The 72,089-nt window shown below is 37.7% G+C and overlaps 1 protein-coding gene across 1 annotated transcript; it reads right to left on the reverse strand.

Moving 5' to 3' along the window:
* Positions 1-19,982: 19,982 nt before the first annotated feature.
* On the reverse strand, positions 19,983-57,580 carry LOC105921193 (calcium-binding protein 7). The gene is made up of 5 exons (XM_036144116.1): positions 56,658-57,580; positions 28,623-28,766; positions 25,861-25,973; positions 23,798-23,948; positions 19,983-20,170 (listed from the first exon to the last, which is right to left on the reverse strand). Exons 1-5 carry the CDS (start codon positions 56,764-56,766, stop codon positions 20,040-20,042), a joined length of 648 nt encoding a protein of 215 aa, XP_036000009.1. The 5' UTR covers positions 56,767-57,580; the 3' UTR covers positions 19,983-20,039.
* Positions 57,581-72,089: the final 14,509 nt, after the last annotated feature.

Below are 72,089 nucleotides of genomic sequence, written 5' to 3' on the forward strand. Positions count from 1 at the left end.
CCAACCTACAGTCATGGATTTCCTGACTGGAATCACCAAAGGTCCCATTTGCTTCAGTTATCTACCCAGTTAAAGTCTAACAAACACAGCTCTGTAGTTGCAATCATGCTTGGTCTTCTTAGTGAAATATTCTTTCGTAAATGTAATTTCATTGTGCTGACTTTCTTCATTTGACTGATTTAAAATATTGTTGAGCTCCTGGTTAAATGTTTAGATTGAGGATATTGATTCTTAAGAAATTATCTCTTAACAAAGAAAACTGGATTTCTTAGAAATGTGTTTTCTAATAAAGACAATCAATATATAGTGGGTTACCTTGAAATTACTTGCACATTTAAGTGAATAAAGATCACAAAACAATTAAATTAAACCTCCTGCTTTTGCTGCTTTATGTCTGCAACACATTATATTACAGCTAAGAATTTAAATGAGGAAGCTCCATCGAAAATGTCAAGAGATATTGTATTAAATTTAATGTTACAGGGTCAAAGAGATAAAAATGTATCAAGGCATATTACATGTTCCTTCCCAGAATCTAGTCTATTCATTACAAAACGTTGGAGACACTCTGAAGATAATATTGTTAATATAACTGTGAACAAAATGATAACTTACAGAAATCAAGCCATTTTTCTGGCTCTTAAATATTTTGACGTTGGAGAGTTACACCTGCAGATCTTTGCTGCTAACACATAATTTATGGGTACTGTAAAAAACACAACCGAATCAAGCACACAGGACACAATACATTAAACACTTTATGTGAGAAAGAACCTATTTCTAGGGCTGGGCAAGTTAACGCGTTAATTTCGCGTTAATTCATTAGACTATTAACGGCGATATTTATTTTATCGCGCATTAACGCATGTTGCTCACATCATGCTTTCAGTCAGTGTCAGTCAGCACACGCGCTGACTGCAGCACGCTGTCACGGCAGCACTCTCCCCCTCCCCTCTCGTACATGGCTCAGCGGCGCCAGCCAATCAGCACGCAGGCTCAGCCTGGCCCGCGCACTCAGCTCTCACACAAACTTAATACACAAACAGCTGAGAGAGAACGCAGCAGCGAAAAAACATGAACAGAGGAAGTAGCACCGTTCGGCTTTATTTTAATACCGTAAATGAAATCAAGCTGTATGTTTTGTAAAAAGCCGGTTCATTTAAGTGGAAACACAACAAATTTATCTAAGCACGTGAAAAAACATGAAAACGTCGAGCCCCAGAAACGGAGAGAGGAGACGAAACTTCTCTCACTGCCCCGACAGACCCACAGACGTCTCTGACTGAGGCGTTTCAGTCCTCCAGGGAACATCCAGGTAGATCAGTGGATGGATGGATGGATGGATGGATGTTACTGGAGCCCACACATAACATGTAATTAAGACCTTGAAAGAACCCAGTACATATATTAAAAAGTGTTATTTAAGATAAGATAACATTAGCTAATCCTTTTTTTATCCCACGACGGGGAAATTTATAGGATTAAAGCAACAGGCAGGTGCACACAACACAGACAAAATTACATAAGGATTGAAATATATAAGAGGTGGATTAGCGAAAAAACACTGAACATAACATTATTATTATTATTATTATTATTATTATTATTATTATTAAATTGTAATAATAAAATAAAAACCACAAAACCCAAAAGGTCAACAGTTTCATGATACATCAAGCTTAGGGACTGGCTAATATACAGCAGGTCAAAAAAGGCCATATTTTGGCTGCAGTGCTTGTTCTCTTATGAAGAAAAGATCAACTAGTGCACTAAATTCAATAGATGGGTTGAAAATATCCAGTATAAAATAAGTGCTACAAATGTTACAACACTTTTGTTCATATGGCAGCAGAACATTAAAATAAAAGTGCTCTTTACACTACTTTTGAATTCATTCTTGGAGTTTGTAAATACAATGCGATTAATCGCGATTAATCGCGATTAATCAGGGCGATTAATCGCGATTAAATATTTTAATCGTTGCCCAGCCCTACCTATTTCTTTAGGTTTTTCACACAGAGATGCAGAAGGGTATATCCTTATGTCTCTGATGCGATAGGGGAGGGGGTTTTAAACAAGGAGCATACCTATGAGTATTAAATAATGTATTCTAAATGGTAGAACAAAATAAAAATGCTAATTTAAAGGCAATATTCTCTTAGTTTTGCTTCTGTTCCATTTCTTTTTAAAGACTTCAGTAACACATTGTGCCCCATGGATACAGTGTCTTGGAAAAATAATCATATCTCTTAAACTTCACATTTTTGTTACACGACAACCACAAACTTCAATGTCCTGATGCATGTCAATAATCCAGGTTGGAAAAAATAAACTTCAGTTTAGTCCTCTGGGCGGATTCTTCTCTGTTGAAATGTTTGGCCTCTTCTCCCGGAGACATCAGACCGTAGAAGGCTCTGCGAGAAGAGATAAAACATTTCAACAAAGAACCCATCTAGCAGAGCCACTCAACTTTTTTTATGACACAAACTTCAATCTACTTCATTTAATAGTACACAACAAACCAACGCAGGTTACTCCATAAGTGCAAAGTGGAATCTTCCATTCAGTTATCAGTTGTGAGTATATTGACATTTCTGGATTTGATTTGTAGACGCATCATTAATTCAAGAATCTGTTAGAATATGAGCTATTCTACACAGTGTAAAACACACACTCAAAAAAAAAAAAAACACATGAAGAGTAATTTATGTTATTAAAAGGCCTAGAATTAAGTGAGCAGGTGTGAAGTAGTTTATATTCACTGACACTCCAGTTTGACCCTGAAGTAACATTGGTGGTTTCACTCTGTTATCATCGCAGTCACGTCTCTGCTTCGCCTACCAAAGACAGAAACCTTCTTTAAACTGCTCCTCCGCATTTTTTGAAATCTGCTGTCGTCAGCTGTTTTTTTTTTTTTTTTAAAGTTCTTAACTGATGATTTTGCAACTAGTAACAAAAAATATAGACCATACAGTTTTTAAAGAAAGTACTTAGCAAATATACCCTAAAGGGTAAATAATTATTCTGTACCTTTTTGGCCAAAATTGCTTGTGTAACACCAATGCTTTGTGCTTCAGCATCTTTAAGTTGGAAGGTTAGAAAGTTTTAAACCTGTGGAAAAAATGTAACTCCCATAGGTGAAATTCTAGACCGCAGGAGCTTGCATTACACAGCAATTCTGTTCAAAGCACCATGGCTCTAAATGCGCTATAAGGGGTTACGTATGCCTATCAGAGCAGGGAAGTTTTTTTTTGGTGGTATGCCAAATGTAATACCTGCAGCCACATTTAACATACAAATACAGTGGAAAAATCAAACATAGTTTTTTTTTATTATTATGAAACACATGTTCCTGAACCATTTCTATTCCATAGAAATTTTGACTCTTCTCCTAAAAATCCTGCTGTTTTAGTCGTATTTGATTAACTCTTTCTTTGTTGCAAAGAGATATTTTGATAGTGAATGTGAACATGAATATAAATACATTTCTTTTTCACAACAAAGTAACAGAGATCCGTTTCTAAGCCGGGACGAAGCTGTTGCGGTGCAGCCGGTATTTGATGTCGGCTCGGCTGATATTCCTTTGAGGAGTGTTCTGACAAAAAGAATTAAAGTCTTTGGTCTCTGAGACACCAGAAGGATAAGCAGTTAAGCTAATTGACTGTTGGGATGCTGGTCTGTTTTGGAAATGAGTTTGTGTGTTGTAAGTGTCTTCACCTTTTTTTATGCACTAGCTAAACATGTCGGAATTTCAAAGGGACAAAGGACTACAATGTCCTGATAATATTTTACAGCATTTAATAAACAAAATTTTTTTAAATATAGCATTAGAGCTTAATGTAAGGGAAGTGATCAATAGACGGTGCTCAGGGCAGTATTGAAATGTCGGGAACGTGTTCTGATCTCGATCTACGTCTGTTTAAATGTTGAATGTTATTTTTTTTTCTCCACCTTCCATTTTGTAAAGAGCAAAAACTGAATTATGCTCAATACATGTTGATGTTCATTTACATTTTAATGACATTTTTTCTTTCTGATTTGCAACATCAGCCACCTGTCACCCAGCAGCCCTGTCTGCTTGCCACCAGCTTTACCTGCTAGGCCCCTAGCTCTGGTCACCGTAACCTGAGACGAACTTTACAAACACAACTCTTTGTGATGGAGTATGTTTTGGCCCTTTGCATTTTTACAGCGTGGAGTCTCGGTGGCTGTGCTCTTGGTAATGTGGACTCTCTGCATCTAAGGTTTGTAACTACATATACCATAACATTGACACCACACAGATAACTTTTTTGGGGGACTTTTCTCCGAATGTTGTAGATTATGACAGCTTTGACTATTTGTAGTGTTTGTGGGGTTTGAATATTTGTCAGGGTTGTGGTGGATGAACCAAGACGCAGACCAATGCTCAGGAGTGTTGAAGATAATTTATTGAAGACAACAGACTTACAGTATACCAAGGAACACAGCAGAGAATGACCTGAACAAGGTGGCATGGATGGATGAAAACGGAGAACCTGACAATGAGTGTGGTCAAGCTGGCTGAATTTATACGGAAGGAACAATAGGTGGAGCAATGAGACAGAGGTGAACCGGGTGACAACTTGGCTACAGAACAATGGGGGCAATGAACGAGCAGGTACAGGGGAAATTATAGAATATAACAGCAAGCATAAAATCAGGATCTAAGAGCATTACTAAAATAATAGGAACATAAGCTAACTAAACAGGAACTGGATCTGACAGTTAGCAGATTATAAACCTAAATCCTGAAAAGACAACAATATAGGTGACACAAATGAGGATCTGGGGGTTAAACAGAAATAAAGTGTAGCATAAACAGACTGCAGGATCCCCAAGGAGCAAACATAATAAATCACATCCCTGGGAATCCTGATAATATTCTGTATTTTTCCAGAAAGTCTTCACAGGCCTCATTCTCATATGTATATAGATATTTATGTTGAATATATCTTCTCCCATTGCAATATATCTGCACAACAAAATCCCACAATAAAGCATATGTAAATATCTGCCACAACGTTATTCCTCAGCAGATAGTTGTTATTCTTATCTACTGTTTTATTATTCTCACACAACTTGCAACTGTTTTGTTTACTCCATATTATATAATTTTAAAATGTACATATGTCAACTGTATGTTTGTATAGCAACCCATCGCCAAAGCAAATTCCTCATATGTGTAAAATACTCCTTGGCAATAAAGCTCATTCTGATTCTGATGTACTGTACACCCGTTCATGCAAAGCTTATTTTCCCAGGACTGCCCTCTTTCAGCATAATGGATGATGTGCTCTGCCACAAAAGTCATTTGGAAGCAGTTTGAGGTACAAAACAACTTTCAGAGGTTGACTTGGCCTCCTCATTCCCCAGATCTCAATCCCATTGCGTCAGTGTAGAACGTGATGGATAAACAAGTCCAATCCATTCAGGATTTAAAGTATTTACCGCTGTCGTCTTCAGAGGTCTGCTCAGGTCCATGCCTTGTTGAGTTATTTCGGTTTAAGCAGCAGCAAATTTTTAAACAACATAGCGTTAGGCTTGTGGTCATAAATGTTATGCCTGATTTCTAGAACCAGAACACAATTCTTCCAAATAATTTAGGTTTCTAATTAACTGTAAATCTTGACCCAGTCCCACACCAGTAATATTCAAATGAATAACATTTAAAAAAAACAGCGTTTTTATGTTTTGTATGTAAGAGCAGCCCTGTTGTACAAAGAACGTGGCTTTACACATTTCTAGCTTTGAGTCTGTAATATCCACCCAATGAATGATTTCTCTTCATGTCGCCAGTCAGGCTCTGTTCTGTTGCTTTAATCTCGTCTGAAACGCGTGTGCATGCCTGCGCATGTGGAAAATCAATTAATTTTTGACTACTAATCATTTATTCAGAAAACATGATTCATTATCCCAGCTCCCCTAAAAAGCACTTGTTTGTGAACTCGGTGTTCTGCCGTTTGTGGCCGTGTGTTTTCAGTGGCGGGGCAGCAACAGCTGAAGCGGGAGACCACCGGGCTTCTGAGAACTCTCCACAGGAGCTTCGGGGGAAAACGTGCTTTAGCTGTGACGCTTAGCCCCACGACCATGCTGCCTCCGAGCTGACAAACAGTTGAGAGAAACAACAGCAAAGGGTGATGAATAAACTAATAACTCCCCTCCGACCTGGGAGTTTTTCCAAGAGAAACGGAGCAAATCAAAGAGATGAGAAGCCATCCAGCGTTTGCGAGAGCACGGACATGAAAATGTATGAGGAACAGGGCCTGGCTTATGTCTCATATGACCCCATTTTTCATCACCCAGTTCATAAACTTTTTAAGCAGGCACACCGCGCAGTGTGAAATGTTTATGTTCTTGCGGTTTCTGATTTCAAACCACATGCATTCCGATCACAGTGTCAAAGGGAGAGAAAAAAATTACATTTTGATATTCACAAGCTATTAACCTCCTTAAAACCTCCAGTTAATGCGTCTTTACCCATCTCATGCATATTCTTAATGCTCCGCTTAGTATTTTCTACCCACGGGCCGCTAGTAGACTCCTGGGGAGACAGCGGATTCAATTCAATTAAAACTCCTGGTTGTGTGACTCCTGATCCAATCAAGGTCTTGGCTCAAGTCCATAACCATGACAAGAATGATAATGCCACAAACGACAACTGCAGAGACGGGCAGAAACACAACACCATGAAATCTGTCAGGTGACACGGCAAAGGAAATTTATGGCAGAAGGAAATAAAATGATTAAAAGAAGATTGAGGGATGAATAGACATTCTATGGGATAGCAAGACATCTACTTGAGGTTTTGTTTTAGTTTAAATGCTACAGGGAATATTTGTGTCATAATTTGGAGGTTAGGTTGAGGACCAACGGCGCAGAAGAAGCGTGAGGAAGCATCGGTAAGCAGGGAAGAGATTTAATCTAGAAACTCAACAGGTAGTTAACAAAACAGATCACAAACTGGGACTGAAAACCAACAAGAGAGCTCTGGCAGACTTGGGTGATTCAATTCAATTCAATTTTATTTATATAGCGCCAAATCATGAAACATGTCATCTCAAGGCACTTTACAAAGTCAAGTTCAATCATATTATACAGATTGGGTCAGATTATACAGATTGGTCAAAAATGTCCTATATAAGGAAACCAGTTGATTGCATCAAAGTCCCGACAAGCAGCATTCACTCCTGGGGAACCGTAGAGCCACAGGAAGAGTCATCTGCATTGTACATGGCTTTGCTGCAATCCCTCATACTGAGCAAGCATGAAGCGACAGTGGGAAGAAAAAACACCCATTAACGGGAAAAAAAACCTCCGGCAGAACCGGGCTCAGTATGAACGGTCATCTGCCTCGACCGACTGGGGTTACAGAAGACAGAACAGAGACACAACAAGAGAAACAAAAAAGCACAGAAGCACACATTGATCTAGTAATCTGTTCTACATTAGATGGTAGTAGCGGGTGAGCCGTCTTCTCTGGATGATGTCACAGTTAACAGAACGCCAGACCAGGTGTACCTACTATGAAGAGAAAAGAGAGAGAACAGAAAGTTAAAGCAGAAATGACAACACATAATAACTACTAAGGATTCAGCAAAGGCTGAACAGAAACCCGGAACTTAAATACACAAGAGATAATTTAACTAAACAGGACACAGGTGTGGGGCAATCAAAAGGTAACAGAAATGTCTTAAAAGATGTGTGAACAACAGTGAATGAAAACAAACACAATAACAGAAACATATGCATGATCCCAAGGATTAAACTCATAGCTGCCTTGGCATCGTGACAATTTGAGCAGGAAGGGGTTTCACCCATTCTGCACTACAAGGTGGGACTAATACCTTATCAAGGTGTTTAATGACATCCATATAATTGCAGACTGTGGAAGAACCACAGTGCTGGTACTATTGGATCTCAGTGCAGCATTTGATACTGTCGGTCACTCCATCCTGTTAGAACTTCTGGAAAACTGGGCCGGCCTTTCTGGTACAGCTCTCAACTGGTTTAAATCCTACTTAAAGGTCAAGGACTTTTTTGTGTCAATAAGTAACTTTACATCAGAGATGACAAAAATTACATGTGGGGTTCCCCAAGGGTTCATCCTGGGTCCCCTCCTATTGAATATCTACATGCTCCCTCTAGCACAGATCATAAAAAACAACAACATCAGCTACCATAACAACGCAGATGACAATCAGCTCTACATCACAGCGTCACCTGGTGACTATGGACCAGTTCAGGCACTGAGTAAATGCCTAGAAGAAACCAATGCATGGATGTGCCAAAAAAATTTTCAATTGAATAAAAACAAAACCGAAGTAATAATATTTGGACCAATAGAGGAGAGATCAAAAGTTAGCACACAGCTTCAGCTGCTTCAGCTAGAAACCACTGATCAGGCCGGAAATCTGGGAGTATTGATGGACTCAGACCTGAACCTCCAAAAGCATCTAAAGACAATTACAAGGTCTTTCTATCACCTGAAGAACATTTCCAGGCTTGAACGACTAATGTTTCAGCAGGATCTGGAAAAAGTAATCCATGCGTTCATTTTTAGTCAAATTGATTACTGCAACAGTGTTTTCACAGGTCTGCCTAAAAAGTGGATCAGACAGCTGCAGCTGATCCAGAACGCTGCTGCCCGCGTCCTCACTAAGACTAAGAAAGTAGAGAACATCACACCAGTTCTAAAGTCCTTACACTGGCTCCATGTTTCTCACAGAATAGACTTTAAAATACTTCTGTTAGTCTATAAATCCCTGAATGGCTCAGCACCTAAATCCATCACAGACTTGTTATCAATGCATCAATCCTCCAGACCACTCAGGTCTTCTGGCTCCAGCCTACTCTGCAGAACCAGAACCAGACGCGGAGAAGCAGGATTTAGTTCCTATGCTCCACTTATCTGGAACAGACCTCCAGACAACTGTAAAAGTGCTGAAAGCCTGAGTTCCTTTAAATCAAGATTAAAACACGTTTCTGTAGGATTGCCTTCGACTCTTCTAGTTAAACTGTTTCACTGAAACATCATTAGTTTAACTTTGTAGTCCAACTGTTTTTAATGTTTGCTTTTAGTTTCTATTCTCCCATGTTGTATTTTGTTTCTACATTTTATTCCTACTTGCTTTTATTCTGTTTTATTTTTCCTATATTCTAATCATGTAAAACACTTTGCATTGTCTCTGTACTGAAATGAGCTATACAAATAAATTTGCCTTGCCTTGCCTAATAGGAAGTAAGGCTTTGTGATGGATGCTCCAAAATATTTATATGTATAGTGGACATGGATCTTTTTTTGGTTCTGGGAGGATCATCTTATCTTATCTCATCTGTTGGTTGCTCCACATGCCAATGATCCCATTAATCATAACAACAACTTCACTCTTGGTTTTGTCTGGCCACACTAATGGCCCAAAACAAAACAAAAAAATCAGCCAATGAGGTTAAACTGATCAGCACAGGTCTCCTCTTCCTTCAAATACTTGATATTTATGGGTGGATTTGACTTAAATATTTTAAGTTATCAAGCATTTTATTTTTTATCTACCAGTTTACAGCACTTATTTAAAATGAGGATAAACAAGTTGATGATAATTGAGTTCTGCTCACTTGAAGTTTTTATTTAAACTGAATGTTGCGTTCTGCAGTGTAGTGTATATATGTATCCAGTGAGCTTCGGTTTCAGCCGTTCATTATAGCTCCGCTGCTCTCACAGTATGAAAAGAAGAACAAGGCCTCAGAAGAAAAAAACAAGGCCACAGTGTATTGGGGAGAATTTTTTTTTCACGCGATCCCCCCAAAGAGCAGGTTAGATGGTTTTGCGCATGTGCAGTTAATCAAAAAGTGACGAGTGTCTCTTACTTACATTTCCAGAAAAATTGTCCACTCTACTTTTTAAATACTTTGCGTCAGCTGTGTTCATTTTCTTATTGGCTTCTGCCCATGTCTTGATGTTAGTGCATTTCCCCTGTATTTACTTTCCTCAGGACGCCATTTATTTTGCAAAGTGCACCTACACATGCTCCAACAAAACAGCTCCAGATCACAAAGCTGTCACACCTGTACTTCACAGTTAGAAATGTGTTCTCTGGGTTCCGAGATTCCCCTTTTTCCTATAGATGTAACAATGATCCGTATGGCTGTAGGTGACGTCTGACTACAAAGTGGTGCTTTGCTTGTAGTTCATGCATGATAAAATGATGGAATGGATATTATTCATCTTCCACAATCCGTATTTTATTTAAAAGGTACATGCATGTATTTCATAGGTTTGTTTTTAAATTCAAAAAAGTTGACCCCACATCTTCTACCCCTGTGCTGATGGCATAATTTCCAACCTGCTGCAATGCTCCGTCATGGGTCAATACATGTAGATGTAATGTTTACAGCTTGAATGAAGGAAACAAAGAGGGAGAAATGCCACAAAAAATATTATCAAATACAAACTGATTTTTTTGGTTTTAAATCAGTTTGTTTATTGCAGAAAAGAATGAATAAAAATGTAAAATAATATTTACAGAACTATTTTCTTCCCTTGCTGCAACATTAAACTGTTGGATTTCCTGTTGTAGAGGCCATAATTTCAGAACTACACATACACTTCATTCAAATGTAATGTTGGTGCTTTGAGTGGTGACACTGAGGGTATAATAGTTAGTGTCGGCAGTTTAATACCCAACCAGATGGGAAATTTGATTACAGCCTTCACCTCTGTTTCTGAATTATGGCGTCAATTAAAGACCAGATGAATTTGGTCTGTGAGACATTCTGTCATGATGAAGTAAAGCTGGCCATTAGCCTTCAGTCTCAGCTTTGAGGGCTCAAAATCCGCACCTAAGATGACATTCAATGTACTCAATGAAGATTAATTTCATTAAGAGAGAACAGTGTCAGCTATAGACATTTAGATGCAGAGTTGCAGACTTTGGAAGAAGCAGAAGTTATAGGCCTTTTTAATCTGAGCTGGAAAGTGGAGCAGCTTTGAAAAGGACCCAAGCAGTTTGCACATATCATATATCATGCTTATGGCTAACATATTGTATACTTTTAAAGTACTAGTTATCCAACACTGCTGAGGAAAAACACACAAAGCGGGGATTTATTCAGTATACTTTTAAAGGAGGCTGAAAGGATAAAAGGTACATTTCTTACAGCTCCTCTGCAGCACAAATCTTTTGAACTGTTGGCACTACATGGTTATTATCCATCCTTTATTCCCTGCAGGGCCATCTGACCAAAGTGGAATGCCATAGGCCAACAAAGGGCTGTGTACTTAAATGTTAACATCCTGCTTTTCAACACTTTGAGGCATTAAACGCTCATGAAAAAGACTTGAAGTGGTCTTATGCTGGCCGTGACCTTAAACTCCCAGTTACCAGCTTTGTGAAGGTTAATTATCAGATGTATTCTAATTCGGCAGAAGAAAACCTTTGAGCCTTTTGTGAGAATATAATCTCACTGTTTAACACTCAAGTAGGTTTGTCAAATTACAGAATGAATCTAGCATGAAATGTTCCTATTTGAACTAAGATTCTAAAGATCTGAGGAAACACTCGCCGGTCATGGAAGGAATCGGCTTGAAATAGAAACATTAAAAAAAAAAAATTCAGTTAATTGTTGGCAGGGTAAATATTAAAAAAAAATACATGGATGAAGCTCAGAATGCAAAATATTAGCTAGTTTCAGTGACTAACTAATCCCCCATGACTAAATTGTTGCTTGCAAGAGTGTCAAGTGTCCTGGTGTGTAACTTGTGCAGATCTTGTAACTGTATTGTTGTAATTGTAACATGGTTACTGGGTAATGTCATGTTTTTTATTGTATAGTCTTATTGTTGGATATAGACATTTTAAAAAAAGTTTTCTTGATTTGCTTTTTGTTTTGTCTTCATGCTTCTTAATCTCAGACATTCAACACATATTGGAGTTTGAGTTTGACTATCACCATACCTTTTTCTGTTGGTCATCAGTTTAATGATTTTTAAACATTTTCCTTTTATTATGGGTTATTCGGGGTTCTGACTGGTGACTGAAGTCCTTGAACAACCTCATATTTTTGTGGGATTTTCAAAGTCTTACCAGCACATGGACTTTTGGATAAAGTCTTTAAAAAAGCCTTTATTTGTAAGTGGTTTTGAATAAAACCATCTGCTAAATTCATAAAAATAAAAATGTTATGAAAATGTCACTGAGTTCATGGCAATAACATATAGAGTGATTAAAATAATAAAATGTATGTATACATTTATAAAGTACAGTATCTTGCTAGTTTACCAGGGTTGGGTACTACAAATGAAAATGAACCTGTATTAATAAATATGGCACTCATGTTGTATCAATGTTAATTGTGTGCAAGGTCCTGTTTACAGAAAAATTAAAAAATTAAACCAATTTTCTAGGAATTTGTTCATATATGTAACTCATCTTACACATTGTCTTGCAACTGCTATTTTGTTGCAAACCTTCATTGCAAAGAGAAAGACTGAAAAAGACAAACAATGTCCTCCGTGCAAAACAAACTAAATTCACAGACAATTTAACAAATTGAAAAGTGAAACCTCTGGTAATCTTACCTGGAAAACCACAATAAAACGAGCTTCATCTGCTCCCATCAAATTAAGCACCGACTGTATTAAACAGGTCTCATAATCCTCACACACAAAATCAAAGTGGTCTTGACCTCAAAAGTGACTTGAAATGAGAACCCATCCTGACAAAAGTAAAGTACATATCCATCTACTAAGGATAGATTAATCATGTCTAAAATGTGGCATTAATCAAATGGAATACTCAAAGGGAAATTATAGGATTTAGACCCAAAAGACAAGAAATTAAAAAAAATAAATTGGCATGATGGTAAATAAATTTGAGTGGTGGGGATTTTGTGCCTTTGTTTGTGAAGCTAGAATTAATAAATTAATAAAGGATCTGTTTAATCAGAGTGCAGAGTAATTTGTGACCAAAATGTACTCAACTCAGTGCAATTTATCATCCTAAGTAGGCCATAATAAGTTTGGCCTTTTAGACTTTTCTCCACAATAGTTTGCCATTGATTACACAAAGACTTGAGAAATTGATCCAACTCACCAAACCTTGAGAAGGAAAAGGAAAAATCATTTAAAAGCTCAGGTTCCTGCTTTTATCAACGGCTACAGCGGCATAAATAAATGAGAAGCATTTCATTTTCTTCTGCTGCTGCTTCTGTGAGACGCATCTCTTTTAATCACTTGCCCACTGTGGGGAAGTATTGCATCTTGATTTGACTGCTAATGTGCCCGCTGAAAACAATGTCATCAGATGCAGCAAAATGTGCCGATAAAAATTACCGTGCTGCGATTTGCAGAGGGCTTGCTGTCTGAATCACAGATTCAGGATCTGTATGGAGCTTGTGCAGTCCAAATGTATGATGATTGGCAAACACCAGAGATGGTCTCCTGACAATTACTTAGTTGAGCTGTGTAAATGGGTTTAGTTTCTATTTTTGAGGAGATAACGATCTGATGTTACCCATAACAAGAGTAATAGTACATTTTTAACTGACTGGATGAAACTTAAATCTGATGCCTTTATTTCTCAACTCGGGCCTAATATTTCACATTTACTGTTGAGATAATTTGCATTTGCTGTCGCCATAAACATACAAATCCAAGTTAAGGCTCACAGTGTAACATTTGGTGTTTTCTTTGAGTAAATATAATCCTTTCCTAAGAACTACAATAGAGGATTATTTGTAATTACCTCCCAAATAAATTTTATCACTGTTGTTCCTGCACCACGTCAGCTTAATTGTCTATTTTGTTTGGTAATATGATGTCATCTCAACAAACTGCTATTGGACTGTTACTAACAGCAGTGGGTTAAGTTCAACCCCTCCCCTTTTAACAAAACACATAGAGACGAAGTCCCGCACTGAAGTGTTTTCTAAAAGCATCAACTAAAGAGAACATTGTGTTGGTGAAGATTCTCAGTCATCCAGGTCATAATCAATCCAAAAAAAGGTTTGAAAATAAGACAACTGGACTTCTACTCTGAAGCTGAAGACATTTTGCTTCCTGGATGGGAAGCAAAACGTCTTCAGCTTCAGAATAGCAGTCCAGTTGTTTTATTTTTTTAACCTTTTTTGGATTAAGGAGAACATTCTTGATGCTAGTTTGAGTTCTGAATGACTAAACTGACACACAAACTTGAGTTTAGAGGCTAGACCCAGAGGCATGGGTGCTGTTACAACAGCTCCAAAACCAAATGACATTCCTCTGCACTAGCCCAGATTGTGCTCGTTTAAAAAAAATGAAAGATTCTAACTTTATTTATCTATCGTTTTGGTAGATCTTTGCATCTGTTGTATTTGTGGCTGATGCAAAACCAGGTGCAAAATTTTCTCCGCTTCCGGACTCCACAGTGTGTGCTATTACTGGATGTATTTAATGCACTCTGCATTAAAAATCTAGTGCAGAAGTACAGCAAGAAAATGCTAAATATGCAGTAAACTGAATTGTTTTGTGAATCCTGCCCAATGTCCTTTTTTTCATGCTGTTTTGCATTCATATCAAGCAGTACTTTTGCCCGCTGGTGTCACTGTGCAGTCAACCACTCTGGTTGACTGTAAATCATAGCTGCTGAGAATACTGTCACCAGTGACTTCACGCATCACTCGTGCTTACCCAGAGGCATTCAGCAACGGAGACAAAAGTAAAGATTTTAGTGTCTCTGGAAGACAGATGTATGAACTGGGTCTTTCTTTCTTGGTTGTGATGACTTTTTATTTAATTCATGTATATATGTTTTCATTGTTATATATTTCCAAAGACACCATACGTTATTATGTCAGTGGATTTGTAATTTCACTTGCAGAGTGTTAATAATTTCTCAATTTCAAGTGGGGAAACATTAATCATCACACACATTTCTGTACTTTGGCAAATATTACAGCTTTGTTCTTTTAATGTTATTTTCAATCTGCTAAGCTCCACGAGCCATTTGGAGGTCAAATGAGCGTACAGTAACAGTAGATATTGTTTTTGGAAGTACTTTATACTGTTCTATCAATACTGTATATACATTAACTGTTGTATATATTGCTTTCAAGTTTAATGTTGAAAAAAAATACTTAGAAAAGTGTTTCATATGCTTCAATTTGTTATTTTGTAATTGTGTTATTCTTTGTATATATTTTTTTTCCATTTTTGTCTTTAATATACCAGGATTTGCACATAATATTTTTGTCTGTCCGATTACATATTTTTTAAATATTAAATCATCAATTGTTATGATTATTTACTCAGTACTTGAGTAGCCTTCTTACTGAATACTATTTTACTCTTACTTGAGTAATCACTTGGCTGACTACGATTTAATTTGACTTGAGTGAAAATATGTTGAAATAGTGTTGCTCTTACGGGAGTACAACTTCGACCCACCTCTGGGGTTTTCAATGGTGTCCACTAAAAAAAGTGTTTGTTTCTAAGGTAATATTTACTAGTTTTACAGTCTTCAGTGTTAGTATATAGTCACTGTATATATGCTATGCTTACAGTGTGTGTTTGTGTGTGTGTGTGTGTGTGTGTGTGTGTGTGTGTGTGTGTGTAACCTTCCTTTTTTGCATGCAAAAACTAACACCCATGCTTTTATTGAAATAAACATCACAAAGTTATACATTTCTATATATGGAGAACTGACTCATTTGACTTACAGCTTTGTTGTGGCACCTTTACACTTGTTTGTCATCATTTCATAGGAAATCGTGTTAGGTTCCAGAGTTCTTAATGTACTCTTTTATATATAAATTGCCAAACTATGCTACATCGTATTATTATAATGTTATTGCAATGATCACATACTAGGGTAAAACTATCAATATTTGAAAAACAGGTAGCCAAACATTGGATTCACCCCAAGTTAAGGACATTCTTACAAAATAATATAAAGGAAATGTACAGTGAAAAATACAGTCATTATGTCTATAAAAAATTATATTTAAAATACTGAGCTTTTTTAACATGAAGGTGGGACTAGATAGAATTTGAAACACCAGTGCTGTTTTCAAGAGGATACAGGCATGAATAAGAAACTAGTAAAGTTAACATTTAGTCCCTAAAACTAGGCTGAAGCTCAGAGGTGACAGTCATTTGCTGTTGCTGCTCCTAAATTATGGAATAACTTACCATTGAGTATCTGACAGTCCTCTCCTTTTAGAATTTTTAAATCTCTTAAAAACACACTTTTATTTCCTGGCCTTTAATACACTGTCATCTTGTCGTGTATGGTATTTTGAAAAACTCTAGTCGTGAACCTGGTTTTTAGCTTGTTTTAATGTACAGTACTTTGGTCACCCATGTGGGTTTTAAATGTGCTCTAGAAATAAAGCTGACTGATTGATTGATTGATTGATTGATTGATTGATTGATTGATTGATGTAGGGAGTAAAATAAACACAGAATTTGTTGTAACAAGTCAGTTTCTATGAGAACCAATCCATTAAATATCACCAAGAGCAGAACAGGATTTATAAACACCATATTATAAACACAATTTGGACATTTTACTCTCCATAGATCTCCACAGAGTTTAGTCTCAACCTTATATATATATATATATATATATATATATATATATATATATATATATATATATATATATATATATATATATATATATAAAACTGAAGTCTTTATAAAAAGACCTAGATGATGCTTATACTATATTGTTTTAAGTGCACAAAAATCATTATCACCAAAAAATTAATTCTTTGGATTTTTGTTCAACGATAATTTTCTGTTGTTTTCTGCTTAAAGTTACTAAAGCTATGCGGGCTGACTGTTGGTACTGGACACAGAAGATGTACGAGGCAATTTAAGTGGGAAAAATGTCACAGATGAGCCCAAAAGCACTGCTAAGATTTCTCAAAAAATGGGGAAGAAGGCAATCCATAAAGTCAGTGAACCCTAAAAAAAAATCCATTACCTTTTATAGATTTCAATCTGATATGTCAGAGTGTCAATCAATACCGTGAAACTGGTGTAGGGCATAGAGTCACCTCGAGTTCTGCAGCTGAACATTTGACAAATTGAAATTTATTTCACAGATGCCTTACATAGACACAGTTGTTATATGGGTTTATTCATATGAAATACCACCCAACAGACAAAAATAACATCTGAGGTCAATGAACAGACATTAGTGGTTCAATAAACATTTTTGCAACATCCAAGGACATGTATCAAAAGTACAGTACAGTGGAGAGAAGGTTCAGCAGGCTATCAACAAGTTTGGATATGTTTTTTTTTAACTATTATTCTGTGTTAATGGAAAATAAATAGTTGAGTATACTTAGCTCTTTTGTGTAAACGAAACATAAAACAGATTTCTATGTGAGTGTACAATGCCAGAATCCAAAAGAATGAGGCAACAAATTAAATCATTAAAACCTCAATCTCCTTGAAAATGACCTCTTTCTAAAAAAAGATACTGACAGGATTATTTGCTCTCAGTTAATAAGTGTTCTGTCACAATCTTATCAAAAATAAATACATCCATGATAAAGAATTATAAATTCACTCTTTCGGAAAATGGATGAACAATCATGACTGAGTCGCTGTGTCTTGCAGTACACTTTAAAGTGCTAAATAGAGACCAAGATATGTGTTTTAAATTATCCAGGTTTTTCTGAGTATGTTCTCAACAAAGTGGTTGTTGTTTCTTGTTAGAAACCACAAGAAGAAAGAGTTCTGATGTATCAGCTAATGCTTTAACAGTACAGGCAGGATAATAGTCTAATTTTGTCAGTGGAAATGGAGTGGCCCCTAATATAGAACAATTACAAGTATGAAAATAATTTAGATCGTTGTATTGTGGAAACAAAAATGGAGAAAGTTGTGAAAGTCTTTCATTGCATTGTTTGGCCTTTCAAGCCTTTTTGCCATCTATAATTTAAATTATTAAAAAGATCTTTCCTAGCAAAAGGACCATTCAAGAACATTTTTTTGATTAAAACATGACTCTTTTAGAGACTTCATGAAGATGTGGCTTCTGATCAATTTAAAATTCAACATGTCCTTTAGCTTTTGTACTTGCACAATACGGACTAAAAGACATCACCAAAAGGCATGCACATGAATCCAAATCTACGCTAAATCAAATGCATGTGGTGCCATATTTTTATGTTATTGCAATATTTTACACCCAGTTTTGCTGAATTCAAAGTCCTTTCACCTATTCAAAGGTAGATAATTTATCCATTTCTCCTATTGCCAAAACCCTGTTCTTCCAACAGTTTTCAACTACAGGTAGATCCGCTAACAGCTGAAGAGTTGCCTGTTCATAGCAGTACACAACATTTATTTTACGTAGTTATTGCTCTGTAGCAATGCATACAGACAGAAAAAAAATTAACAAATACATTCCTTCATCTTTGAATCTTAGCGACACACCAGATCAGTTAAAATGCATATTTTTAAAACAACTGGCGTATCTTTAAGACATTTGCTGCCCTGTGGTGGAGAACGATGACTGAGCGCCAAGCAAGGCGAAACATCAGTGGCTAAGACGTTTCCAAAGGTTTTTTTCTTTTTTTTTTTTTAAACCAGCCTGTCCAAAAAGCAACCCTTTCTTTTCCGTTCAATTCTTTACTTTCATTGCAGCTGCCCTCGTCTTTTTTCCACACATCTTGCTCACAGTTTTAGCTTACTTATTGAAAATTGCACAGTGATGATGATTCATACATTAAGTAGAACATTTACAAATGCGTCAAGACAACTGTTTAAATCCATGCATTTCATGCATAGATGATAGTACTCATTTGAGGCCTCCAAAGAGGAGTGTGTCAAGAGTTTGCTGCATGTCCGACTCCTTTTTTTTTTTTTTTTGGCCAGTCACCTGTCCGTACAGTCCTGTTGAGATCTGTTCACCCGCTAAACTCTGCTCTGTTGAGTTTAAACCGAAGCCCAGCGGACGGGAAATGAATGAAACCATACACACAATTACTTACCTACCTTTGACTCTTTCCAGGTGGTTCTAACTCTGTACTACTTTATCAACAATGTCGCTCCACCCGGCACCTTGCACTTCAGACCTTGCACGTCTTCACCATTTCCAAACTCTGCAATACATTTTCTCTATCATTGCAACAATTTCTCAAAGATTCTTTTTCTTTTAAGCTAAATGCCACATGGTGCTCTATACCAACATAAAACTGGACAGCTGAGACAATTGTCTCGATGGTGCACACAACTCTGAATGAAACTCTGCTCAATGCAGACCGCTCATGAATAGTCATCGTTTTGTGAAGATTGATATGTATCGTCAGCAGTTGAGTACACACTTCTACCTTTAATGTTTCCTTGGGGAAAGGGTATCTTATTGGTTTGAGCATTGCGCTTGTGTCCTATACTGCAAAAAGGGAACTCAAAGTAAGTAAAATATTCTTGAAATTAGTGTATTTTACATTGGTTTGAGCAGGTAAATAAGACTATTTGCCAATGGAATAAGATTTTGCACTTAAAATAAGAACACTTCATCTTCATCATCTTATTTCAGTTGCAGTTTATCTAATTATCTTATTTTAGGGGTAAAAATACTAATTAATTAGCTGCTCAAATCAAGGAAATATACGCAAATTTCAAGAAAATTGTACTTACTTTTAGTTCCCTTTTTGCAGTGTAAGTGTTCGGGGTTCAACTCCCACAGACTGCCACTCTGGGTTCCTAGCGCTCCCCAGGCACTGCACAGGTGCAGCCCACTGCTCCCCAAGGAGATAGGTTATATGCAGAGAATAAATTTCATTGAAATGTATGTTGCAATGACAATAAAGATGATTTTTGTTGTGTCAAGGATCATTTTCTCTGTTACTGAGACAAATCCAAGCATCGACTGTCCTTGGTGGATGTTGTTGCTCTGCACTCATCTGTTGCCATGTTTTGAAGATCTGTGATTGTCCACATTATTTTTCAAACAGTCTCTTTAGTCTTTTTTTTGTATGGTAGCCGTTAGGTGGAGATCAAGGCCCCTAGAGTTCCACTGGTTTTACTTCATGCCACTTCGCAGCACTTGATTGGCTGCAATGAGCATGACGCTGATGATGAAAGCAATGGCAAAGGCGCATATCAGGCTCTTGCGCACACAGGTTTGCTTGACTTGCTGCGTCGGGCTGGAGGCTACAGAAAAAAAAAAAAAAAACAGAAGAAAAGGCAAGGCAAGACAAGGCAAATTTATTTGTATAGCACGTTTCAGAACAAAGACAATACAAAGTGATTTACATGATTAAATAAAATAAAACTGAATAAAAGCAAGTTGGAATAAATGTAGAAACAAAATAAAAAATGAGAAAATTGAAACTAAAAGCAAATACTAAAAACAGTTGGACTACAAAGTTGAACTAATGATGTTTCAGTGAAACAGTTTAACTAGAACAGTCGAGAACAGTCCTAAACAAATGGGTTTTTAACCTCGGTTTAATAGAAAAGAAGGGAAGAGGACAGACAGAAGAAAAACTTGGAGATCCAGTGAATCCTGTGTTATTTAATGCTTGAATGACATCTGATAGTTATGTCAATATGAACAAGCTAATTGAAAACTTACAATTATCTGAACACTGTATGAGAGGATAGACACTGCCAAGAAGATTTGTTTTCACACCTGCAGCATCATTTCGTTTAGACTGAAATGCTGACCAAAGTTTTGGGCCAATGAGCAAATGTAATATGAACTATTTGGCACTTTGGGGGACTCTTCAAGAATATCGTTGGATATCCCTGAAGATCAGCTGTCTGTAGGGATCTGAAGGCTTAAAATCACTCTTTTTTCGCCACTTTATCTGGCAAATAAAGTATTTTTTTCAATAAAGATCTGCACACAGATAGATTAAGCAGGGCTTCCTGCAATAAATTCCCCATTAAGAGGAAAATTACTCCTCTGAGATTCTGCACACTCATTGGATTGTACTTAATTTGTAGGGAAGGGAAGTGATTCACTTTGTTTTGTTTTGCTCCAGCTGTTTCCTATGCACCTGCCTCTACTTCTGTTTCCGTCAGGGTTTTCAGATGTTTCTACTGAGCCCCACAGGACGGGGCTCACCGTGCAGTCGGAATATGCAAGCGAAGCTGTAGCACTCACTAGGTAGTTGTTAAAGAGGAGGACTACTAAATGTGACATAAGAAACTACGCTAAGGGATTCTCAAATTGAGATTGTGAGACATATAGACCAGTGATATTCTGAAGCTCTTTGCGACATACTCAGGTGGAAACAGTTCAGAGGGATTTTTACAAATAGAAAAAGCTCTTCTCAAGGATTTTTTTTTTAAAACAAAAAAGTACAAAAAGTATTTCAACAACAAATTTCTTCTGTGGAGACCTGCAACAGCCAATCCCCAGCTTGGAATTTCTTTCTTTTATAGCATATGAAAATTCTGTTGATGCCCACTGGATATGTGATGCATATTAAATGTCTCTGGGTATAATTTTTTTTTTTAAATTCTCAATATTTTTACTTTAATTGTTGAACAATTTTGATTTTTTTTATCGACATTTTGACATTATTCTTATAATCTAATTTTGACTTATTTCTCAGTATTTTAACTTATGTAATTGAAAAGAATAAAACACCCACCACGGTTTCTTTCCTCCAAGTGAACCTAATACTCCTTCATAATATTCAGCTCAATATATCAACTCCTCTCATCGAAGCTGAGGTTTTGGACTAATTGGGTGGTGGGGAAGGAATATTCCGGTTACATTGGGCTCACTGCATGGAGGGCGCCTCAAAAACATTTTTGTTTCTTTTTTAAATTTGTGATTACTTAATCTGACAATGAAATTCACCCCAGGTTTATATATTTCTTGAGAGAGTAAAATTTGCATCAACATTAATGATGGATGTTCTCCGAGGCACACACACCCCTCCGTTTAAAAAGCTGAAAAATCTGATTGCCAGTATCCTGGTGTGTGAGTTTGAGATCTTTCCTGAAGCAGAGATTCGCTGCTGGAGGGCCATGGCTGCCTGCTGCATTCTGAGCAGCTGTCTACAACCTTCTCATCTGATGCTGAGGATTCAGGGAGCTGTTGAACTACCAGACTTCACCTGATAAAAAGCCTTTCTTGACTAAAGGCTGGCCCCCACGCCAATCCCACATCTCTGCAGCAATAAACCTTCTCTAGGATGTGGAGAATCCATCCATGGTCGTGCCCTGCTGCCACCACCTCCCCCCGTTCTCCAATACGGTGTTCGATCTCCCTCAGGATCCACAGTCCTAATCTACTCTGTTTTATGAAAATAAATCCTTGCAGCAACGCCTCCCTCCACAATCCACCAGGATCTCCTTCCCCACAACTCCCTCTGCCTACTCCAAAACTGTAAGCCATACAAATACCTTCTTGGTGCTTTGACTCCTTCCTTTTCCAATCTACCACTCAGTCTAACGTCTCCTCACGCCCTGCAGACTCCCTTGAACCACGAACACAGAAGCCTACCTAATTGTAGAAATGTCTCGCTTCACGTTATAACCTTTTGTTTGGATACATTCTGCGTCCTGAGTTGATTGTATATGTGGGTCAGGAAACTCTCCAGACACATGACACCAGTCACTTTACATGCTTTACCTTCTCAGTAACCTGACATCCACAGGTGACGGAGGCAGGAAAAGGTCATGCTTTCCCCAATAAATGGAAATTAGCTTACCAAAAAAACGAAAAGCAAGGGAAGGCAAATCGTTTTTAACTCATCGTTTTTTGAAATGGGAGGTGAGCAGCACAATTGAACACACTGTCAGGGCTGAAATCAGCAGCACCTATGATAGATTAGAGTCAGGATGTTAGCTCTCTGCTATAACGGCATCTATTGATTACTATTAGGAATTTATTTACATGAAAGCTATTACCTTCAGTCGTTTCACAATAAAATTTCATAGAGCTCAGGGTAAAAACAGTTCAGCTTCATTTTAATATTTTAGAGCTTTTTGTCTGGAAAAACAGAAAGATTTTTAAAACTGATGTGTTGATACTAAATGATCTACGAAGCTTGTACAGAGGAATGGTATTGGTTAATTTAAAAGAGGAGGTGAATAGTCTAAGACCAGAACAAATGATAAATAAGGCTAATTCTAATTTCTATGTGACCCATCAATCAGTGGGCATTCACTAGAATTTAAAGAGGAATAAAGCCTGGATTTTTTTTGCATTTATTATGCTGTCTGCTAGGTATTTTCCTCATATAGAGGTTCAGCTAAGATCAGATTTATTCTTTGTCTAATACTGCTGGAAAAACAAGCCTGAGAGATATTGATCGAGTATGTATAATAGTCCTCCAAAAAGTTTAGACCTAGGGCCAAAAATGTCATGGTTAACTGCTGCTTATCAGTAGCTAGAAACGGTGACTCAAGCTTTTCTTTCAACACCCCAAGACAAGTGAGGAAAAATAAATGATGCTGGCACCTAACCTGTTCAAAATTACAGTTCTGAATTCATAAATGATTTTTGTAAAATATTTCCATGTTTTCTAAGCCATGAATTGGATGTAGCACAACCAACTCTTCTTGCAGCACTAAAAGTGATTATTACGGATAGATGCATGCAGCATAGATGTGTTTGACTTTTTTTTTTACCTTCGAAAATGTTACTTTGCACATCAAAGTATATGTAAAAAATATTTATGGATGGAAATTTAAAATATGTTTTTATAAATCTTAATATTGATATTGTTACCACACCAAACTGCAAAACAAAAGAGGAGTAAAATACAAAACAGAGAAAAGAGGATTTTCTTTTTTACATAGAGGTTTACTACTTACTGTCTATATCCAACTGGCAGTCCTCTGGATTCTCTATGTGGTTCTCCTCGGTCATAATGATATTCTCAATGTCTTTCATGGAAAGGTGATCACAGAAGGTATCATACAAAAGCCTCTTCAGCTCTTCAACTGTCAATTTCTGCATGTCACACTGGAGATACACACACAAAAACATATTGTGTACACTGGATATCAAACTTAGTTAGCATGCACAAAGGCATATACTAATAAATGCATGCATAAAATAAAACCCCACACAGAGGATGTCAAAAGTGCAGTTGTGTTTTTAATACAAAATAATTTGGTAACTTAGTTTTACCATATTATATTTCTAATGTCATATTTTGTTTATTTCAATTTAAAAAATCCCTGCTAGGAATAATAAATATTGTGGTTGAGATGAAGCTTATAAGTATGTATTACTGCTCTTTTTTAAGTCATACTTTTAAGTTCTTTTCACATTTAAATCATTCAGTTGTCTATATAAAGTGGAACTACAATGCTTTGGTCTTAATTCATTGTTATTGTTGCCCAATAAACTTCCCCTTTTACCCCTGTTCCAAGGTGCGTATAAGATCATCTTGTTTTGGTGTGGTCTCTTTGAATGGATCAACACAGTTGCTCAAAAGAGGAGTCAATCAAAGGAGGAGGGCCTAGACAACCATTTGAAACAAGCTTTTAAAATAGATGTCTGCAGTAGAGAACTGTCTGGCTGAGTGCTTATCTGTAGTAACTCTACAGTACAGCATAGTTGCCAAATGACCTGAAATCCATATAAGCTATATATACAGGGAAAACATGCAAACTCTAGGTGGAACAAAAAACAGTTGGAATGTGAGCTAAAACCCCTTTTTAGTTTGCCACACATGACTAAATATATTCATCCAATGTCTCAAGAAACCAAGCATTCTTATCCGGAGATTACATAGTCAGACAATTCAATGCCATTACAAAACAAGCTGTGTAATCCCCACATAACTCAGTAAACAACATGTCATAGAAATATATATATTTTTTTACGCTAGTCCTTAATTGACAGTCACATGAATGGCATTTCACAGAAAGTTTCTTTATAAAAATTCGGAAAAAGGCTGCACTACAATTGGATAAAACATGTTTACACCACTTAGTGCTTTAAGCACACGTCATAGAACAAAGATTTTCAACAACCTCTGAAAGAAAACAAGTCCTGTTTCATCATTGATGACATGCTCTTACAAAAGAAGGATTCCTGGACGTTCATATTTACAGCTTACAGTATCTAAGAAGACCTCACCTCCCTCTAAGAGGATTTGGTGTCAAACAGAGTATCTCTGTTAAAAAAAATGTTTTATAAAATTGTTTTATTGATACTGAATAAGGAAAATAAGTACCTAATTATTGAAATGTAACAAATAATGTCTAACAATTAACTACTAGTGTATATTAACATACAAAAAAATTGCATCGAAATTACAACCGAGCATCTGCAGCAGTTTGGACAGTGCTTGTATGATATTTATTTTCAGCTCAGCCTGAGGCAAGTTCAACGGTGTGACCAGAGGCTCCAGGTGAAAACTATACAACATTTGATGGAAAATACTAAATCTGTTACATAACGTTACGTTAGGCTGTTTGGTCCTTTCGGTTCTCCCTTCTCTTCTCTCAAAGCAGAAGTTTATTTTCATGCATGGGCTGCACCAGAAATTCACAAAACCCCCTGTTATTCACTCTAAGTTTAAAGCTCAATGTGTGACTGATCCTTCTGTGTTCTCACCACACACCTACAAGAGGAGCAGCTTTTATCACCAGGCTCATTTCCATTCCACTGCCAACCTGAGGAGATGATTACCTAACAAGGTGTCTTTAAATAATGTAACATTACTTTGCTATAATGATTCAAGTAATAACACTGTCTTGACAATATAGTCATCTCCTTAATGACCCAGAAGAACATGACAATTAGAGCGAGTCTAACATTTCTGTGTCTAAATGATTCTTTGCTGGGAACTGTCCAACACCTGAGACTCTTCAGTCTACCTCTCAGACTGTTAAGATGAAAATAATGTCTGAATAATAAGCACCTTCCAAAAAACGGAGTCAAAGTCAGTGCCGTTGAACTTGTCGGGCATGCCGGCCGCTGTCAGCTTTGGACCCAAAAGCGTAACAAACTCCTCAAAGTCCACCTGGCCATCGCCTGCAAAAAAAAGAAGAAAGGTAGCTGTGAATAATTGCCCATCGGTTTATGCTCTACTGCTGGGGTAATTGTGGGTGATAAGAGAACGACGTTTCGGTGCTTTTTTTTTCAATGAAAGATACATTCAATTATAACTAGTATTCCTTAACCAGTCAGTCTCGAGATCTTTCAAAAAGCAAGCTGAATGATGTTTTTTTTTTTCCTCTCCATTAAGCAATCTTTAATAATAAATTAAATAAGCCTGCCAATTATAGGTATATATGTATATTTATCTGGATTATTATTTTTTTAAATCAATACTAAAATAAACACTTTAAATAAATTATTATAAGAAAATTAACAGTGGATAAAAGCTTCAATTCTAGTTTATCCAATATTAATTCCTTAATGGTGTAATGAATCTTTCTAAACACAAACAAAGATAATTGAAATATTTAATGTTCAAACTCTAATTATATGCTATAAACCAACACTAAAAGGGAGAAGTGTAATGACTAGGAAGTCAGATGCTCATAATATCCTTAAACCTATTAAAGATCAAACATTTATCAAAGATCTTTTGGCCTCTCTGAAGTCTAGACAAATGGCTTTTATGGACTACTTCTCAGTTCTGACACTTTTTTTGACAGGGAAAAGAAAGTGGGAAATGACCAGCGTTTGAAACTAGTTTTTATCGCTTTCTCGCACCAGAACACTGGGCCAGAGGTTGTTGTTTACTTATCTTGTCTTTTTGTTCAGGCTGTCCCCCACATCTGTTTCTCTCATCTGCAGGGGATAGCCTGTGTTTCTGGTCCAAAGGAGTGACCATTCTGTCACGGGCAGGTGGTACTGGTCTTTTCTGCCACTAGATTTTGGATGTCTTTGTGGTTCCTCACTCAGAATTCAGACCCAAGTGATGCATTAAGTGAAAGTGACGCTAGCTATGCTTATATGCTTACATGCACAAAAATATATATCCAGATTAAAAAACACAAAAATAATCGGTATGTACGGTTTATATGGGCACACAATCAATTAACCCAAACATGATGTGTGTTTATGTCCACTTGGCTTTTTTCAGAATAGAACCACTATGACATGTTCAGTCATCAAATTTCCCTAAAGAAAACAAAGACGTATAAGTACTGTACTTATTCAGTCTACCCCTCTGTCTATTTTTTTGCAGAGCAACAAAAAATAGTAAACAAAGCAGTACGACTTCATTCATCTTCTGAGTGCCCAGGCTCAGACTTGCACCAGGTTGTAATTACGGTTGAATTGTTGCTAATTAAATAACTGTTTTTAGCTCTTTTAATGCCTCCATCCGACTACATCTAATTATAGTTCCTGCTTCTAACACCTGTAGCTTCAACTTTCATGGGGTCAACAGTAAGAACTCTACAGCGAGCAGGAAACGAGCTTTGGACTACTGTGTCAATTTCATGTTTTAATCATTACGTTATTGAAACGCACATGGATGATTCTGGTCTAATCCAGGCATACAACCTTATGAAAATGAACTACAAAGTGCACGCTCTCTTATTTCCCTGAGGTGGGCTGTGCTTGTACGTCATGTCACGCAAAGGATTGTGGGACTCCTTATAGCTCCTTAGCACTGGCAAGGGACATTGCGAGGTTCCTATGAGAGGAAACACACAGGCTCCTTTTCCTACCTCCTTCCTTACTGACTGCACTATTCAGACAGCACTTATCATGGTGACTGCTGACGCACTTTCGCTTTGGCTAAAGAGTCCTTACCCTATAGGGGTTTTTGGATGGAGTCGATGTTTCGAATAAAAAAGGTTGTATTGGGAGCGCAGCCAGTTTTGCTCCCCGACATATTTCTGCCACTCAATGCAGAAATATGTCACATTGTCGTGGGGCGCACATGTGCACTCAGCTCAGCTTGCTGCATTCAGAATAACTTGATCCTGACAAGTGTTTACATGCATGCTGATTGGCATAAACCACCCGTCTCATTCAGTTTACAATTTCATTCCGATTGAGTTCAATCTGATCACAATTACTTTTGTCATTGTAAAAGTAGCTACTGAGAATCGGTCTCAGGTGTGTAAGAAAAAAATACATATTGCAGGAACTTTATACAAAATTAGATAATACGTGGTAAAATGTACAGTGCAAACAAAACATTAATTGCAACCAAATCTGGAAGCTTGATCAGGCCTGTCTTCAACCTGGTTGGGCATGACTTTTTGATGGATCTGCCGGTTGTTTTTGAGTCAGAATCAGAACTCAGACGTGTGGGAGCAAAGTTCCTCTTGTAGACGAGATATCAGGGGGCTGGTCGGCCAGTCAGAGGCTTGGGTTAGTGAAGGATGTGTCAGAAGGTCCATAAATAAAAAAATAAAAAAATCTAATCTGAATTCTTCAAGTTAATTTCATAAAAGAGTGATACCTGAGCCAATCATAACACAAAACCAATGGTAGTTTAATGTGTTTTGAATTTCCAAAATAGCATTCAGCCTAATATTTATTTTGAGCAGAGCCTCTGCTGTTGTCACAAATGCTGAATTAAATTGACACTTTGGCTAGGGCCACAGTCCAGCAAGGAGAGTTTTAATGGTCCTAGAAAAAAAGCAGTTAAAAAAAGCTAAGAAGTCAAATAGGAAATGTATGTAAGAGACAGAAAATAGAAAGCAAGAATCTTACCATCCATGTCAAGTCTCTGGATGATGACTTCCAGTTCTACCTCATTTGGCATGTAACCCAGGGAGCGCATGGCCATTCCCAGCTCTTGCTTTGAGATAAACCCATTTCCATCGCGATCAAACACCTTGAAGGCCTCGCGGATCTCTGCAGAGGACACATACATACACAGAAACTCAGGTTTTGGCGCAAATCTAGGTATTGAAGCGGAAAAGGTTCCACAGACCAAAGACCCATTTGTTATGCTGCATCCATGCCTGAGTCATCGGGATATGGGGGTTGGCAGCTGAGGAGAACAGAATCCAATAGTTAACTAGCTGAAAAGAGCCAAAATAAAATTAATACCCTTGAAACAAACTGCTGAAATTTAACAACATATTGGGGCTGATCTCTCTGCCTTGGGTTGTGAATTTTACAGGGATGAATCAAACCTTTCACATATCTTCTTGGTTGCCAAAATCCAAAATAGCCCAGAAATAACATGCTTTGCTTCTATAAATGAATGAAAAAGTGCAGCCCCCTGGCACATACATTTCCTAGACTCCCAGCAATGCATTTGTAAATATGACTCGAAATATTTTACAAATCAGGCATTTATAGAACAAGCTCTACATATATATATATATATATATATATATATAGATATAAATATAGATATAGATAGATAGATAGATAGATAGATAGATAGATAGATAGATAGATAGATAGATAGATAGATAGATAGATAGATAGATAGATAGATAGATAGATAGATAGATAGATAGATAGATAGATAGATAGATAGATAGATAGATAGATAGATAGATAGATAGATAGATAGATAGATAATGGACCTGTCCAGGGTTTCCCCAACTCTTACACAACAATGACCTGCATTCCTGCATGGATAAGCAGGTATACATAATGAATGTATGGCTGGATTTAAGAAATAATTATTTTCCCATTGGTGAATCACTTTTACCTGAGGAAATCCATTTGTGCCTGAGGAAGCTCATTTGTTCATGTTATGACAGCTAAAGTTCAATAAAACCGTTTTCTCATAAGGCTGGACAATATAAAAAAAAAGCACATTGATATAATGGAAATCATATCGATCGATATCGACAACTATCAACAAATTCAAAATATATATTCTAAGTGCAGCCCTGGTCATTTTATGCTGTTGCTTAGCAACCTATTTTTAGACACAGAACACAAAGACACTGAATTCAAATTAAACCTTTTAGTCAACCAATATTTTACCAAAACTGCAAGTTTTTAAAGAAGAAAAAATAATGCATGCTCTCTGAAGTCTTTCAAGGGGCAGAGCTTGGTGACGGAGCATTCCTGGGTCTGATTGGTTGGGAGGAAGTAATGACTTTAATATTAATCTACATGATAGGCTGGAATGCATAAGGAAGGAAAACTTTTATTCTATTGAACCTTTTTATTACCCTTTTTTCTATCACTGATGTACGTCTATCCATCGATATATATTGTTATTGAATTGTCATCCAGCCCTATTTTCTGAAATCTAATTTGTCCGAAGGGAAAAATATTTCAGCCAATACTTAATGGAGCCAAATAAAGTTTAGCATCAAGCTAAAACTTTCATCAAGTAGCCCTTCTGTTTTGTTAAATGAAGAGCAAACACCTTTGGACCATTCTTTACTCTAAAAAGGCTAGCACTCAAACTCTAAGTTTCTTAGGGTCATAAATTACCATGTGAACCACTAGATGCTATCTTCAAGCCAACCAGTTGTTTGGGAGGCATGCTTGGAAATAGCCTTTTCTCTTATTTAGACCGGTGGAATTGTGTGCTATGGTCAGATGAGACTAAAGCTGCTATCACGCTCTATCCTGCCTATGTATGCCTTGCCAAGTATTATAAAAAAAATATTTCTTGGGGATAGCCTGTGAGCAAATGATGGTATTTTGTGAAACATCAATTTCTACCACGCCTTTAAAAATATTTATCTTACTTTTGATGCTATTGACGTGCTCTCAATCTGTGTGCATCCTGAGCCAGGGTCTGTCTCATCAAAAGTTGCATTATGGTAACACATAATGACAATAAATATTCTTGATTCTCCTGTCCTGATGTGAGGTCAGTTCTTTGGAGTTCATGGTATTCAACTGCATAAAGACATAGTAAAATCGGCGTCTCTTTTTTTATATCAGAAGATCAACCTACCGCCTGGAAACTGAATTGGAATGCTCGTTGAATGCCCCCAACTAGTCAGATAAATGACCGGCTAAATTAGTCCCTGAAAGCAATCATGCCATAAATTTCCCTTTCAGTTTCAAAAAGAATCCCAGGATGAGTGAGGATATGGAATGACATACTGTGACATTATTTAGGACTATGAATGGGTCATTACTGCCATATTTGAATCGCGGTTGCATTGATTCTGTGGCAGTGGTGCATATGTACAGCATACGAGAGCTGCATTGCTCATGTGGAAAACTGTCCGTCGTATACAAAAACTCCATGGCATTTGTGTTCATGTGGTGATGAAACGGTGTCTGCTGCAGCACTGAGTATGTAGGAAAGAGATTATGGCGTTGGCGTTATGGCGTTGTGTCTTCTAATCACACTGAAATGACAGGCTAATAGGCACCAGGGTGAGGTAGGTATTAAATTGAGCCTTTCAGCAGCTAACACTCATGGTGGTTTTGGTACAAAACAAAGCATTGACACATGGAGCCCCTATCTTCTTCCATGCCCACTGTAAAGATGGAAAATGATGATGTTGTTGCCTCTACCAGGAAACGGACAGAGTTTATTGGGATTTTAAACATGTTAATGAGGCCACTTATAGGTAAATCCACACAGCAGTGGTTTGTCACACATAAAATCGTCCATTTTCTCTGATCATTTCAGTCTACAGACTTATTTCAACAGAAAATATGTGAGGTGAGCTTTAGAGAGAAGAACCCTTAAAGAAAGAACCCTCACTCTGGATGATGTGAAAAGACTGTGCAAAAAGGAATGATAAAAGATTCCTCTCTCTCCGACCTTGTGAAATGTTAGTGAAGACCTACCAAATAAGTGTATTATTTTGTAAAATATCCCGTGTGAGATTATGCAAATGGAACAAGGATGTATTTTTAAGAATCGCAAATATCTCTGGGAGGGTTGCCAACGAACGTTTTACACTTCAAGACATTTTCTGTCTTTTTTTTTTGACATTTTATACCATCAGGTATGGTTCTAGATTTAGGGCTGTTTCAGATAGAGTTTCATGCAAAAATAATAAAAATGATTTAAGTTTGTTGATGATAAGAATGAGCGGGAATTCAGTGAATATGAAAAGCCAAACATCAAGTGAATACCCCGTGAAAGGTACCCAGCTGACCAGAGTGGTTGTCTAGGACAGCTGAATTCAAATTTCAATTGAATTGACATTCTCCTCTGAGTTTGCTAAGAAAAAAAAAATATTCGGTAGGTGAAGTGTTAGTTTAAAGAAACTTAATCAAGCCACCACCAAACTGAAAATCTTGTAAATGTAAACTGCTGCTCCAGTGAATTTACCGGCTGTCAGAACTGCAACAAATGGATAAGCCTCAAGCCAGAAAACACAGCGTGACAGTTTGACAAAATTTCTACTGGGAAAACAAAACATAAACTACCAACGATGGCAGAAAATGTGTCTCATCCAATGCATGGCGTTGCAGAAGCTCTCCGGCAAATGGTTTTTCATAATCAAGTATACTCGTCCGTGGAAAAGACATGATGCCATTGGGACAAGTATTTGTGGCAGACATGTATTACAATGGATTGCATCTGGGAATGCAATTTATTAAACAAATCGAAGTGACAGTCAGAGCAGCTGTTTTTCACCATTGCTTTTTGTTACAAAATGTATCCCTGCAGGTACTATTTAAATCATCGAATCCCTCCAGCAATGTTTTTTTTTCTTTTCTTCTCTGGGTAGATCTTATTGTTTATAGAATAACAATACATCTGTATCCACCTGAGGTCCTTGATGCATCTGTTTACTTTAGAATGAGGAGCTTTCATACACCTTGAGAAGAATATATCATACTCTTACTCTCTAATTAGGTTTTTTTTTCTAACAAGGTCAGTACACTTAATATGGAGTAGTACTGAGTAAATTCCAGGTATATAAAAAGAAAAGAAGACTATGCATAGGGTCATGAAAGACTGACTCAAACATCTTAGGGAGGTGTTTCACTGTCACAATCTTTACAGAAAATGAATAATGTATGGCCAGAAATACAAACAAACAAAACGACCTATCACTTCCAGAGGCATAAACAAAATAGAAATTACCTAAATCTTTTTTGTCTTCTTAAAACATTGATAACTACTGATAGAAAGTAAATAATTTTTGCTGGTGAAGATTCTAAGTCATCCAGGTCGTGGTCATTCCAAAAAAAGTAAAAAAAACAAAGCAACTAGACTTGTTTTTCACAGTTAAAGATGTTTCGCTTCCTCTCCAGGAAATTTTCTCAACTCAAAAAGTCTGGAGTAATGCGGAGTAACAAGCTTTATACCACTCCCCAAACAAAGGCCTTGTAATGGCTTATATACATAACATGCCAATTCAACCAAAACAGGTCCACCCGTTAGTAATGGGCGGTCGTTAAAGCCATTACGCCAGCAGATTGAACCGAAACTGGTCCACTCCTCTGTATCGAGGAGTCGTTAGAGTTATTGGCCTGGCTTAAAGGAGCGATGTTTTGATCACTCGTATGAGGGTGAGAACTGAGGTGATGATTGGCCAGAATTAATCCTATAGCTGTATTGTACGTTTTTGAGAGTTGGAACCTAAGGCCTCCTCCTCTGTTTAAGGTTGTTTTTTCTCTCTTAACGTGGATGGCTTCCTTCATACCCCTGTGAAATGTCTGTTAGTACGATTAAATTTGATGAAATATTGAGCGTTGTTTCATCATGCTTTACAACTTCCAAGTTTAAAAGCACATCTTTAATTTAGTCTCAATGAAGTATTGAAAATAATCAAAAGTAGGGATCCCAGGACAGAGCCCTGAGGAACACCAGTGGTGACAGGGGATAGATGGGAACTAAAGGACTTAAGTTGAACAAACTTGATACTTTGTTATAGGGCATGACTTCCCAAACTATCCGAAATTCCATATATATTTATATTATTTATTTTTATTTTTTTCTTCCACTTGCTTCTTCCAGAAAACTCAAAATAGGTAATTGATTGGTCTTTCAGCGGAATTATAATTTAACACATTTTTAAAATAACTAAGAAGTGGTCCACCAAGCACAACATCAGAAATCTATGTCCCCAGATCTATATCCTAAAAAAAACTTGTGGGGTGAGCTGAATAGAAAAGCAAACTCAGGGTGCAAAATATATAAAGCTTATCTTTTCCAAAATGGTTAGCAGGATTTTTTTTATCATTTAATCTCAAATGTTTATGATTTGCATTATCTTCTAGCTCTTTGCACTGCTAGTATGGAAGACAACACATGCAAGACTGTTCCCTGAGTTGTATATTCAAAGCCATTCACAATGTGAGTGGGTGGGAGCAACTAGGACAGAAATATAGTATGTGCTGTTATAAATGTTGCACAGTAGTGCTGGTAATCGTTTGTGTCATCTAAGCATTTAATGCAGAATATATCAAAACTAAATCAATTTCTTTTCAAGCTTGTTTTTGAAATAACCCAACAATGTACATTTCTTTAAACATTACTTTTGTCAATGATTGTGCTTTTTACCATTGCTGTATGCTTATTCTCAGTCTTAACATCATATGTTTCATTGTATAGTATTAGTTTATTTTATACATGTTTTTTATGGAATTATCAACGGCTGCTGAACGGTTGTATCTTCAGAGACCACAGCACCTCCCGGAAGGTGTGAATATGGTTGAAAGTCTGTGGTATTTTCTTTGATGTGGAGTCCCCTGCGGTGTGATCCAATGAAGGATGAAAAGCCCAAGTTGAGATTGAGATCCGAGAGCAAAGCATCTAAAGCTGAACTCCCATGGAGAATAGTGCAAGTACACTCCATATACATGGCAACATTTAAGGGAGAAGCACAGAAAGGATGATCCATTTCCAAAAAACACAGACATGACAAGAATTCATTCTGACAGTAGTTATGCAACTGTATAAATGATCTCTAGAGGTGTGTCTGAATAGTAAAATAGACCATCAAAATAAAAATTAAATAAAATTAAAAATGGAAAGTCCTATATTACATGGATTCACTACACATAGGGCAGTTTTGATATAACAGGGGTCACCAACCTTTTTGAAACTGAGAGCTACTTCATTGGTGTTGTGTCATACAAAGGGCTACCAGTACTGACATTTGCACTAGAAGAGTAAGAGTTCACTTTAACTTTATGTAAAATAAACAAATTTTGTCATGCTTTGTTTTGTATATATTGTCATTTTTAAATCGATATAAATGCAAGTGTAAATAAACAGGAAGAGTAACAGAATAAAACAAAGTTTTAGATGCAGCTCACTGGTGGATTGTAGCCTCTTTTTTAGAACAGGTTTGTGTGGTCCTTGGGGGCTATTTAGTGTCCATGGGCAACATGTTGGTTAATACGTGACCCCTATAATATATATTACAGGGGTCACTTATTAACTTATAGTGATCCCCAACCCCCCAGGCCACTTTCAAATATCATTTACATATTTTCAAAAAAGTGTATGGTACATTATGTTTACATACAAGTAACAGTACTACCACCAACAAAAGCAGCAAGAACAATAATAATTAAAGTTTTAAGTATGATATCCTTTTAGAATCCTGTATTTTAAATGATTTCAAATTATCAGGTTTGGACACTGCCTTTGCTCCACATTCTGTTCCAAAGCTTCATCCCACACACAGAAATGCAGAGAGTTTCCCTTGTTCTTCTGATGATGGGTGTTTGATATTTATTAAAAACCTATTAACTCATACGCTCCTTCTGTTTTGTTAAACATTTTTTGAAGGTTTCCTGGTAACTGGTTTGGCTTTTAACATAGTTATAATGCTGTCTGTAGATAAACAATATCCATAAATTTTAGTAAATTTGATTGTATAAATATTGGGTTAGTGCATTGCAGTTACACATCTCTGCACATTAGTTAAAATAGGCCAAAACTAAAAAACAGAACAAAATGAGAGGCACTTTATAATCTAATACTTATTTGTGTCATTGTTTAGTTTTGGTCTGGCTTTTTTCCCTGTTATTTTTCAGTTTCTCCTCCTCTCACTCAGCTCACCCTCCACTCCTCAGCAATCAGTTACACCTGTTAGGCACTAATTAGTCAGAATTCACTCCACCTGCCAGCCTCCCTACATAAGCCTCCCTCAGTCTTCTCTTCCCTGCCGGTTCATTTTCAGTCTCTATCAACACCACGCCTGTCTAGTCCTGTTCTCATCATTCTCCACTCACTCCACGTCTGTCAGCTTAGCTTGCTCCTTGTTCAGCTGCTGGATTTTCTGCTACCTCTGAGCTTCCGGTAAGGCCTCTGCCAGCTGCTGGATTTTCTGCTACCCCTGTGCTCCAGATTTGCTCTCTGCTCTATCGCTGGATTGCCTGCTGCCCTGTGCTCCAGCAGTCCTACACCCCAAGAACTGTCTCGCTCTGCACCTCTGCTCTGACAGCAGCCCTGCATCTCCAAGAACTCTCTCCAGTGTCTTCCAGTCAGCCTGCTCCTGCACCCATCATCTCCACTCTGGTTACTAACTCTGGTCATCATCATCCTACTCATTACTTTCAATAAACTGCAATAGAACAAACTCTGTGTGTGCGTGCTCTGTCCGGGTTCACGTAGACAAATCATGACAATTTGGCTTTGTGCAATCAAGAGATGCTTTTCGGTAGTTTGTTTTGAACATGTTTACTGCAAGCTTTCCAATTTAGTTTGTCATTGAGAAGATTGACAAGAAATATGTTTTCCTGTGCTATTTTAATATTCACCCGATTTATTTGTATTTTGATCACCATGTTCGGTCTACTATTTCCAACATTCTTATTGTTTTGTTTAGATGTAAGTATAATTTATTACTATCAAAACAAAATTGTATTTTTTTATTTCTGCAATTGCATTATTTAACAGGTGCTCTGAGTTATTTTCTAGACAAATGTTTTGTGTCATCGGCAAATAATGTCATAATTTCAGATATAGTATTTGCATTTGTCAGTTGCATTCATTATGAAGAAGTGTTTAGGAGGGACTTAACACAAGCCATGTGGCAGTTGTGGCCCTTGTCTTGGATATGTCTGTGTGTGGTGGCTCTTTGAAGCCCTGACTCCAGTCAAAGCCTTGTCAATCTTCCTGAAACTCCTGAATGGGCATAAATATCGCCTCAAGGCTCCGGCTATCTGTATTGATTGTGTCTCGTTTTCAACAGTAGCTATTTGTTCCACTCAATTTTCCATTATGTGCTTGGACACAGCATATAAAATTATTGCTAAACATACCAGCTTTTTCAGCAACTACTTTTTGTGGCCTTCCTTCTTTTGAGCAAGTGTCAGTTTTTGTCTGCTGGACAACTGTCAAGATAAAATGAGTAACCTCCATGTTGTATTTAATGTCCTTTTATCATTGTTCTCATGTAATATTCTCAATTTCTTGGAAGCATATTTTGGGTTTTCATTTTCTGTAAGCTGTAGTCATCAGAATGAACAGAACTAAATACTTAAAATCACTTAGTGTCGTGAATTCATATAATGTAATGATTCGACACAGGGGACCCAGGATTCAGCCAGACAAGCAGAGGTTTCAGAAAAAGGCTATTTATTTACAGAAGACCAAAAATGGACGGCAACAAAGAAAATGTCCAGGGCCAAAGAACGGCAAGCTACAAACTATACGGGTCAGGCAAACTAAGAGTCAAAAAGCAGATCAGGTCAGGCAACAAACAGGCAGTCCAAAAAAGGCAGGAACAAAAAACAGGTTTTACACAGGTCAGGCTGGCTCAAATCTCCGGGGACAAACAGGGTAAAAAAAAAATCAACAGACAAACAGGAACAAGAATTTGCTGGACAAAGACTCACCCGAATGCACAGAAAGGTGACCTGGCACTGATGACTGGTCTGAACACAGTTTATATGGAGGTGGAAACAGGTGAAAACGATAAGAGGTGATTGCAGGTGTGCAGAGTGAGTAATTAGACCAGGCAATCGGTGCTGAGATACTAGCAGAACTCAAAAACAAACCAGAGACAGAACATAAACAATAACAAATCAAACAGGAAAGAAACCAAAACAGAAAACTAAACAGTGGCAGAGACTCAAACTATTACATATAAATGTTATTTTTTTTTAATTGAATCACTGAAAAAAGGACTTGTTTCATGTATTGAGATGCACCTATGAAAATATATTTTAGCAAACAGGAAATATTTACTTTTTTCAGGCATGCCTTGAGCAGAGGTTCAGTATTTTCCTTTATTACTTTCCTGATGCTAAAAACAGCATCAGTAAAAAAAAAAAAAAGCCAATTACATGCTGTGCACTTCGAGCATACGAAACTAAAGCCAGGGTTTTTGTAAAAGTGAAGTGTCCGTGAGCATAATCCTGAACTTCTTTTTTCCAGAGCCATAGATCCTCTTTGCTTCAGTCAGACCTACATCTGCTCAGGGCTGCTTTGGATCAGTAATTGCAGCACACCCACTCTTTATGTAAGACCTTATCAGGATGAGAAAAAACACTGCTGTGCTGTTTGTGTGAACCTAGGGCGCCTATTTTTAAACACCCATAGGAACCTCAGTTTTATTTTTTTAGCTAGATACAAGCCTGCTCAAACACCCGGAAGACTTTCTATTATCATAATAGGCCTCTAACAAGTCCCTGGAGAATACAAAAGGAGTATACGGCGAGTTTTAAAGTTGACTGAACATTGAGGGAAAATCCCATCTTAGTGTTTGGGTTGGTACCACTGCAGGAACTTTTAGGCATATTAACGTTGCTAGTGTAGCACTGATATAAACAGAGGGGGTAGGGGGTGTGAATGTGGATAAGATGTTTTATCAGTGCAAAATTAAATTCTCTGAGTTAACTTTCTAAACACAACTTCGTCTTGGCAGAAAAGAAAAAAGCAGTGGAATTTAAGCAGATTTTTCTTTCTTTCTCTTTTTTTCCCAGAAGGAAAGGAACATCATTGATCTGTCTTTTTCTTACTCTTTTTAAAGTTGCAAGTTTTCATCATCACAGCACAAAACTAAGCTGAGCCAGGCCAATACCCACAAGGCAAAAACCCGTGAGAAGCACCTCAAACAAAGGTCGAATGTGAGCTATCAAAAGAATTTGCTATCCTTTGCGGCTTATTGATCACTGCCCTATCAGGTTCGCCAATTCAATGGTATCGGCTAACTTATGGAAGCTTTTTCTACCGCTGGCTTTTTCTAGTCTAGTGTAGATTGGGCTGTATTGTTTGTTAAAGGGAGGAAATATTAGCTGGTAAAAAAAAAAAAAGCACTTCACCTTCCAGAACTCATCATAGTTGATTTCACAGGTAATAAAGTCTGCTGGATCCACTCCTTCAAGGCAATCAATCAAAATGGGAATAAATGACTTTGGTTCAACCTACCCGACAGCCGCAATCATCACATTTCATGATATTCCACACTAATGTGCACCCCGTGTTTTCAGTCAGAACCCATTTTGCTGAGGTTAGAAGTCATTAAAGACAGAAGAAATTATTAACTAAGCATTTATGAGGACACTGTGCTCACCGATGTGATTAAATGTCAACTGCTTAAAGGAGCTATAAGTAAGATATTTATTTTAAAATCAACCTAAATCATTCTCATTTGTCACCTGGGATGGAGGTAACATTACCTATAAACAATCGGTCCTCTCCATCAACAATGTCTTAGTCACATCTTTCTCATTTCAAACCTAGAGGGGCAGTCTTCTGTTCAGAGTGTAGCCCATATTTACTTCCTGATTCCTGAAACAATCATTTAAGAGTTCCCAAAACAGAGCGCAGCATTTGGTCTTTTATTTTGGCAAATAAGCAGCAGCCTGCAAACATGGAAGCCAGTAAGAGAAGCACACCAGAAATAGAACAGAATACAAATTCATACATCCATCCTATGTTAGTAAAAAAATCACAACAGCAACACACCGTTTAAAAACGGCATATTAGATTGTTGTGATTGGCAAACTGTTGAGAGGCAGGGTACACCCCAGACAGGTCGCCAGTCTATCGCAGGGCAACACAGAGACAAACAGGACAAACAACAATCCACGCACACACTCACACCTAAGGAGAATTTAGAGAGGCCAATTAACCTAACAGTCATGTTTTTGGACTGTGGGAGGAAGCTGGAGTACCTGGAGAGAACCCACGCATGCACAGGGAGAACATGCAAACCCATGCAGAAAGACCCAGGGCTGACTTGAACCCAGGACCTTCTAGCTGCATGGCAACAGCGCTACCCACTGTTCCACTGTGCAGAAGAAAGCAACTATCTATCTGCAAATCCAATCAACTGGATTAAACTGTGACTGCTCTGGGGGCCCTTTCGTACAGCTGGGGCTCTGGTCTCCCCGGTGTCCACCTCAGCACCCTTTGGGTGCTCCAACCAAAATTGAGCATTTTTCTTATGGATAAACCTTACATACACAAGAACACTCTCACAGATATTCACAGATCCTTGGATCCAGGTGTTTACAGATACACTTCTATACAGATAAACCATAAAGTTAGCTTTGACTGCCACTAAATACATCTTGTATCAAACAATACTGCATATTTTTCCGTAATTTTATCATAGGTGTTGATTATTTGTACCTGTGATACTTTTTCTGTTGGTTTTGTTGTGTCTTTTTTTGTTAATCTCTTTTTGCAGGGGTAGAAGCAAACTCGGAGGATGTAATCTTGCACTCTTTTTTCCTCTATTATGTTTTAGTCAACTTGTCCCCCATTTTAACGTTTTACCTCGTCTTTCTCTCTTCCTTTCTTTCTCTTTTACTTTTCCATTTCTGTGTCCATTGAATTTGAAATAATCCCTAAATAATATCCAATAACGTTTTTTGCATATGTATCAAACGGTGCACCATAACAAAAGTAGTAATTCTCCACTTGTGATAAATCTGTTGGGGTCTCTATGGCACTAAGAAAGCAATTCTTAGTGCAACATTGCCAGAAAGGGCAAAAAGAGAAAAAGAGAAGGACCGCCGGCACAGAGCATCAATGTTAGCTAAGCATATTGACATGACAAATCTTTAATATATCTCCAATTAAGCCATTTCTTGGGTCAAAACTTACATGGTGCTACTTTAAACATTGACACATCTGGTCACTGACCTTAATCTAAAGAAAATGTATTTGTGGGTGCTGGTTGGAGCGGCTGATTTCAGTCTGTTGATTGCACCCATGAAAACTTGGCAATTCTTCTCTAACAATTCCAAACAGCTTATTTTGCTAATAACTCTTGTTTGATGTCATGTGATGGAGTGGATACTTGAAGTCAGAAAAACCACATTATTAGTAAATTATCAATTTATTTATTTCAACAAACATGGGCCTCCATCACGCACAACAGCTGTATACATCCTTAACAATCCTGCATATTGTTCTTTTCATGGTCACCCACTGCTGTGGGATGGCAACCTATTCTTTGATCAGTTTTTATTACAAGTCAGTCAATGTGGTTGTGTTGGTCATTCTGATATGAACAGCATTCCCAAGCTTATCCTACAAGTCTTCAATAGAGTTGACGTCAGGATGGCACATGGACCATTCCATTTTCTCCACTCCCAAATTCAGCAAATACAATCTAACTTCCTAAACACTCCCTAAGTGTGCAGATATGAGATTCCCAACATTTGCAAAACCTCATCTCTTTGCATTGAGATTTCCTTGAGTGATGACAAGCCTTGTTTTTCCATTGCAGAGGATGCCGCCACACACCGAAACTCTGCCTCCACCAAAAGCCGTTTGGTGTTGGCAGAGCATGTTTGCATAATTTAAAGCGAAAGAAAATGGTTTCTTATGGTATAAGATTATTTTCCAAGAAGCTTTGTAACACGGAAATAACCAACATAATACAAATGTCCTTTGTTTTTGTTTTTTTTGTGAGGTACTGTATATCAAATATCAGCCACCAGAACTTTTCATCCACAATCCTCTTGGTGCATTCAACTTGGAAGAGAAACAAGTTATCACTGCAGTTGACAGTTTACATCTCATTTAATCAGCTGTCTATCACAGTAATCACTGAACTGACCACTTTCCTTCACTCTGCTACATTCTTCTATTCTATTACTCTCCAGTTTTGCGTTGTTTACTGTTATTTCAAATTTTAACTTTACTCTCTCTTTCTGTTTTTCTCTTTATAGTTCTGCTTATTTGTTTCTCCATTTCTTCCTGTTAAAGGAGAGTTTTCCTCTCCACCGTCGCTACATGCATGCTCAGTGTGAGGGATTGCTGCAAAGTCAACAACACAGTGCAAATAACTTGTCCTGAATTTTGCAAGCAGCTCAATGCAAGACTCATAGGTGCAATCATGATAGCCATTTTTAGATTCTATGTTAAAATCTGTGCTCCACACCTGTTCTCTATACCTCGTGATGAAGGCTACCAACACCACCTCTCAACCAGTGTTACAAAGTGATATAACACAAATCAAACGCAGCAGATCATGAGTTGCAGGTTGCAAGCAGAGCAGTGCAATTCCATGATCTTCCAGTATTCGTCCATTCTTCTAGAGAAATATATTCTCTAGATGAATCTGATGCAAATAACAATAATAATGCAGAATAACATGCTAAGAATGGCATAAAGGAGCTTGAATTAATATAAAACTTTGAATGCATGTGTTCAATGACAGAGTTAACCTAGATCATTTTAGGTGTAGTAGAAATACCACCATGTCTCTTTGGTTCCACAATCCCAGCTGCATACAAACCCACACAGCCCTGTAATCTGGTTAGGTTGATATAGGTAATGTGAATAATTTAAGGGATCTGTAAAGGATGAGGGACTGATATAAATTTATCGCTGGATGCAATCAACTATAGTGTTGCCACAGACTAGCGCTGAAGGAAGTACTGGTGCAAAACAATGACGAAAGCAATTTCCTTGTGCTTTCCTGGAAGAGCAACTTTTTCAGTTTCCATTAGAAAGAAAATTTGTTATTTCTTTTACATAGTTTGTGAAAACACTTTTCACCTTCCACAACAAAATTATCTAACAAAGAAATCTGTCAGATTTTCATCAAGGAGCAGCCAGGCCCTTTTCAAACCTCCCCTTTATCAGTAAACTTTTTGAGAGACCTGTGTTTTAACAGTTATATACCTAAATTCCTTTGATATTTCCCTGCCAGGTTTCCGTGGTCACCACAGTACAGAGACGGCCCTTGTCAATATGTTCAATTACATCCATATAAATGCACAGTGTGGAAGAACCACAGTGCTGGTATTATTGGACCTCAGTGCAGCATTCGATGCTGTCAATCACTCCATTCTATTAGAGCGCCAGGAAAACTAGTTCGGCCTTTTTGGTACAGCACTCGACTGGTTTAAATCCTACTGGACAGGGACTTTTTTTGTATCAGTAGGTAACTTTACATCAGAGACCACCAAAACCCCATGTGGGGTTCCCCAAGGGTCGATCCTGGGTCCTCTCCCATTCAATATCTACATGTTCCCTGTAGCTCAGATCAGAAATAAACTCATCAGTTACCATATTATGTAGACGACACACAGCTCTACATCACCATGTCACCAGGTGACTATGAACCCATTCAGGCATTGAGTAAATGCTTAGAATAAATCAATGGATGGTGTACCAAAATGTTCTACAATTGTATAAAAACAAAACTGAAGTAACCATTTTTGAACCAATGGAAGAGCAATCAAGAGTTAGCACAAAACTCCATCTGCGTCAGATAAAAAAAAAACACTAGGACCGAAATCTGGGTGTAGTGATGGACTCAGACCTAAACCTTCAAAGGCATCTAAACACAATAACAAATTCAGCCTTCTATTATCTGAATAACATTTATAGAATTAAGGGACTAATGTCCCAGTAGGATCTCAGAAAACTAATCCATGCATTTTTCTTTAGTCGAATTGATTCAGGGGCTGCATCCTTCAAAGGCCATATTTGTAGGTCGATTATGTCACAACTCCGCAATTCACAAATCCTTCTAAGAACTTTTCAAATACGGCAGACGAATGTGTCCTTCTCTTCCCCTATTTGAAGGATTGGGCCGTTGTAGCCTTCATGGTCCACTCTATCCCATGATTCATTGCGGATTGAAGAATATTATTCAAATAGTAACAGCAGTGGCAGAGAAATAAAGTCGGATATATTAAGCTTTCTGAGACATAAAAGTAACTTTGATAAGGTTTTTAGGCGAGAAGTTAGCTATTTTAACCGAAATATCTGCTCGTTGTGTGTTGATTCATCACTTTAGCTTAAAAATGCTCGGACTTGTGTGCTGCTGCTACACCGCAACCGGCTTGCCTCACCTGCTTCCAGTTGACCGGATGGTTGAGGCTCACTATGCTGAGAAAGAACACCTCTCTCCCGGCACATTGCTTTCAGACTCGTGTTTGCTTTCCACAATGAGTTAAAAGCAGAAGTAATTCAGATGTCTAATGTCAATGTTTGATTATGTACTTACTATTATTCTCTACAAACAAATATATTCAAACTATGCTTAGAAGGTTGTAGGGGTAGTGTTGTAAAAGTTTTACTAATCAATTCTACAAATGGTTTTTGTCATCAGTTAATTTCATTTACTGGTATATTTCTATAGGAACATCAAATTAAACATTTGGCTGATTAACGATTGAGAGTAAAATGAAAGATGATAAAGAAACTTTTTAAACAAAATATTGTGAGCCATCATGAATATGTAAAGGTGATAATAAAAACCATGTGTAATTTACAGAGGAGACAGCAGGATTAACCTTCAGGTTCCATTTTTTTGGCTTCACAGCTGCTTCACGCTGTCTCTGTTGCTAGGCAACAGTAGTGTCGCTAATGTAAGGGCTAATGTAAGGGCAGGGACAGTCGGTGGAGGCTAGGCCGTCCCAATTCACAAGCCGATCTCTTCCGGTCTACTTTTATTTTTATTTTATTTTTTGTGGCTGACGAAAGACCCGGCCCACATAAACTGGGTCCTTCGAATGATGCAGCCCATGAATTGGGACACCCTAAGACTAAGAAAGTAAAACACATCACAGCAGTTCCAAAGTCTTTAAAATACTTTTGTTAATCTATGAATCACTGAATGATTTAGCACCATTCAGTGACTCAAGTTTACTCTGCCCACCCACAACCAGAACCAAACATGAGGAAGCAGCATTTAGTTATTTTATTCCACTTATCTGGAACAAACTCCAGATAAGTGCTTCTTTTGGGAGTTTAAAAGTGCTGAAGCTCTGAGTTCCTTTAAATTAAGGTTAAAACCCCATTGGTTTGGGGAAAGAGCATCAATGAGTGTGGGAATGAACACTGGAAGACTGGCTCATTTTTAGAGTTGATAGGGAAAAGATAATTTCCTTCTGCTGTTAGATGTGCGCTGTTCTGTTGTAATTTAGAAACGGCTTGAATCATAGCACACACATGTGAATGAACTGAACATGAAGCTATAGGAGGAAAGCTATTTTTATACACAAAATATATTGAAATATTTTCACATGGCCCTTCAAACAAATTACCGATAGATTGTTGGTGCATTTTTAGAATTTACCATCATTTAACAAAGCACAAAACTGTTTATATGCTGGAAATGTAGGCTCTAACATTGACTGTGAGTAGTAAAATGATTGAAATGTCATGTCTCTGTTTCTCCTGAAGTGCTCCTGAAGCAGTACAAAATTAATAATGGAAGACAAATGATAACTAATCTTAAATAGTGTTACACCTCATAAACATTTTTCCCATCTTACACATAGCAATGATAATTTTGGTATTTGACTATGTTTTAACACACATTCACTTGCGCTTAACAAATAAAACGAACAAATCGGCTATGGATGCTTAAAAGTTGCCCTGCAGAAGGTAGCTGTTTAAAATATAGGAATCCACAAAATTGAATCTTCAGGATCCAAAATTAACAATAAACTTAGATGTAAAATTAAATATTTGTTTTACTTTTTTTAATTTTTGAAGCTCTGATTCAGGAGGAGCAGTGTGGCTTTTATTCAAAACAGCGTACCAGATCTTTCTGCTGCTCCCTCTCCACATCAAAAAGAGTTAGTTGAAGAGGTTCTAACATCTGATCAGGATGTCTACTCAATGCCTTCCTCTAGAGGATTTCCAGTAATGTTCCATTAGGAGGAGACCCCGGGACAGGCTCAGAATTCGCTTGAGGGACATTGAATCGGTTCTGACCTGCGAACACCTCGGCATCCACCAGAATGAGCTGAGGAGAAATGGTTGATTTATTTTTCTGTACCTGTTAGCTCCACGACCCAGTCGCTCATAATCAGACTGCAATGGACAATTATCTATTGATGGATAAACCTATTTAAACAAAAACATATTTTAATTTAGATATTAGCTTAATTTGTATGTTATATTGCTTAGTTAAGGACTTATGTAAAACTATTGGTCAAGGCTAGATAAATAAGAAATATAACTAAAGAAACTCTGCTAACTTAAGTGATCGATTCAAGTTGTCAATTTGTACCTTTTTATTGTTATTTAAAAGTCAAAGTATGTGTTGGAAATAAAAAAATATTTTTTACAATTATCACATTTTCTGTTTATTTTAAATATATCAGAAGAGTACTAGTACAAGCACTGCAAAATCTATTTTCAATATGTATCACAAGAGGTTTTCACAACCTGTGGCTCACCAGCTGAGGTGCTGGGTCACATCAACCTCTAAGAGATGGCTTTTACTCACATCTTTATCACCATCTATGTCAAGTGGAGCTTTTTCATATACCACATCAGGGCAGGTGACACATTCAAGAAATCCATTTCAAAATGTATTCCTGCCTGCCTTTCTCTTCTTCTGTCTGGCAGGTTGTGTAAGGTAGCCATGCGTCATGGAGAGTGGGAATGGTTTTGGACGTAGACGCGGAAGGAAGAAACAAACACAGTAACATTTATTTTCATCAGAACATGTGCTAGCAGTTGATTTTTGTATTCATATATATATATATATAGGTATCCTCTTCCATTATGATTGGACATGTTATCATGTTATCATGAGTTTGTGTCTGACTCTTAAATAGCATAAGCTACACTGACCCCTCAGGTGTACACCCACACACACCGCCCACTGATTTTATACACTGTACGTCCTGTGCATAATTTCTGTCTCTGCTTGTTAATGTCGTCACCTTTAAACATCTTCATTTGTATTCGTGTAAGTATTTCACAGGGAATGGAAGTCAACCCTGCAGCTCGGGGCAAATAAATGAGCCAATGTTGCTGCTGCAGATACTGTGGGACTCCAGCAGAAACATCGACAATGCCTCACAAACATGTTTTTTTTTTTCTAATAGCTGTCAGTCAACGCTATTTGCAACTGTAAAACTGATGACAAGGAAACAACTGAAGCGCTATTTAATGTTTTAGATGTTTACTACTAAAGACAAAACTGTTTCCTGGAACAAAAAGAGACTCTAGACACCTGAGTATCTTGAGGAAATATAAATATATATATATATATATATATATATATATATATATATATATATATATATATATATATATATATATATATATATATATATATATATATGCTAATTTGATTGTTACTTTTACACAAGTTTGAATGTGGTGAAAAAGGCTCTTAATATATACTATTCAGTCCAATTACTAATGGTGCTCATCATTTCATGAGTTATTTTTCTGAAATAAATATGCCTTGCAGAAGCAGTCATATTCAACTTTTATCATATTGCAAACACAAACTTTGTTTTTTTCCCATATTTTATCTGGATTTTATATGATAGGACAACAGAAAGTAGTGCATCGGAAAGGGAAAATGTTACTTTTTCCCCTTTTTGAAATACAATATAAGAGATTTACATGCATTTCTGTTTCCCTGAGCCAATATTTGTCAGACACACCTGTCGTAATTATCGTGGTAAGTCTGTGTGGGGGGGGGAGGGGGGGGTATACACCACATTTGCACATTTAGAGAGGGAGGTTTTTGTCCTTTTGTTGATTGTGGAGTAGCATAATCTCAATCAGATTAAAAGGAAAATATCAGTCCACAATTATTTTCCTAAAATACCTTTCTACAGATTTCTAATAGGATTTACGTCTGGAGATTCACTGGGCTGTTCTTAGAGGTGAATATGCATTAATCTAAATCCCTCCAACTGTATCACTGTATCTTTGGAGTTATTTTTCTGCTGGCCATGACATATTCAAAGCTTGGGGATACATTTTTAAAACTGAGATTAAGTTATAAATGACATTTCTGGCCAGCATTCACTGTAAGTATACAGAACTATTATAGTACACCTTAAAGGCTAAGTGCTTTTTGGGAGATTTGTCCATGCCTTGCCCCCGACAGGTTTGACTCCGGGTACACTTTTAGGTTTCTGTAACGGTCACTGAAACAGGGCTTTCCATCAGAAGAAAATTATTATTTTTTTAATACGTGGCATTAAGTATAATGTTTTCTGCACGTCTTGTTTATTTTATCTACTGGGAATCCTCTAGATGTGTGGTAATCATGCAAGAAAAGGTCAGGTTGGAAAACTTGTTTTTGCCTACTTTCATCATTCCATGTTTGTAAACATGAATGATGCTGCAGACATTTGAACTTCCTGAACAAATAATGCATTCATATATACTTTTCTGAGAAGAGACTTACAACACAATAGTCATGTCAGTTTAAAAACTATTTTTTTCAGACATGTTTTAGATTGAGGTCCTTGCATGCTTTTTTGTCCCCCACACACCCTGTAAAAATGTGTAGAATAGTAAATTAATCCTTTATTGAAGTAACATTAACTCTCAAAAGAAATTACATTTATTCTGATAAGAAAAAATCCCAAAGTAGGAAATTGTGTTTTATTAAGTCATAGGTGCCTTTACATTCCAAAAATGAATAAATGCAGCTAAAGAGTTTTTGCATTAACACTTTGTATGCATTTGTCCATGCTGTTATGTTTCCCAGGGGTATAAATATGAAATATAGACTAGCTATTTGCCTAGATTTACTAAATATCAACAGTCAGAGCTAGGGATGCCTAAAACCCTAGTTTACTTCTCTTATATCAAGAGAATATTTCCATAACATAAAGGTCTAATTTTATTTTTACAATATGCTGCATTTCAATACAGCCGTATCATTATATTTTAAGTGTTTTTTGTGCCATCTGTATTAAAGGTGCATACATTTATATGGCAGTAGCTCACCGTGGTTGCAAACAAAGTTTTTATGAAAGGTTATCACGTCCTGCTGGCGTGTTGTTATTTTGGTGTTTTATGCTTTATTTTTGCTCAATTTGTTAGCAAATAGTTAGTAAATTTCATGTTTATTTATGATTTTAACAAAAATTATGATTCCAAGAGGGAAAATACTGTAATGTTGCTGGGAATACAGTGTGACCATTGTTGTTCACTGAAGCGGACGATAAACCTGCCGATTGCTCACATGTGACGCAGAGTTGACTGACGTGAGTAAATGTTCTGATATGAGGCTCTTAAAGTTGCTGTTCAATCGGTTTATTTAATTAATGACGGTTGGTCTTCGATCACGAAGAGCTGGCACTTTACTGCAAGGCATTGCAGAGGGTCAGGCTCGGTTCGGAATTATTTAATTTTGATTTATTAATTAAGCAAAGTGACATTATGATAGTTATGCGAGACTGTCGCTAGATGCCACTACATTATTTATATCTGCTAATCATGCCCGGTGCGGGTGCTATTTTTATCCACAAACAGAACCGTCAAAACATTATTAGGATGGAGGCTTGGTGTATATAACCTTATTTTTATCATGATCAAACGGTTTTTGGTCTTGAATGAACAAAAACTGTGGTTCTCTGACACATTATTAAACTTGGACATATGTACAAAATATAACAAAACAGGATTTGATTAGGTTACTGAATAGAAATAAATAAGTTGAACAGAATAAAATATGTGAAACAAATAATCCCCACAAAAGCCCTCACCATCAACGGAGCTTTTGGAATTCTACCTTTCTATCGTGTTACCATGTTTGTGTAACATCCTCCACTTTTCTTTCGTACAATCGTAACAGTGACAATGTTTTTCAAGGATTCATTTTTTGGCACAATGTACAGTAAGCAAAACTGTAAGGAAGGTAAAGTAAATCTTGGTTGGAAAACTGTAGCAATTGTGTCATTAAGTCACCCTAACTGTTAGGTTTAGAAGGCATGGCGGAAAAAAAAATCTACCGCCGCAACATCACACATGTGAATTTTGCTAAACACAACTGAATCTCTAGTTGGGACTGTATGTTTTGAACAAGTTAGACAAAGTTTAAGCTTTTTGGGTAACAAACGCCCAAGCAAGGTACGAGTGCAACTTGGGACAACGTTTGAAAAAGCACCTCATCTCCACTGTTAAGTATGGTGGTGATTCTGTGATGCTGTGGATCTGTTTTTCATCCAAAGACCCTTGGAACCTTGTTAGAGTGTAAGTGTCAAAAGAGAAATGCGTCACCGGATTGATCATTATCCATGACTATCTCAGTCCTCAAGGATAGATAACACTAAAGATCCATGAAATTGACTGAAGAGAATAGGATTCCTTTTATATGTATATTCCTGTGTTATGAAATGTTATATGAAAAGACGAAGGATGTTGTTAGAGTTATTTTTATTATTCTCTACATGTTTTATGTTTATTGCATTTATCATGCCTTTACTCATTACTATTGAAAAGGTTTTAAGGTTTGAGTTTATTCAGACATCAGAGTGTTTTTCAGAGGACTGATATCTCTCTCCTATGTTACAGAGTAAGGTCTGGTGCTGGAAACAGCCTCACCATAAATTTGTAAGCACTATCTTATCTGTGATGAATTGCACCCAGCCATCTGTGTATTCTCCTTTTCCTGTTCACTCAATGCTCAATTGTTAAGGTTGTTCTGCATACCTGAAACTGCTAGCTTATAATGTCAAAGGTCACACTAAAGTATGTTTCCCCCTGCCTTAAGCTCTGCAATGAAACTAGGGCCCTCCCTTTTTGAGATAATAAAACGTACAACAGCAGCAGAGTGGATTTCAGAACAGACAAGAGATGTAACGGAATTCAGACAATTTAACCCTGTTGTCTCTCTTCTTTGTGTTGTTTAATGAATGTTTTAGGTGTTTGAACCTGAAATATGTCCTCCTGGCCAAAATTGGATGTACAAAGCAGGTGTTAATGTGTAGTACACGATTTTAAATACAAATTATATATATTTTTCATTCACCCCCAAAACCACCACACTACATAAACTTTATCAACAGTTTTTTATATATATTTTTAAGATTTATCAATTATAAAAACTAAATAATTTGTTTTAATGCTATACATATTTTTTTTTTGAATGGTGCCATTATTATGAAGCAGGCGGTATATTGTTTTTTTTTATGTTGAATTAGCACACAATTCAATCACTACATTACCTTTTGCTTCTGCTTTTTTAAGCAATCCATATGTATGTCGACAGAGTTAAATTCCTCCAGTGTCACAGTTTATTATTATCTGCACATGAATAAATTGATTTCTTCACTCTAGTCTCAAACTAATGAAAGTGTTTTGAGGTTTTTGGAACAATTCTCCAGAGAGTATCTCAGCAATAGAACAAATCTGGCCATAATTAAGCACATTATAGTTAAAAAAAAAAACAGGATTAAATGTTCCCGTTTAGCTTTAAGATGAACAGTTATGGTCATAGATTAGAAAAGAATAACAAATGGCAGAGACATTTTTTTAAGTGAGGGTAATCAAGCAGGCCAAACAGAACACATTTATCCTAACCCGACTGCCAAAAATAAATAAAAAAATAACAGGGCCAATTTGAACTGTGTTGTAGAGGTACAAAGATGATCAATATCTCATCTTTAACTTTGATATACAGCAAACTGCTCACATCTGCTTACACAATCCAGATTTTGGGAAATATTGCAAGAGCTTTAGGTTTAGGCCCAGGAGTGTTTTGAAGCTTCTTCCAATAGAGTCATTGTTAGGCAGTGTGGAAATGGGCTACCCACTTAATTCCACCTGCAGTGATATTGACACCGAGCTTGCGTGTGTGTGGCCAGTGGTGGAGGAGGTCTAAACTATATTGAGCTCCAGTAATATGATCAACTGTTTTTTTTTTTTTTCCATCTTGTGTAGGAGGGGAAATTGAGAATACGGAGTCCAATTCAATTTATGCTCACAACATTGTGCATTAAGGTACTTGCCACCTCCCTCCACATTCTACCCACCTCTCCTCCAAAGACACACACACAAATATGTAGAATGTTAAAAAGGCACGCACACATTATAAAAAGGTTTGTGCAAATCAAAGCGTTGACAGTCTTCACAACCTCCAAGTACAGTGCCATTCGTCCATTCCCAATGTGTCTGTGGCAGTAATTGAAAATCAAATCTTGGGTTTCAGCTTTCTGTCCCTGTGCATGCGCTTGCACACACACTCACATATTCACTAATATGTAATTTCTTTTTGTGACAAAGCCCCTCGTCCCTGACGGCCGAGCTGATGTATGTGACACCTCCGTCTCCCGGCCAATTCTCGTCCGTCTCTCCGGAGATGAGATGGATGACGTGGCGCTGACGATCAAGCAGCAAGTTTTCTAATCATGAAGTCATTTGCGAAACAAAGCTGCTTTGAAAATCCAAACTAAAGGTACTAAATGTTTTTCAATACACCTAAAGTTGACGACACATTTGAAGACTTGGTAGTCGAGATGCACGATAATCTTGATCTAATTGACTTTCCTTGTTCTGTGTGTAGCTTTACCCTTTCTTCCTTTGTTCCCGGTTTAGAGGCTTTTCCTTAAGTTTCTAAAAGTAGAACTGGAGGAAGATCTATTAGTCATAAAGCTAAATTCTGTCCATGAGAAAGGAAGGTTTGTTAAAGAGGCCACTATCACAAAATTTGACATAAGACATGGTCAAAAATGCCATTATCTTAACATGATTCTAATAAATCAATCTAATGAAATTAAATTAATATAAGGCCACTTTCACTGTTTGGTCCGCATAAAAGACTAGCGGTGTTAATTTCCTCAAATAGTCCACATGGTTTTGACAAGTAGGCAAATTCTGGTCTGCCAATATTGCACTTGGAAATGGACACTGCCTTCTTATTCTTCACTGTGAATATTTCAGCCATCTCAAACAACATTCTTCATTTCAATCCATTTGTTTTTTGCAGTTGCACCTATCAACAAATTCATTCTTCATATCTTAAAATAACTTTTTGAATCGCTGAAATTCAATTCTTACTGGGAAAAACGTTCATTCCATATGTCATACACACACACACACACAAACACACACACACACACACACATATATATATATATATATATATATATATATATATATATAGTATTTTTCGGACTATAAGTCGCTCCAGAATATAAGTCGCATCAATAAAAAAATGCATCATAAAGAGGAAAAAACATATAAGTTGCACCAAACTATACGCATTTATTTAGACGTTTATTTCACACAACCCAAGACTAAGAGCTGACATTTAATCTGGTACCCCAGTTTATTAAATTACGCAGCTGCATCCACAACCGGCTGAATAATATGGAGCATACCTGGGAGGATGAATGGGGTAAATTAGCAACTCCAGCAAGATTCTTTCCAGCGCATTTCTACATACGACCCGTCTTGCTAAAAGTTGTCAAACTTTGACCATGAGCGTATCGGTGCTACGTGCTAAGCCAACAGTACAACACAGATGTTTGACAGCAACATGAGGCTTACGTGCATCAGCAAAGTTGTAAACCACTGGACATCAGACCTTTAAGCTAGCACTAGATGTTATTAGCTTCACGGACTGCACATTAATGGGGTTCTGTCGTGGTCTGGGCTCTCCCTTCGAGCTGCACCACGCAACGCTCCCATGCGTGAATCCATACTGAAACAGTGAAACAACATACAAACACGTGTTCAGTCTTTCTTGTCTATAAGTTTATGCTTCAATTAATTTTTAAGTGGAATAGGTTGTACAAGCCTAGAGCGCCCTCTTGTGGCTATAGACGGTAATGTTTACTCCTTGATTCAAACTGGTCCGTATGAATTAACATTTAATTTTGATATACACACTATATTGCCAAAAGCATTTGCTCATCCAGGTGCTTCAGTCACGTCCATGGTCACATGTGTATAAAATCAATCACCTAGGCATGCAGACTGTTTTCACAAACATTTGTGAAAGAATGGGTCGCTCTCAGGAGCTCAGTGAATTCCAGCGTGGAACTGTGATAGGATGACACCTGTGCAACAAATCCAGCCATGAAATTTCCTCGCTCCTAAATATTTCACAGTCACACAGTCCACCTAAACTGATGGAGCGGGGTCAGTGGATGCTGGAGTGTATAGTGCTAAGAGGTTGGCAACTTTCTGCAGAGTCAATCACTACACACCTCCAAACTTCATGAGGCCTTCAGATCAGCTCAAGAACAGTGTGTAGAGATCTTCATGGAATGGGTTACAATGGTCAAGCAGCTGCATCCAATACGTTTTTTTTCTGTTGTTTTTTTTTTTTTTTGTAATTCAAACAAAGCAAGCAATGAAAACTCGCTTCAACCATCCAGTACATATTTAAAGCATTTTAATCGTCAATCCGCAGCTTTTTTATCCATCTTTGAACAGCTGGAAAGATGATGGTGCTAAAAGCAGCATTTTCTTTTCATTAACTTAGCCTGCATCTGTTAAGCCAAATAACAAATCCAGTGTTGTCAGGTTAACTCTATTTCTTCCATCCCGCACTATACAAAACCTCAGTCACACTGTCCAGTTAACTCGGTTACTGTGTGGGGGAAGAATTTCACAACCTGTGAGACTTCTCTCCCATGGGATCATCACTGATCTCCTACAACTGAAACAGACTCCTTTAACTGCCACACTTTCAGCTCCAACATGCTGCCTGCAAAGCATTCCGGTGCTTCTCCTGTCATAGCACCAATACGAGTTGAGCTGTAAAGCCCAAATGGCTCTGTTTGTCTTGTGACAGCATGTGTGCAGCAGGCACAAGCAGATTTGCTTAATTAGAGTTTAAATGAAGTGTTGTCTGTTTATTGCACTCCAAGCTTGATTGTAAATTAAATTGGGATTGCAAGAGGGAAAACTGAGATCCACTTTCTTAACAACCTTGGCTTCTCCTGGAGTCAATATCAATGACAAAAATAAGGAATAGCCATATTTTGTCATGGTCAGTAAAAGGTATTTTTACACTAGCTAAAACACTGCTAAATGAAGAACTATTAACACGCATATGTCAGTATTTTGCTTAAAGAATATATGTTGATCCTCTGAAGCTTTTGGGAGTCAAAGCAATCAATACCCCAGCTCTTTCATTTTCTTTTCTCGTTAATTTAATGTTGGTTGACTTTTCCACGAAATTCTTGTTGGAAGCCAACTTATCTTTGTGAGTATAATGAGGCAAGTGTTCGTTTGTAAGAGTAAAAACAGAATTCCATGGACATTCTTGAAAAGTCTGCTCCACCACTCAAAGAAAACATGTTGTTGTTGTTGTAGGAATAATTCAGTTTTCACTGTGACCTCTAAATCTGCACATCAAGCCATTCAAACCCATCGAAATAGCTTTGTGCTTTGCACTGCTGTTTTACAAGAAACAAATGACAAATCTCTGAATTTGTAAACCAATGGCTCTAAAATCTGCAAATATGTCTTATGGCCATTGTGACGAGTCGAAGTGGAAAAAAGTCTGAATTTCAAGGTGAAAGATTGGGACACAAACTACATTACCTTCTTAAGGGATTAAGAGACTACAACAATGTGAAGAAGTTACAGTTGAATGTTATAAGCAGTTCATGCTCTATATTTAATGATTTGATTTTGGTCGTCTTGTTGATCGCTGATTTTTTTTTTCTGATTCAGCCATTCTATATGCGATGCCCCTTCCATTCCAGTTCTGCTGAGTTCCAACACAAGCACGCATCATTGTTGTTAAGGAGGTACTGACTAGATGATCATCGGAACACAACAGCAATGTGAAAGACTGGAGCAGAGCAGACCGAGATGTATGAAACCTGTGCTTGAAAGTCAGGTGATTCCACCAAATATTGATTTGTTAATCGCTATTTTGAGCCTTAAAAAATACACCTCTGGTATTTTGACCATTTGACGTGCTTTATTTTAACACACGCCAATATTTCTATTGGAAATTTGGAAGAAATGATGCCAGTAGCTCACAAATTAAAACAACAGTTTATTTTTACTTAAATACAGTCAATTAGAAAATGTTATAATTTTTTTCCAGGGTTGTATCTGTACCACGGCTTATTGTCTTGTAAACTGATGTTTTACAAACAGATAAATAACAGACGTTGATGCTGATGTTCTACATTCATCACAAAAGTTTTACATTTTATCATTAAGCTGCAAGACATAACCATATGCAACAAATCCTAACATTTGGATAAGTAGCTCCAGGTTTAATGAGCCAGGGAGATAAGGCTTCACTAAATGAAGTGTCCACTCACAAGTCCCTACATTTTAAGCAAATTCATGACTGGCATCAGAATCAACATGCTGTGAATCTCTGAATGATCTGTAGACTTAGGTGAATATCTTGAATGTAATATTTGAGTAACCTAATTGGCAAAGTTGTATTACTTGGTTATTTTTTTTTTTTTATTTAACCAAAAGATGTTGCAATAATAATAATAAAAAAAATTAAATAATAATAATAATAATAATAATAATAATAATAATAATAATAATAATAATAATAATAATAATAGTAAAGCCTAGCAATGTATATAATTAGAAATGTTTAAATCTGTCTGAGTGCTGTCCAAGGTCCTGTCCGTGCGCTTGTGTCTCTCAACTACCTGCTGGAGCTCATCCTCTCAAATTTCACTGATTGACCCTGACATGAATTCACAAAGTCAACATTCACTCACAGCCCTGTGATGGCCGTCAGCTCCGAGGTGCATTCTCACCTTCAACCTCGTCTTCGGGCAGGTTCACCGGGGCGCTGTAGGAAAGGATGTCGGGGATGGTGCAGATGCCCCGGTACATCAGCGTGGAGGTGACTGGATGCATCGGCATGACTGCAATCTCTGTCTCCCACCTGTACCTTCGTCATAAAGAAATTTCTATAGAGATGATTCCAACTTCCCGGCGCGTTCACCGAGGTAGCGGAGCAGTGCGTCCATGAATGGAGAGCATGGAGGGGGATTGGGAGATGCGGTGAATTCCGCAGGGCGTTCGCTTCACTCTTCCGTTGGGTCCATGAATGAAGAGCAGAAGCAATGCAGAGGGTGTCTTACCTCATTGCAGTTCAGTTGTATGCGTTCAAAACAATAACGCCTTTTGAAAAGCGCACATTGCGCGCAAATGCGTTGCACGCTACGCCACGATTGGTTCAAACGAACTCCACATTAGGTAGCGGAGGGTGTTTCTGCCTGATTTAAACCGGTATTCGTTACAAAACAGGAGGATACAAATCATCTGGTTGCCCGGTTTTTAAGTCTGCTTTCAGCAAATTCACGCGTCCACTTGTTGGATTGCTGCTGCAGGCGCGCTCACTTGACGCGCTCCGATCTCAAGCTGCAGATACCCTCCCATCATGAGAAAACGCGCGATGAAAACCCTTAAACGGCTAAATAGAAATGGGTTATAAACCCAAATGTGTCACCAACACACTTGGGAAGATGACGGCTCAGCACATGTTCGGATCTTTACGAACGTGAATTCATTTCTCGTTCCCTACATTTGTCGCGGGCACAAACGCGCTACGATCCAGAAGTTCAGGGTCGAAGAACGGCAAATAAAGCTCTGAGTATGAAACATAAATGCTCTCAGTCTGCTTCCCATTTTCTGCTCTTGTCGCCGTCTTTATCATGCTTCATGAACACACATAAACACACACACAGACTTTATGCGAGTAGGCAATCCACTGATGCACCACACACACCGCGCTCCCTCCCCTCCGCCTTTGTCTTCAACAGTTACTGTTCTGTCGACTGGACAATCTAGAAAAATAGTTTAACTTACGAACTGATTAAGGTTTGTATATGCTTCACTGCAATAGAGGAAGTTCATGCTTTGCCACAGAGACGTTGGTCACAAATTTAAACTGTTATTATGATGCAAAACCGCCAAGATAGCGTTGTTCTGAGTTGACTGTACAAACATAATTAGGACACAAAGGCATGTAAGGTAGTTTATCCTGCATTTTACAGACAAAAAATCAGGGTGAAACAATTTGTAATGACCTTGTCCAAAACATTCCCTGATCACAGGGCGGTGCTAGCCATTTGGATGTCCTAAGCGCAAATGCTTTGTGATGCCCTCTCCCAAGCAAAAACCCTCTAACACACAAAATAAGAACATAGTGTTTATCAGTATTTTTCTCTTGATACTTAACTAACTTCTCAAATTTTGTGTTTTGAACGCAGTTGCTATAAGAAGAGAAATAAAAATCTTGGTAAACCCTAAACAAATTTAGCATCAACATGTTGCAACAATGCTGTTATCAGTTAATTTTAGTTTATTTTTAATTAATTAATGAATGATTACATTAAAGTTTGTTCTAATCAATTACAGATAAAGTCCGCTTAGACCTTCTTTTAGTGTTATAGTATGGCCGCCATTCAACAGAGGGCACTGACAGTCATTTTAAAGTGGAGCCACACTGCAGTAGTAAGAGAAAAAAGTAATAAAGCGGTTACTTTTGCACCTTTTAATGAGAATGCAATATGCTCTTAATGCCGTTCTGATTTTGCATATAAACACTCAACAAGTTCCTTAATATTTCAGCTAAATAGTTCTTTTTCGGCCAGGCTGCCTGGCGGAGCGGAATCAGTTTCTCAACCAAAACACAGTAATTTGTTATGCAAGGATATGATAACAGAAAAGCAGATGGCATTACGCAAATAATTGCAATATGATAGAAAAGCCCATGATGCTCAAAGCACGGCTGATGGTGAGGACTTTCGTGGGGTTTAATAGTATTTCATTTTGTTCTCTTCAGCTTGTTTCTATTGAGTATCCTAATAGGTTTCTGTTTGTTATATTTAATAAATATGTCCAAGTTGATTCATGTGTGAGAAAAACTGCAATGTTTGTTCATTTAGTCAGTATTTAATACAGGTGGCACAATAAGATGTAAAAATATAAAGAGCGCACTGAGTTGGAGAGATAAAGAGGAAGGTCAGAGAGGTTCAGTCTCAGAGATCGGGATCAGATTAATTATTGAAACAGAAAACAAAATATGGTTCCAACTACAGTTCAGACATGGTCCAAAAAGTATAGATATGTGTTTATCATGGATGGAAAAATCACAGTGGTTTTCCTTTAATTGATAAAATTAATATTACCTCTTCCATTACGTGTTAGCAAGTACCATCCCCTTGAATACGGACTGGTCAGCATGTCTATGTGTGAACGCGCAATTAGATCATTGGAATGTTTTTCTGTATATACTTTTTTTTTTATCTAAACACAACCTGTTTGGTGTTTCACAATCACCCTGTTGATGCCCACAAGCTGCAAAGTTGTTGCCTAGTACTGTGTTGCGGAAGTCTTCACTTTTCAGATATTTTTTACTAATATCTGATTAGTAAAAAAGCGTGATCCTTATCATCTTTTCCAGTAATTCAAAACAGTGATGTATTTCAGTATTTCCAGGTTTTCCTGACTTAGATTACAATATAAAATAGGTTAAAATGAAACTAAATGACAGCAAAATGCAGCGTACTCATATTCTATCCACACTTAACAATTCAACATAAATTAATGATGCCAAACAATCTGACCTTCTGGTTGTTCCAAAAATAAAGGGTCTGTTCTCAAGTATTTTTTCTGAATTTTCTTTCTTTCTATTTTACATCCTAATAATTAAATAGTATAATGTGGTACATAAATAGAAAAAGAATCATTGACATTTTGTCATTGTAAACTATGATGTCTTTTCTTTTTCCAAAAGCTCCAAAATCTTTTATTGAAGTTGCACCTCACTATAACATGCCATTTGGTGTAACCATCACATTATTTTCAGTTGAGTTTTTGGTGGAAAAAAAACTTGCTGCTTTCTAATGAAATGCAAATAGAGTGAATAATCAGAGTAATACAAACTAACTATAGCAACAAAAAAGAGAGAGAGAAATCATACAAATGATGCCAAATTATTTCAACTCACGTCAATTAATTATTCAAAACTGTGTCGCCCGTAGTGAATTTAAATCGCGTTTCAAAATAGGAAATGTACTTCACTTTGATTGAGCTTTGGTGAGTTCCAACAAACCCCCGTAGTAGCAACTCTCTTTTTTCCCTTATCAACAGGAGAAAACTTTGAAGGTCAGCGCACTTTCAAATTCAATAACCCCAGTTTTCAGACTCCCGGGCTTCATGGGAGTTTTTTGTCACAGGAAATGTGTAATGATTACTTTAAATAGATTGACGTTTTTCAAATTCTAGAAAAGGCTTTGGGTGTATGGGACCTTCTGTCTGTATGCTGTGGGCACAAGTGCTGAAGCTCTTTGTGGCTTTTCAAAAACTGCAGTTGATTATAACACAAGCCATTTGTGCAAATAAGGATAGATTATATTGTCTTAGGAATCATATTAATAAGGAAAAGCATCAGTGAGCATTCTGATTTGCTCCGAATATATTCTTTTTTGTGACAATTACCCAAAAACAAAAAGCAGAATTACACAAAACAGTTGTGAGTTACAAGAACAAGCAACCCTGCAACAGATGGTGTGATTTCCCCTGAGCCTTGATCTCCTAATAAAGTCTGTCTGGGATTACATAAAGCCACAATGGATATTCGCAGAAGAATTTTAACAAGTTTCCTAAGATGCTAGGAAGAGTCTTCTTGCTAAGTCCATAAAATAAAGCCGATGCAGATGAGAAGTAGATCTGTCATGAAGCTGAGGTCAGGGTATGGCACATTAACTTTCAGCATACAAAGCATTTAGCACATACAGTATCAGAGTGCAAACATGACATCGAACAAATTTATTGCAAATCTGATTCAGCTGTAACGGACATAAATGATGTAAAAGTGGACAAAGTGATCAACTACAGCAGTCAAGCCAAACAACCAAGTGTGCTGAATACAAATGATTTCACTGAGATCCCAAAAGTCCAATATTTCCCTCATTAAGCCAGAGATGTTCCTCATTGATGATGCATCACCCCATAGCAATCTGATAGTGGAGTCTTTCTTCAAAACCTCATTATTCTAAGAATAAACATGCTATACATGAGCTTATTGACCATTAATGCTCATTTAAGCACTGAAGATAGCAAAGCTAGGCTGGTGCAAGGATGTTAGGTATGGAAAAAAAATCCATACAATCCAAGAGACATACAGTGTTTTGCCTGGAAATACTAAGTCAAAATCAGTTTCAAGATATTTTACACAACTGTACTATTGTGCAATACATAGGATATGTCCATGTTTCATGATTATTTTATCAGATGAACATGTTGTGCACTGGTACTTATAAATAAATGATTTAATTAACTATTGACAAAGACACTGTCACTTGAAACAGCTAGGTGATGTTGCAATGGGGACGCGGGCCCAGAGGGAAACACAACTGCCAAATGGTTTTTAGATATCCAGTTAGCAGCAAAGAGGAAAGCAAACCACAATAATTATGTCTCTGAGAGATTTTGAGCAGTTATACGTAGTTAAGTTGTGTTGATTATGTGCTTTGATGGATTTCGATTCAAGTTTGATCATTTGTAGCTGTCAAACTGTAACCACAAATCAAAATGCTGGACCATTCATTTACAAAAGAAATATCCCTGTTCAGTAAATGCACATTTGCTTCATGATGGAAGCAGTAATTAGACAACTGGGAGTTCGGGAAATGGAAGTTTGCAGCAGTGTTCATCCAACAAAAGTTTTTTTTTCTTTTTAGTTTTTTTGCCTTGATTTTAGGAGACACGGTTTTTCTGTTTTTATTGTACAGATGATCAAAAACGTCCTCCTTTTGATGAAAAAAAAGAAGGTGTGACGTCACCTTTAAAACTTTAAACTTTAAAACTGTAATTAGTGTCAAGAGTTCCAGTGTTTGTACGCAGGAAAATGGAATGAATTAATACGTCAACAGGTTCTAAAAAGACTTTCATATACAAGCAATAGAAAATTTTCTAATTTTAACACATTACTATAACCACAGCCCTGCAATAGACTGGCGACCTGTCCAGGGTGTAGCCCACCTCTCGCCAATTGACAGCTTGAGATAGGCACTAGCAACCCCTCGCAACCCCAGCAGGGATAAGCGTGTAGGAAAATGGATGGATGGATGGATGGATGGATGGATGGATGGATGGATGGACATTATAACCACAAACAGGCTTAAGTTGGAGGCAACTGGACATTCATTCAGCATTTTTCTGAAAACATTTCGACACTTATCTCAAGTGCGAGCCGGCACAGTTTTTGGTCAAAGTGTGCTTGTAGCATGAAGCCAGTACTGATGTCCGCTAACTACTAAAGGTCAACGGTAATTGTTATCATAAGTGAAAAACTCTGTTGTCTAGACTGATCTGAGGGGTTGCTGCAAAGCCATGGACAATGCAGACGACTCTCCCTGTGGCTCTACGCTTCTCCAGGAGTGAATGCTGCTTGTCGGGACTTTGATGCAATCAACTGGTTTCCTTATATAGGAAATGTTTGACCAATCTTTATAATCTGACCCAATCTGTATAATATGATTGAATTTGTAAAGTGCCTTGAGATTACATGTTTCATGAATTGGCGCTATATAAATAAAATTTAATTGAATTGAATTGAATCTAAAGGCATAAGCAACGTTATAGCATTTACATTATTGTTCAGGACCATGTTATTGCTTCTCTCATGCTGTGGCAAAGGATTAGTGAAATCTGGCATATAGTTCAAAATAGATTATTTTCTAAACAAACAAACTTAGTCACAGTTTTTGACTTATTGTTTCACTAAAATTACCCAGCTTGTGTGCTGACGGCATATATTTAACCATTTGACTTGAAGAAAATAAACAAGCAGTTTTTGGTGTGTACGCTTTAAGGGCAAGCTGCTTCACTGAATAAATTCGGATTGAGATGGGGAAAGAGATGAGAGCAATGTCATGGTTAAAGTTATTGTAACAATTTTTCCCATTTCAATATAAGCAGCAACAATCGTAATAAAAAAATAATTGGATATAAATCGCGCACTTCCTGATTTGCGTTTCTTTAAATTAAAAGCAAGATAGTCTGTAAATAAGGGTGTGTTGTGATGCTGGCCCTGTACTCCAATCAAGCTGGACTCATGGAACAAATACCCTTTTCACTCTGTGTCCTTGGCTTATGACCAACACAGAAAAAAATACTAGAGTGAATAATGGCCCGTACTACAAGCCCATTGAGCTGTTCCAGGATTATAAAAATGGAGCCAGAGAGCTGAAACCAGACCGGATAAATGGAGGTGAAAGCTATTCCTCTATGTTTGGAGGAAACAGAACAGACTGATGTGGTCATTCCGGCTTTCTCTCCTTGGAGGCTAATGTTATCAGTTGACGTGACTCCTGGTGGAGATTTAACATGGAGGACTTTCTCATTGCGTATCCACTCATCATGTTCATAAAACTTAAATCGCTGCTCATTCCTCCTTGGGTCTCTACTAAGCATGGTGTAAACCTCTCTGTAGAAGCAGGAGTTGCACTTTACGTTGGAATTAGGGATGTGTCGGTGGGCGCCTGCAGTTAGTCTGCTTCTGAATGATGCTGCAGGACTGACATAAGCTGCGTTGCAGGCCCAAACATGCATTCCCCAGGTGTTTTGGCTTGCATTTATCTACCTAATAGGCCCTTCTTTCCTTCGTTCTGCCCATGCTCTTACTGGGAAGCCAAAGGCTGGTTCATATCAGTGGTTTTCAAACACTCTTTGTGCCTGTTTGAAGTGGTGTTTTTTTTTTGTTTTTTTTCTATTTTCGGGAACTTCCACAGGGAGGAAGTGTAGGAGGAAAAGATTGGCTTTGAAAGCAAGGACAACCTTTATTTGTGGAAGACACAAACAGCAACCCCTGGTGGCAATAGAGGTTGTGTCCTTTCTGTGGTTACCTGCTCTTGATCATCCAAAATAAAAATCATCTAAGCCTTTTCAAGAGGGAGACTTGAAAGGTATCCCAGGTGCTGTTGCAGAAGAAGGAAAGAAAGAGAGCACCATGACTCAGATGAGGCTAAAAAGAATTGGCAGATTAGCTTTGCCTGACAAAGTGAACTTATATTACAGTTTAAGCCAAATATTTGACTTATACTGTATAAAGACAGAACCTTTTCTCACCACTCTCGGAAATTAAAAAAAGACAAATCTTTGCCTGTTTTATGTCAATTGTGATTACCAAAATAAGTTATATTTGCTAAATGCCATACGTTTATTGTGGAAGTAATAAAGTAATAAGTTTTTTCAGAATTTTTAAAACTTCCTTCAAAGTCAGAGGTTTACATGAATTTCCTTTGCATTTGATGGTGTTACCTCTGATTTATATATGCAATAATCTTTATTATGATTTATGCAGGGTAAAGACGGTAAAAGAGGAAAAAAGGAGACAATGTGAAAGAGAAAGAGGAGATTAAAGTCACAGGAAAACTCATCTTTAAATTTATTTAATGTCAGACTGGCCATGTTGCAAAAAGCGGGAGGCATCTGAGCAGCAATGGAATAATGTGAGAAATGCTTAGGTCTTAAAATTCCTTGTGGACTTATCCTCCTCCCACTCCCAGGTTATGGGATATCGGATAAACACATCACGAAGCTGACTCTCCCTCTAGAATGTTAATGTCATCTCCCAAAACATCAAAGCGGAGAAAACTGGGGTAAGAAAAGCCTTGTCATGTTTACCTCCTGAGTGAGCTTGCCGAGTGTTTACACACCTTCTCTGCAGGAACTGTCTCCATACATCAAACATGCCCAAGTCTGTTCTCCCTCTCATGACCCAGAATTGAAAGACAGCACTGAAGGCAGCAGGAAAGCAAAACCATGGGGGATTTTAGCCTTTTGAACAAAGTTAAGCAAACTCCAACTTCAGTGAGAGTATAGTGAGACCTGATTAGATAACCGTGACACCGGCAAAGGAGTTCTACTGTTTTCTCCTGGATCAGTGGTTCCATGAGAAAGAATGTTCTTAAAGGGACATTCCATCTATTTACAGTACTTGTTTTTTTTTTTCTTCTGATATGAAGTCATGTCAGGTATTAATGAACATTGACTGTCTTACGTTCTGTAGATAGCTATCAGAACCTTTGCCATCACAATTATAAATCCAGATAGATATATCATCAAGCTATGAACTAACATAGGTCTCTCTTGATGATGCAGCACTGGGTGTGTTCTCCTGATGCTATGGTAAATGTCTGATTTAAAACTCACAGCAAAAATAGAAGTAGTAGTAAATCTGACCACAGCAGGAGGCCAGTAAACAACATGTCACCATAGTGACTGAATTAAGACTGATGGAGGGAATCAGGCGCAATACTGAATACTTAGGCAACTCCACCACCCAAATGCTAATTTTATATTACATCCTAAGGAACACTCAACATGTTTCTAAAAAAATAACGGCAATTTTCTTTCATTATATATTTTTATATTTAAAACATGACAATGAAATAGTTGTTACCAGGGTTAGAATTATGGATGCGCTTATTACAAAGTATTTAATGGGGAAAACAAGGTGTTAAAGAGGTCATTAAACAATATAACTCAACATTCATCTCAGGTTATTGAAAAGTATTAGAGATTTTTATCCCAGGTCACTTTGAAGGCTCATGGGATTTTTCAGTCTTTGTGTTTAAGCAGTTTGTACCGCCGCGATAAACTTTCATATAATTAATAATCATTTTGGATCCCTAGCAACAGTGTGATTGCATATTGTTTCATTCAATTAGGCCTTCTTGTAAGGACTATCCAGACCCTTCAGGTCTTCTGAGAAAGGTCCTATGCTAGTAACTAATGTAAAAACTGAAACCTATTGTAGCAGGATGAATAACCACTGCTCTCCGTGATTGGATACACCTGTTGCAGCCAATTAACTGCCAGAAGGGGCGCTGTGGGTATAAAGGGAGAGAGGCTCTTTTCAACAGCCTCTCCATGCCTCCTGACATGGTTACAGCTCCAGTTTGAGTTGTTGCTGGTCTGGTCAGCCGTGTGCACAGATCAAATTAACTCTAATCTTGCTTGAAGGAGTTTTCTGCTTTTGCTGGGGTGTGGTAGGATTATCTACTTCTCCAGGCGATTGTAGCATCCTAGAAGGGAAATCATAGGAAGATATACCTCCAGTTGCTGCTTGGGCCGGGGAGCACTTTCTGGTTTAGGTGGAGTAAACCAAGGTTTGGCAATGGAGCTGCTTCCATTTGGTGGAGACCCTGCTGCTCTGTTTCTCTTTTAGCAGCTTTAGAGTTTAGGCGTTGGGATTTAAACCCTGATTTTTATTGTGTATACATGTCTGGGGTATGATTTTATTTATTTGATTTAGTATTGTTCCCTCTTTAGTAATTTTTATCTCTCTAAATTGTGATTATATTTTTCTGTATAATCTAATCCCGCTGTTTATTTGTGTCCCTACGTTCACATATATGATCAACTGGTAAAATACACTTTATCCATTTAACAAACAGGAAAAATCTCTGTACCTTTACATTTGGACAGAACCAGACCTACAAACTCTGCAATTTTTCCAAGGTGTTGCAAGTGTGGGATAGCTGTTAAATCAACTCCTGAAGGCTCCTCTCTATATGGAAATGGGTAAAAATGCAAACTTCTTCCTGGGAAAAATTGGTTATTCACAGTCTTCTCCAGGGACATGCAGTTCCTGGCAGTTTCTGGAGATGACTCAAAGTGTGTGTGTGTGTGTGTGTGTGTGTGTGTGTGTGTGTGTGTGTGTGTGTGTGTGTGTGTGTGTGTGTGTGTGTGTGTGTGTGTGTGATAAAGTTCAAGCTAAATCCTTTAGCACAGTGTAAGTAATTCTCAAGATGGGAAAAGTGTTTAGTGAAACACTTCCTCCTCGATGTAGTCTCTTCTGAAACTGCAGGCCAGTGAGAATCCAGCCGTCTCAGACAGGTCTGCAAGACCAGATAAAAGGTTAACAGTGACTCTGTAGAGGGGAATTCTTACTGTTGTAAATTATGTAAACCCTTTTAAAGAACAGCTAAGCAAAATTCTTCTATATCCTTGTGTGATTTTGAATATATATTTGTCCTCTTTTATTACATTTCTTTAAATCTAAAATAACAGCTATGGGGCAGGGGCAAAAAGGAGGCTTTAAATATACCAAGGTTGACTTGTTTATTTACAACATAAGCTATGATGATTGTATTTTTATAGATCGTCACATTTCATTACTAAAATAACAACTGACATACACTAATCCATAATGATGAACAAGGCCTTCATATAAATACAATTTAAACCAATCAAATTGCTGCTTCTAATGTGGATATTATCAAGATTCAATGATTTTATTATTGTCATACCAACTTACATTTGCGTGTTTGTGGTATTAAATTTGGAGTCACAATTCGAGAAGCTTAATAAAAATGAAAATATTTTTTTTAAATGATAAAAAGGGGTTGAAGCTGAATTAAGTGCAGACCGAGTTTAGCAGTCTAACAGCTGTAAGGTAGAAACCGTTTCTGAGGCTGGTGGTCTTGCTCTGGATGCTCCTCAGCCTGAGAGGAGAGGCTGGAACAGTCTGTGTGCAGCATATGTGGAGTTCTTCATGATGCGGAGCGCCCTCCCCCTGCATCGTAATGTGTAGAGGTCCGAGGTAGAGGGAAGGTTGCTCCCTACTATCCTCTGTGCAGCCTTAACCAGGCTCTGCAGAGCAATCCTCTCTGCAGCACTGCAGCTGCCGTGCCACACGGTGATGCAGAGAACGCTCTCCACCACGCAGCGATAAAAGTTCAGCTCTCCGCAGCTTCCTGAGAAAGTGGAGTGGCCGGGCTTTCCTGACCAGATCGGATGTGTTGGAACTCCAGGTGAGGTCGCTGGATAAATGCAAGTACCTGCAGGTGGAGACCACCTCCACAGCTGCTCCTCCGAGGTACAGGGGATGAAGAGGATCCTTGTCCCCTCTGAAACCGACCACCATCTCCTTAGTCTTCTTCGTGTTGATGCAGAGGTTATTATCTCTGCACCAGGCATTCAACACCCTCTCTGTATTTGGACTCATCATTGTTTGTGGTGCAACCCATTACTGCTGTGTCGTCTGCAAACTTCACAATGTGACAGCCGGGGTGTCTTGCTGTACAGTCGTATGTAAGCAAAGCGAACAGGACGGAGCTCAGCACGTAGCCCTGGGGTGAGCCAGTGCTGAGGGTGATGGAGGAGGAGATGGCGTTGTGGATCAGTCTGAGGTCTGTTAGTCAGGAAGTCCAGGACCCATTTCCCCATTGTGGGACTTGGTCCAAGAGAGGAGAGCTTCTCCAGGGTCTGTGGGATGATGCCGTTAAAGGCCGAGGAGAAATCCAGGAAAAGCAGACGGATGTAAGAATTTCTGCTCTGAAGGTGTGTGGACCACCGATGTGATGCCGTCAGCGGTGGATTGGTTCCTCGTGTAGGCGTATTGATGTGGGTCCGCAGTCACGTTGATAGACTCATTGATGTGGGTCATGACTGTTGTGTCATTACGCATGTTTTTAAGTTATCTAATAAATAACTCTCTGTCTGTTAGGTATCATCTGCTGAATATCAGCCAAGCAGCAGATTTTAGGGCAATAGTTGAAAGGATGATTTAAGCACTGGCATTCTTCTAACAGCAAACTCTGCACACATATGGAATAAATGAAATTCATTAACAGAAGTAAATTGCACATCCAGTGAACATCATTATATAATGTTGCTTATCTGAATTAACACTATATTTCAATCAACAAATCCTCTATACTAGGCTGGTGAAACTTAACTAAACTACTAGGCAAAATTAAGATAAAAAAAAGATAGGAACTATGTACACATAAACGTTTAAGTAAAGATAGTTGAAAACCATCACCGTAAGAATGATTCAGTGAATCTAAGAGAACCAAAGTTCATCTTAAAGCGTATGGAATGAGGTTAAATCAGCTTAACTAGTTCAGAACAACCTGTGGTATGTGTTCAACCCATTCACAATGCAAATCCAAGTCAAATAAAACATTATTTGAGGAAATAACATTTTAAAGAATGATTTGCTTAATAAAAACTAATAACATTTAGGACACTTGATTTTGAGTAACGTAAATATTTCTCCTGGAAATGATTCTGACTCAAATTGGTAATTTAGGAAGCAGTACACACAGCTGTCTATTGAAAAAGACTCTGTTAAAGAAAGAAAGACAGAGCCAAATGTATCTACAGAAAGAGGACATGAAGTTATTGACAGCGATAGCTTAGCCGATGCTCCTCTCCAGGAAAGTGTTACAGCTAAACAGAAACCCCAAACCAGATGACTATTTCAGGTGTCAGCCAGGCATTTTCCACTCATTACTCATGCCAAGTCAATCTTTCCCCTCTCTCTTATAGGTCCACTGGATTGGATATGCATTCCAAAGCAGCCCCTACCTTGACCCCAAAGGCCAAGGTAGGTTTATTAAGAAAAGACACTGAGGAGAATTATGAATGGATCCAATCTGCAAGAAAAAGACAAGGTAGAAATCTTGCAGGGTGGAAACATATTTGTGAAAAGCCAAAAGACAACCTCAGGTAAATTGTAGAAAAAAACAGCAGATAATGACTAGTATGTCCCTCGAATACCTAAACCTATACCAGCACAATGCTATGTGTGAAGGTAATGTAGACCAGCACTTTCTCCTCAACCATCATTTCCTCTATTTGGTGATGGCAACATCATGCCCTGATGATGTTTTTCTTTCTTTCTTCTTTTTGTTTAAGGGGGGGGGTGTCAGCTGTTTGGCTTGCTGACTGGAGCTAAGTGACTGACCGTCCTGGAAGACAAATCTTTAATAGCCTTCAAGATAATTTAAAGAGGGCTGAGATTCCTCTACCGACAGCAAAACAACTTTGAAGAGACAGCCAGAGCTACAGTGGCATTGTTTAGATCAAAGTATGTTCATGTGTTAGGATGGTCCAGTAAAATGTCCAAATTCCAGCTGAGAATCCGTTGGAAGACTTGTTCACAATTGCTTTCCGTCTGATCTGACACAGCAGGGCGTATTTTGAAAAGCAGAATGAAATAGTTCAGTCTCTGGATGTGCGACGTTAGTCAAGCCATATACCTCAAAAGACAAAGTTATGACTCCGCAGGATTGAATACATATATGCAAAACAGACTTTTCATACCATATTATACCAACTTTATTTATAGAACACTTTAAGAATGAAGCAAATTGCTGTACATAAATGCAAACTGCAAACATAATGTAAAAGAAAAAATAAATACACATGACAAAAGAACAATAAAAAATAAATCAAACACAATGAAAACAGATAAAACAAAAAAGGCAAAGAATGAAAACACGTTTTAAGAAAAGTTTTAAAAGTAGGCAATAAGGAAGCTTCTCTGATGTGCAGGAGGGAGGTATTACCGCAGTTAAGGGGCAGCGATAGAGAGGGCTATGCCCGCTCTGAGCCTCCTCCCAGACCCTGGCACCTGCAGGAGCTGCTGTTTGGCCGACCTGAGGGACCGAGAAGTTACTAGGGATGAAGAAGATCGTTCAAATAATTTTAAAACAAAGATACAAATTTTAAAATGAACTTTAAAATGCAAAGGCAACAAGTGGTGTGAGACCAGAATAGGGGTTATGTGTTCTGTTTGTTGGAGTACCAGTTAAAAGATGTGCAGCTGTGTTTGAACCAGCAACAGATGAGAGAGCAAGGTTTGACTCACATGAGCATAGATTATAGTACAGTTATCTAAGTGGGACAAAATAAAAGCAAGGATCACTGTTTCAAATAGTTGACTGGACAGGAAAGGCTTCACTTTTGCCAGCGATCTTCAATGAAAAAAGCTTTACCACTGCTCTAATTTGACTGTCCAATTTTTGTAACAGTTGGTTTTAAATGTGCTGCCAGGGGTCCCAAAATAAAAAAAAAAAAATAGTGAACACACAGGGGCCACATGGTCCAAACACCTGTTTTCACATTTCTTGTAAAAATATATATATATATTGTAAATCCTTTGATTTCACATTCCCACACTACTTTACTGTGTCCATCATATAAAATACTAATAAATGACATCACCGTTTGTGTCTGTAATGAGACAAGATATGGAAATCTTAAAGGTATGAAAATCTTTGCAATGCTCTGTAGAGGTACTTTTTCTCACTCTTTAGCTTATATTAACTAATTCTTTTTTTACTTACACTGTCTCCAGTTCTCCATGAAAAGTCTTAATTTAAAGTTATGATGATACTTTCCAGGATATGCCGGGATTCCAGTCAAGCTTTTCTAATCAATCCAATCTCCGTATAAGTTACTAACCTGACCATAGCCAAATGTATCTCGCTCCGCCTAGCTCCACTCATCCATCTGGGACAGATCCATAGGAATGGCGTTTCAGAAGGCTGGGCCTTATCAAAAAACCTTGCATATGATTGGATAAGCCACTTGTCTGTCATCTTTATCGACATGCTATTTCAACCACTCACACCGAAGTTAACCCGTGACGCTGATAAGAGGTACACAGGAAAAAGCTAAACTTTTTTTTTTTTTTTAAATGTGTTTGCGGCTCTAGTGGTACGCATTTTATCGACAGTGAGCTGACAGGAAGAGGGGGGAAGACAGGCCTCCTAACATGATCTGCGCTAACCGCTCCGCCACGGGCGCGCCCCGGAAAACAAAACTTGACAAATCCGGTCGGGAGAAGGGCGAAAACATCGTTTCCACCAACAAAAGCCTTCAGAGCCGTTCTCTGATGTTCTTTTAATGAAATAATATTAGGTAGATTGGACAACACGGAAGAAATAGCTAACCTGACGCCGCCAGATAGATTTGCTTCGCATATCCATCTGGAAACCTTCCGTTGAAGTAATTTTGGGAAGGGGCGAAAATACTGGTAGCTGATTGGCCTATGTTGGTGATAGACGGGCCAAATAAACCAATCAGATCAACGAAGCATATGACGTACTCGTCAACATGCTTCGTCGTCGCTCTGTTACGAGCGACGACGAAAACACAACCACAAGCCAAGCTACTCTTGCTGCTGCAGGTAAAGGCTCATTAGCTCAGCAAAGAAATAGTGATAAAACTTGCCGATAAAACTTGCTCGATAGCCACGCTAACGCTAGTTTCATCGGCTGAAGCCGCCATGTTCTTTAGACTGAACTGTCGCGCTTCTCGTTGCGTCACACCTCAACCCGCCTCAAAGCCAACGCTGATTGGACGTTCGTTTGGTGAACGGCTCCAAATTTTCTTTAACGGAGAGTAGCCAGACTGATCTGCGAGTGAAACCT

Source organism: Fundulus heteroclitus, chromosome 12, assembly GCF_011125445.2.
Source record: "Fundulus heteroclitus isolate FHET01 chromosome 12, MU-UCD_Fhet_4.1, whole genome shotgun sequence".
In the NCBI taxonomy this organism is placed as follows: Eukaryota; Metazoa; Chordata; class Actinopteri; order Cyprinodontiformes; family Fundulidae; genus Fundulus; species Fundulus heteroclitus.

Coding starts and splice junctions, on each gene's coding strand:
- LOC105921193 (XM_036144116.1), bottom strand. CDS start 56,766: ATGCCGATGCATCCAGTCACCTCCACGCTGATGTACCGGGGCATCTGC. Junction 25,974..28,622: donor CCAGAGACTTGACATGGATG/GTAAGATTCTTG, acceptor TTTTTTTTGCAG/GCGATGGCCAGGTGGACTTT. Junction 20,171..23,797: donor CTGCCAGTTGGATATAGACA/GTAAGTAGTAAA, acceptor TTTTTTCTGTAG/CCTCCAGCCCGACGCAGCAA.